This window comes from Eucalyptus grandis, chromosome 9 (genome assembly GCF_016545825.1).
Source record: "Eucalyptus grandis isolate ANBG69807.140 chromosome 9, ASM1654582v1, whole genome shotgun sequence".
NCBI lineage: Eukaryota > Viridiplantae > Streptophyta > Magnoliopsida > Myrtales > Myrtaceae > Eucalyptus > Eucalyptus grandis.
This window is the reverse complement of record NC_052620.1, coordinates 28,087,804-28,159,892: the sequence shown is the minus strand read 5'-3', so window position 1 is coordinate 28,159,892 and position 72,089 is coordinate 28,087,804. Positions and strand designations below refer to the sequence as shown.

The 72,089-nt window shown below is 40.9% G+C and overlaps 2 protein-coding genes across 2 annotated transcripts; one reads left to right on the top strand and one right to left on the bottom strand.

The window, feature by feature from the left end:
• The first annotated feature begins 36,212 nt into the window (after window positions 1-36,212).
• Window positions 36,213-39,251, top strand: LOC104438877. Its single transcript, XM_039302506.1, has 9 exons — window positions 36,213-36,309; window positions 37,005-37,036; window positions 37,080-37,164; window positions 37,473-37,486; window positions 37,989-38,093; window positions 38,170-38,210; window positions 38,251-38,269; window positions 38,717-38,794; window positions 38,875-39,251. The coding sequence occupies exons 1-9, from the start codon at window positions 36,213-36,215 to the stop codon at window positions 38,983-38,985; spliced, it is 582 nt and encodes a 193-aa protein (XP_039158440.1). The 3' UTR covers window positions 38,986-39,251.
• A 2,817-nt stretch (window positions 39,252-42,068) lies between these two features.
• Window positions 42,069-43,363, bottom strand: LOC120286429 (filament-like plant protein). The gene is made up of 2 exons (XM_039302505.1): window positions 43,203-43,363; window positions 42,069-42,915 (listed from the first exon to the last, which is right to left on the bottom strand). The coding sequence occupies exons 1-2, from the start codon at window positions 43,361-43,363 to the stop codon at window positions 42,069-42,071; spliced, it is 1,008 nt and encodes a 335-aa protein (XP_039158439.1).
• Window positions 43,364-72,089: the final 28,726 nt, after the last annotated feature.

Here is a 72,089-nt window from a genome sequence, read left to right as displayed (position 1 = left end):
GATTTTTGAGTTTTTGCTCTAGTTTGTGGCTTGTGTGGTTGTGACGTAGCAGTTTTTAGTTTTGCTTGTGTGGGTAGTGAAGATAGATATAGGGTAAGATCAAGGGGTATTGATTGTAGTAATGGTGTTTGTTGGGCTTTGATTAGATATAACCATATTTGCAACTATTGAAGTGATTGTGATGATAGTAATAGTGGTGGTGATTGTTGAGCTTTCATTATGTCTAATCAAACTTGGAGCCGATTTACAATTGGTGATAAGGGTTATGATTAGGAGATTTCGGCAATGGTTTGGCCTTTGTCTTTTTTGGACTTTAACATTGTTTTTCCTGCAAAAATTGTCTCATCAGAAAATCAAGCGAATAATTTGCAAATCCATTAATAAATTCAATATCGAAATCAAAGACGGATGATATAGCTTGCTTTAAAGCAATATTTAATACATCTTTTTATAATATTTCTTTAGCCGATTTACAATCAATACGCAATAAGAACTTTTGATTTAAAAGATCACATTCGAATTTAGATATTGCTAAAAAAAAATGGCTAATATTTCTTTTTTGATGGTAGAGTAATTTTGTTGGGTTTGGTTCCAATGTTTAGAAATTAATTATACTATCTATTCTTTATTATTTTTTACTTGTTTTAGAATACCTTCGTAACCTATAATTGAAGCATCTTTTGCTAAAATTTTAAAAGGAGAAAAATCAGCTAGATAAAGGTAAGGTATTTCTTTAACATGCGTTTTTCTCCTTCTTTATTATTTCCTTCATCTTTCTTAGATTTTATTGCCAAATTTTCCTTATGTAATTAAAGATAAAACCCAATTACAAAGGCTCCTAGGAAATCTCAATTACATCATAGATTTTGTCCCAAATATTAATATATTATGTAAACCTTTACATCAAAAATTACAATAAACCCTCCCAGGAATTCCCAAATGTTATATGCATTTCTCGAACATGATTGAATTCAAGGTATGAATTCCTACTACGTGCGGGGACTTCGACTGTCGAGGCTTTTCTCAAGAATCGTATATGATTTAAAAAGACCATCAATGATTTCAGAGTCTGGGTAAGTAAGTAAACATTTCATCCATACAATTTTCTTTTTTCTTTCTTCAAACTTATAGGAGGAAAATATCAAAAGCATACTTCAACTTTCACCTAATGATTACTTAGTCTACGTTAAAAATATCAAAGTATACTTGAGATTTACCTTTGATACGAACCACTTTACACTTCCGCATCAATTATCGTGATGTCTCTATTTATGATGTTAAAATGAGTTTATAAGTGATTATTGGGTCAAGAGTGAAATATGTTTTTTTTTTTTTTTAATATCATGGCAAGTTGTTCTATACTGTTTAATTTGAATACATATGACTTGACCACGTTTCCATGTGACGAGTCAACTAGTCCACTGTACACATATATAACTTAGGAATATGACAATATTCAAGGAAGAAGAGAAGGCCTAGCATGAACGAGAAGAGACTGTCGACTTAACCAAGATTGACTGCCTACATAATCACAAAACTTTCTTATTCAGATTATGGTCATCTTCAGTGAAGGCTCTTTGTAAGATTTCAGGCAAGTCAATCTTGGCTACTAAACAAAAGACTATTCTCGTCATGAAAAGCCTCCCTTCCTCAGTATGGATTGCCAAAAGGAGTGAGAGACTTAAAAAACTTGAGGACTCACTTAAACAAGAAGAACAAACCTAACATGAAAGACAAGAGATGCTCTGACTAGCCAAGGAGACTGCCTGGAGCCAACCAGTTTGACCGTATGATGAGTTTTCGAACATCGACTTGCTGATGCACGGACCAATCTGAGTTCAGAGTAGCAAGTCATCCTTGGCTATCAAAACAGGGCTCTCATCCTCATGTTAGACCTCTCCTTCTTTGATTTACTTTGCTGCTTGTGTGTCCATGCAGTTCTACCAAATGTACCTATTTATAGAGTTCTTGAAAAGAAATACAGTAAGATCATATTTCAAAGCCACGAATATAACATCTTTGGAGGTCCTCATCGGTCGAGTCAATATGCCTCATCCAAAACCTCTCTCTCTCTCTCTCTCTCTCTCTCTCTCTCTCTCTCTCTCTCTCTGAGACGTGCAAGATCAAAACTGACTTACAAATGGAGGAATACATCCTCGTGCATGCAAGAAGGGTTACGTGTAATATTCACACTGTGCAAAAAGGTCCATCGCTAGAGATATTGATGAATGGCTTTAATTTGGATAAGGCATTTGTCAATTATTACACTGTGGCAGGCCAACTTGCGTTAGAAGTCAATATTCTTCAAGTTTAGTTGCTTCAAAAAAGTCTGCTCACACAACATTCAAGAGTAGATCTCCACTCATATGAGTACCGGGATGTCTTTGAGCAACACGGGGTGCACTAGGATGGGCCCATATAATTGATACGCCAGATGATGTGGTCAAAGTGTAAACGAACATTTAAACAAGTGGACCATATTCAACGTTCAAGTAAAATCTGTCACGTTTCTTAGTGTGCTGGTTTTTCAGAAGGGGGCTTGACACACCTGTTGCTTAAGAAAGAGGGAAGATTAGAAGGCCGTAAGAGATTAGAATGGTGGAATAAAGCTTGTATTATGGCTGCTTGTGGCTGATATTTGCTCAGGCATGGTCTATATGGGTGGCTTGACTAAACGCTTATAAGCTTAAAAAAATGTCTCTTTTTGGATTTTGAAGATCCCTGCTGATGCATCTTATGTTTGGGAGGAAAATCTAGAAATTAAGAGAGGTTTTTAGACCTCATTCGAAACATGCAAGCGGTGATTGTTCTTCTGTTTTCCCTTGGCATGGTGACTGGCATCCTGTTGGTCCTCTGCTTGTTCATTTTCCTGCTAGAATTGTATATGATTTTACATTGTCATTTCAAGCAAAGGCGCAAAATGTGATTCAAGACTTAGCTTGGCATTGGCCAACCGTGGGGTCTGATGATTGAGTTAGTATTCAAGCTCACTTGTGTGGCTCCTTAATGCCATATCCTTCTGTTGCTGGTCTAGCAATATGGAATTCGACTCCACCTGGTTCATTCAGAATTGGGAGCGCCGGGAACTTGCTAAGAGGAAGAAGTCCGACAGTTATCATGGAGAAAGCTGGTCTGGTTCAATCCCTCTAGTCCTCGACGCTCTTCTATTGCCTAGTTAGCTAACAGTACCACAAAGGACAGGTTGCTGCGGTGGGCCGTGCAGATCTCTCCACATTCGTTGTTTTTGTAATGCTGCCGATGAAGACAGGAACCAGTTGTTTTTTGAAAATGTTCTCTCGTTCTATCTGCAAGTTTGGAGGGCCACTTTGCAGCTTCATCTTGTTGATAGTGTTCCAAGTGTGCTTTTCTTTTCTGTACTTAAAGTGCTAGGACTAGTCGTCTACGTATTTCCTCTTTTGCTGGAGTCTTCCTCAATTCCTACTCAAATCAAGAGATTGATTAGAGATAAAGATTAGAACTTGTTTGAATGTTCAAAGAAAGTTTTCTATAGAAAAGGCATAACACTGTTGCTTATGGGGTCATGATGATTGGGTCTATTAGATTGATGATTTTGTTGAGCTTGAAACAGGATTGGTCAGCCCGCTTTGTGAATTCTTGTGAATAAAATCTGAATTATCGGAGAATATAACTTACTGATATTTTTATAAAAGTACCTTGCAAAGTACCGATTTTTCAAAATAAGTACAGAAACAAGGGTGAAAGATAGGCTATTAGTTGATTAAGGGCGTAAGGTTTTATTTTGGTAAATTGAAAATTCAAGGTTTTAAAAGAATCTCTGCTTAGGTGTCGAGCTCCGTGTTGGTAGAATTTAAGCGTATGTGCCAAATGACCAAATATTCTACTTGGGAGCCACGTCAGATTGTTAGCACTTGAAATCCATCGATGGCGAGCCCGAGACCTGATCGGGGCTTTTTGAAACAAATACTCCGAAGACCAAAATAAAACCTCTAGTCTACCGTTGACCAACCACCAAAATATTATGTCTGATTTTTGCTCTTACCTATATGTTGTCAAAAATTAGGTAAAGATAACTCTATTTATCAATAGTGTTCAGCACTCGTCAACTATTTTTAGAAACCTACCGACACACAAAAAAAAAAAAAAAAAAGATTTTTTGGAATTGAGTGGTAGCGCCATCCGCCGGAAAATCAATTGGAAAAATATGTTAAACTATTGTTTAAATTGGATATCCATGTTTATGTGATCTAAATCATAAAATTCTTTAGAGCTTCAAGTGCAGTTCAGCTTGAATATATAGAGTTATAGACTACTATGAAGTTGAACTCGACTTGAATTTTTATGTTATATTCCAACTTCATCAAACTTTTTCCGCATCAACTTGATATACATCACAAACATTACTCTTGATTGGTATATTGCATAAACTCTGAAACATGCTCTTAGAGTGAATTTCGTATCTATTATGTTCATAGACCTACCGACATTGTCGTCATCCAAATGTTTTACTTTTTCCAAATCCACTATGAATGGTTTTTCATGCAAGTCATTGACAATGTCTCATGTGAGAATTTGTGTTCACGCTATCAACAGATCCGATTTATGCGGACCGATCGATCAAAATTAGTTCAATTGGGCTTCAATCACCTACATAAGCCATGACCATGAACGGCCCATTCAAGCCTCGGGAGAATAGAATAATGAGAATAGGATCAGTGAACCAATCTTTGGGAAGGACCAGCCCGTGCTTAGAGTTACTTGCAATTTGCAAAGGGATGGACGCTCTTGAATGCATTAATCGGAAGGGGATATTCATAATTTATGATAAAAACTCTCGGAACAATTATATACATCACATTTCTTGATCATGATTGAGAAAGAAATTATAAAAAAAATTCAAAACATTACTAAATTATTATTTTTAAAATGCGATGTCAGTATCGGCCGATCAAAATTGACCGGATGGACTAAATTGACATAAATGCAAAAGGTTTATGAGAAATATGAGAAAAATTAAGACTAAATCGGCACAATTGTAATATATTTATAACTTTTTTGGTAATTCTCCCCCACATACATGAGATTTACCTTTGATAGACCACTTCACACTTCCACATTGATCATTGTTGTGATTCTATTTATCAAAATGTCATTTTATTTTCAAATATGTCCATAGCAAATCCTAACTTTCCACACCCGCCCAATACACTTAAAATCAACTGAAAACTAATACCCAAACCTTGAGAAAGATGTTAATGTGTGTGTGTGTGTGTGTAGAAAACTACACGACTTGATGAGGATTCCATGTAACGGGTCAACTAGTCCACTCTACACACAAATAACTTAGGAACTTGGGAGACTGAATATACTTAGTTCACATCACATGCACTTAGTGTTCCTTTCAATGGTTCGAAAATATGACATCCATTCTTATGTGTTTATCAACATTTACATCATGCCCAAGTCAAACGTTTCTTATGGAATTGAAAGAAAGAGGCATAGACATGATAAGAACTATTAAGAAGTGAAACTTAGGCCATTGCTGATATATAAAGGGAAGGGATCAATCTTGGTGAGAACACGAAGGATTGGGGTGGTAAATGGTTACATATAAGGCAAGTACAATATTCAAGGAAGAAGAGAAGGCCTAGCATGAACGAGAAGAGACTGTCAACTTAGCCAAGATTGACTGCCTGCATGATCAAACAGAAGGCTCTTATTCAGATTTCTCCAGTGAAGGCTCTCTCTAAGATTTTAGGCAGGTCATTCTTGGCTACGAAACAAAAGACTGTTCTCATCATGTAAGGCCTCACTTCCTCAGTATGGAGTGCCAAAAGGAGATAAACTTCAATAACTCGAGGACTCGCTTAAACAAGAAGAAGAAACCTAACATGAAAGACAAGAGATGCTCCGACTAGCCAAGGAGACTGCCTGCAACCAACCAGTTCCATTGTATGATGAGTTTCTGAAGATCAACTCGCTGATGCATGAAGAAATCGAGTTCGGAGCAGGCAAGTCATCCTTGGCTATCAAAACAAGGCTCTCATCCTCATGTTAGACCTCTCCTTCTTAAATTTACTTTTCTGCTTGTGTGCCCATGTAGTTCTACCAAATTTACCCATTTATAGAGATCTTGAAAAGTAATACAGGAAGATCGTATTCCAAAGCCACGAATATTGCATCTTTGGAGGTCCTCATCGGTCAAGTCAATATGCCTTACGCAAAACCTCTCTCTCTCTCTGATGGGCAAGATCAAAGCTGACCTACAAATGGAGGAATAGATTCCTCCTGCATGCACGGAGGAAGGGTTACGTGTAATATTCACACTGTGCGAAAGGGTCTATCGCCAAAGATCTGGATGGATGTCTTTGAGCAATGCGGGGTGTACTAAGATTGATCCATACAATTGATACCCAAGACGATGCGGCAAAAGTGTAAACGAACAATTAAATAAATGGACCATATTCAATTCTCAATCAAAATTGGTCACATCACTTAGTGTGCCAATTTTTCAGAAGTGGTCATGATACACTTGCCTAAGAAAGAGGGAAGATTAGTAGGCCTTAAGAGATTAGAATGGTGGAATAAAGCTTGTATTATGCGCTGCTTATGGCTGATATTTGCTCAGGCATGGTCTATATGGGTGGCTTGGCTAAAAAGTTTATAAGCTTAAAAACATGTCTCTTTTGGACTTTGAAGATCCCAGCTGATACATCTTATGTTTGGGAGGAAAATCTCGAAATTTAAGAGAGGTTTTCAGGCCTCATTTGAAACATGTAATAGGTGATGGTTCTTCTGTTTTGTTTGGCATGGTCACTGGCATCCTGTTGGTCCTCTGCTTGTTCATTTTCCTGCTAGAATTGTCTATGATTCTGCATTGTCGTTTCAAGCAAAGGCCCGGGATTTGAATCAAGAATCAGTTTGGCATTGGCCAACTGCCACCAGGTCTGATGATTGAGTTAGGATTTGAGCTCACTTGTGTGGATTCTTAATGCCGAATTTTGAGCACTTCGGAAATTTACGCCACCTGGTACATTCACAATTGGGAGTGCCTGGAACTTGCTATGAGGAAGAAGTCCAAAAGCTATCACGGAGAAATCTGGTTTGGCTCAATCCCTGTATTCCTCGACAATGTTTTATTGCCAAGTTCTATGCACAGTCGACTAAAGTGGGACATGCAGTCTCTCCACTCTGTTGTTCTTCAAATGCTGGCCAAGAAGAGAGGAACAACTTGTATGTTCTCTCTCTCTCTCTCTCTCTCTCTCTCTGCAACTTTGGAGGCCCATTTTTGTAGTTTCATCTTGTTGATAGTGTTCCTGGAGGTGAAGTTACTTGGGCTTGTTCTGTTTTCGGAGTGCCAGGAACAGTTGTCTCCATAAGTCCTCTTTTGCTGAGCTCTTCCTCAATTCTTACTCAAATCAAGAGATTGATTCGACATAAGATTTGCATTTGTCTCAACGTTCAAAGCAAGGTGTCTTTTGACAGGCATAAAACTCTGAGTTGCAACTTGATGATTGAGTCTCTTAGTTTGGATCAGGATTGCTCAGCCTGCTTTGTAACTTGTTATGAATATAAATTTGCATTGTGGGGAAAAACAAAACTTACTGATTTTCCGAAATATCTTGCAAATTACCAATTTTTCAAAATAGGTGCAGCAACAAGACTTGAAGGATTTGGCTATTAGTTTATCAAGAACATAAAGGTTTTAGCTTGGTTAATTGGATTTAAGGATTTAAAAAAACACCATCAAGTCTTGAGCTCGCCATTGGTGGAATTGAAGCGTATGAAATGACATGAGGTAAATGCCTAGATATTTCACTTTGGGAGGTATGCCGAATTTATGATGCTCAAATTCCACTAGAGGGTGAGCACAAGATCCGATTGAGGCTTTTTAAAGTCCTCAATTAATCAAAATACAATCTTAAATCTATCATTGAGCACCAGTCAAAACGTTAAGTCTTATTTTTGCATTTGTCGATAAGTTAACTGAAATAGGATGAAAGTAATTCTTTCTACTAATAGTTTTTTGACATTCATTAATTTTTTAAGAATTCTGTTAGTACAGAAAAAAAGTTCTGTCAATAGAACCGTCTACCAAAGAATCACCCAAAGAGATGATGTTAAACTATTGTTTAATAGGACATTCGCACTTTGCCAATGCTTAAAGAAGGGAATGAAGTCAGTGATCTAAATGGCAAGATTTTTTAAGCTTCAAGTCCAGTTCCAGCTTGACTTTAGAATACTTTGAAGTTTTTTTTTTTTTTTAATATTATAGCTAGAAAGACTATTTTGAAGTCGAATTCAATTTGAATGTATATACCTGCACGTTCCAACTTGTCAAACTTTGACCACGTCAACTCGTCGTTCATATTCATCAACGACATCTCTCCTGATTGAGGTGTTACATCCCTCGAAAACATGCTCCTAGAGCAAACATCTATTACATGCATGGACATATGAACATTATTCTTATCCAAATGTTTTACTTGGAATGCTTTTCCATGAAAGACATCGATCAATGTCTGATTGAAACTTCACTTTCAACAGATCCTATTCATGTGGCTCTTATCAATCACCCGTTAGGTCGATCGGGCTTGGATCGCCCATGCGGTCTGATGAGCTATGACAATGAACGCACCCCACTCGAACCTCGTTCTATCCAAGAGAATAGAGCAACAAGATTAGAATCACCCAGCCGTTCTTTAGGAAGTACCAGCCTACGCTTATTGTCACTTGCAATTTGCAAAGTGATGGACATCGGTATATGCATTAAGCTGAAGGCGATATTCATGAACTATTATCAGCATTATTGTCCGTGTGTGTATATACGTTTCTCAAGTATGATTGATGAAAATGTATGGATTCTTAGAACGCAAAGGGATTTCAATTATCCCAGCTTTCTCGAGAATACATGAGTTTTACCTTCGGTGGAGACCACTTTTCGCTATCACATTTATATAAGTGTCAATCTCCAAATCTTAAATTTTGCACCCGCCCAAAACACTTAAAGCCAACTAAAAACCTAACCATCCAAAGCCTAAGCAAGATAGTAAAATGAGTTCGTAAGTGATCATTGGGTCAAAATTGAAGCATGAGTTGATGACGATTCCAAGTGATGTGTCAACTGCTCCACTCTGCCACAGACAAATCACTTGGGAACTAAGGATAGTGAAAATATTGAGTTCACATACACTTAAGAGTTCCTCCGGATAATTCGAAGATGTAATAACTGTTCTTATGTATTTATCAACATTTAGATCATGCCCACATCAATCATCGCTTTTAATTATGGAATTGAAGGCATAGACATGATAGGAAGTGAAACTTCGATATTATGTGCAAGCAAGGTATCAATCTTGCTGAGAACTTGAGGTATTGGTATCATAAATTATTGCACAGCGTGTGCTAGCAGAAGCCAAAGTAGACAGCACTCGGAGAGTGACTGGACGTTAGGCCTCCTCGGTGAAAACCTTTCGATTTGCACGTAAAATAGAAAGTGCATTTAGCCACACGTTCTTGACCTATTCATCACCTGCAAGTAGCCATTCGTTTAAGTATGTCACATCATGAAATGGGATGACACGGCGATCTTTCCACCTAAAGAACGTAGTTTCAAACTAACAAAATTCAACTCCCGAAAGTTCCTGCAATGATGCTTTTGCTCTAATGGATACTAATTGAGGGACCTGAAAAGATTGAGAAAGAGAGAGATGAGCAACTACAACTTAGTGAGTAGTATATATCTTATAAGCATATCAAACCTCCACATTAGACATTTAGAACTCAAAGATATGACTCATCTATGTCAATCAAATATACAACAACTTGCGAGAATAAACTAAGTTATATATATTACTTAAACTTAGCAGAATTTCTTACATCAAAAAAAGTATCACCGGTACGGTTGAATAATTGAACTCAGCATATCTCATGTCAATGATTCATTTCATTAATCAAACTCGTATCGCAAGTTAATGGTTTGCTCCACCGATCAATATCATAGTCGAGGTAACTCCCATGAGACCACGTCATCGTGTAGCACTTATTGCTTGAGTAATACGAGGCTCTAGAAATGGCTCTCATGAAATTATATTATCATATAGCACTTAATCTTTAACCAACGTATATCAGTAGTATAAGACCTTAGAGATGGCTCCCACGAAATTACATTATTGTATAGCATTTAGTCTTTGACCAACGTATATCAATAGTACAAAGCCTTAGAGGTGGCTCCCATGAAATTATATTATTGTGTAGCACTTAACCCTTGACTATAAGGCCCTAAAGGTGGCTTCTATGAAGTTACGTTATTGTGTAGTACTTAGTCATTAATCAGTGCACATCATAATTAGTTTCACAAGCCAAAACATAGCTCTTCACAAGTCAAATCTCTCCGCAAAACAAATTCATAATTCGCATTATAAATCAGTTTCACATACCGAATTAAATCACATTTCATAAACTATACTGAAGTCAATGAAATTCTTTCACATAAAGTTTTTGCAAACCCAAAATATGTCTTCCCTCCCGACTCCGTTCATCAAACAATATTTCACAATTCATTTCTTAGGCCCTGTTTGGTTCAGCTTTGGGGATGAGCATTTGGACTCTAAAGTCCCTTGGCCAAATGCAAATGTGTTTGGTTCGAGTTTTTGAGCGACTTTGGCAAGATGCAATTGCATCTCCAAAGAGCCGTAAGGGCCCTTAGGCCAAAGGAGGTTCGGAGATCCTTTGGAAACTTGCATTTTTAGAATGCAAGTTCCGGTTACTGTTCACTTCGCGGTTATTGTTCATCTGCGAGGAAAACCACGGAACGGAGGCCGACGATCGCCGGCCAAGGGGGTTGTGCACGCCGGCGACGCGCTGGCGACCGCCGCCTGAGGGTCGCTTGACCCTGGCGACTGTCGCTGGATCGAAGGCGACGCCTGGGTCGCGCGATTCAGGCCACTAATAGCCTGAATCGCACGACCTCAGGCGACGATCGTCGACGTCAGGCGACCCCGGCGACGGCTGCTGTCATGCCCCGGACCCCGAGCGCGTGCCCATCCCTATCTGGTCGATAATAATTTGCGACTTCCCAGGACGAGTCGCCAACCCTTTCCATTTTATTGCACATGCAGAAGTGAAAAGAAATCCCCTGACAGTAATCATCTCGGGATAGAAAAGCAGGATAATAGATTCACAAACAAACATGTTTTTATATATACACCGAGTCATGTACAAAGGTCTATGGCCAAAAGACTACAAAAGACTAGCCTTCCAAAAAGAAGCGGTCCTAACTGACCTACGCTTCCGATCACCTCCTCTAAGCTCCAGGTCCTCCACTCGACGACCCTGAAAATGTTGTCCCACAACGGGGTGAGATATCATCTCAGCGAGTCTAAGCTCTAAACCCCAATTAGGAGAGAAATACGCCCAGAAGCGTCCTAAGCACGCAATCACACAATCAATGAGACTTACCTCGTCTCAGACCCACCCTGCAGTTCAGTACAATTTATCTCAAAGACAACATGAGAGCATGAGCAACAAATAAGCTCCAATAATTGAAACGCCACACTCAATTAATCATGCGTTCCTAGATTTGATCTCGGCATATAGCACGGCCTACTCTTAGTTCGGTGGTCTTCTAGCATTGCCAGGTTTCGTCTCACCCCATTGAGTACGCCACATCTCTTTATTAGACGGCTTTCCCGAAGGAGCATAGGGTCCAGAATCAACTGCGACCGGCTTCCCGTTGTCCAGGGGTATCCCAAATAGGGATAACGTCCAGCTCAACAGCCTGGGACGATTTCTCATAACCATCACACAATCACTTAAATATGGCCCAGGACACCGTGCGTTGCACTCAAATGCTTCAATTAAAATGGTGAGCTTGGCCTTTTTCTTCGTATTAGAAATTCACATGAAATTACTCGTGTGTGGGTACACGGTCAACTTGATCCAAAAAATTGATATTCCTCCTTTTTGAAATCCCACTATTTCATATAGTACTAAAAACCATTTTCGGTGTCAAAACCCGACACCTAGGATTTTCTGAATAAATATTGGAAATTCACAATTTTTGGAATTAAATACCAAAAATCCAATCAGTACTCAATTTGCATAATTTAACACTCAATTGCAGAAATTAACCACACCATTGCAATCAGCACGAAATTCCGGTCACCGGCTATCCCGGTCTAATTTCCGGAAAATTAATTAATAAATAATTAATTTCGAAAATTAATTAATTAATTCAATTTAATTTCTAAAAATACTAACCTTGGCCAAAATTATTAAATTAAATACCAATACGGACCCGGAAAATTTCCAAACCTTTCTAGATAAATAGTACAAATTATTTAGGCCTTAGCTAAACCATGCTAACCACCTAACATGCTCAATTAAATAATTCAATTTCTAATTTAATCTAACTAACCACCTAATTCCTAATAAAATAAATCTAACACCCCTTAAACGTCATTAACCTACTAAGCAAAGTTTAGAGTATAAACTCACTGGTGTATCACGAAAACCGGTTCACCGCGACAACGACTCGACAGCGGCCGAAATCGAAATTTTCGGCGGCGTCGATGAACTTGGGCCGGGCCTAAACTTAGCCCAACAAATCTCAGCCCAACTGAGATTTGTTGCTGAAACGGGCCGGGCTTCACTGGACTGAGCTGACTTCAAGATGGGCTGCTGGACTTGGGCTTAAAGATTGGGCTGCTGGAATTTTTTTCTTGGGCTTCAATTGAATTAAACCTCCTTGGGCTGAGTTGCATATGGGCTCAAAGGAGCTGCTGGGTCAGAAGACGTTGGGCTGAAGAATTCGCTGGATCCATGGGCTTCAAGTGGGCGTGTGGCTCGCGGCTTCAAAATGAATCCGCGGCTTCAATTCGGTGGAAAGCAGCTCGGTGGATGGAGATCTCAGTGAGTGGGGCTGTAGCATCGAGTTGGAGAGGAAGCAGACGGAGGCAACTGCTGGCATGCGGACAACGGCAGTGGAACGCTTGGCTGAAATCGTGAGGAATGGAGCTGCACGTCAACATTCGTGGCTCCTTGCTGGACTTGACTCGGTGCCGTAGAACAAGAGGCCGTGTGGATGCAGTTCGTGGAAGCGGCAAGGGTGGAGTTTCAGAAGTAACGCCAAGGTGGAGGACGCGTGGAGAGGCACACGAAGAGGAGTCAACAAAACTGGTTTGTTGGACTCTTGGTTGACTAGGTTTGGGGATTCGGCCAATGGTGGATAGGAAACATGAGCTGAAGGCGTTGATGGCTTGGTGAGAAGGACAAAGGAAAAAATAAAAAAGCAGAGCAAGAACTGATGATGATGGAGGAGAGTTGATGCGTGAGAGAATGGGGCGCTCGAAGGAAATGAGAAGATAAAACCGAAGCAGAAGGAAAGGAAAAATGAAAAAGGAACTGCGGAGGATAAGGATTGAAGAAAACGTGTTGGAGAAGCTCGAAGAGGGGTCCAATGTCAGCAAATCTTATCTCCTTAATTAAACGCATGTCCCCCTATTACTTTCCAACAAATCAAACCCAAAATTAACCATTTTGATGACAAAAATTGCAGCCATAGTCCAAGCTCCGAATTTCACTCTTTGGCATTCAGATTCTTCAACAAACTCCCAATTTAATGTCAAAATTTTGATGTAGAAAATGTCCATGAAATTTCTACAAGTCCCTTTCGCCATATAGCTCGGTTTGCAAGTCCAAATTTCCTTCAATTTAGCCAATCTGAATTTCCGTTGATTCTCCGCAACGTCCGTAACGATTTTCCGCAAAAATCTCAGAATCTTTGAAAATTCTTCGGAGGATGAGTCTACGTTCCTCAAATAGTTTGTGACACCACAGAACTTTCAATTTCTGAAATCGGGTTCAAATTCGCGGTTATTTTCAATCCGGCGCGATTTTAGCATGACCTAGTCTATCGAGTAGTTTTTAGGAATTTTTAGTGCTATTGACCCCTGATCAATTTATCTCGAGTCACAATATACATCTTCGGCACATTGACGACTCTCGATTGTCGAGAAAATCTCAAGGTTTCAAATACGGACACAGGTACCCAAAACGATAGAAAATCAATTTAGTGTCGATTGATGAGAATTTTGCAATCATGTGGAATCACCCACATTTTGATCACTCATCTCAATCGAATTGACCTATCATTGATCTTTGATCGATTTTTAATTGTGCCGTAATGACCATTGTAAATTAGCACGGTCGAGTAATCGATTCCTGGTCGAATTCTCAGCCTTTTGCATTAAAATCCCTTAATAATTTTCCCAAATAGTCTAGTTATCTCTTGAGTGATCGGCTCAGAGAATAGCGCTATAGACGCGTCGCCGAAAGGCCCGATTTATTCAATTGAAATCAGATTTGAAAAATCAAGATGTCACAGCTGCCTAAGGTCGCACGACCTCAGGCGGCCATCGTCTAGGTCGCGTGAACCCAAGCGACGGCCGCCTGAGGTCGCGCGAACCCAGGCAACGGTCACCTGGGTCGTGTGACCTCAGGCGACCAGGCGGCCGTCGCCTGGGGTCGCCCGACCCTAGGCGACGACCGCCTGGGGTCGCCCGACCCTAGGTTACGGTCGCCCGGGGTTGCCCGGCCGACGACCGCCGGATCCGGCGGTTCGGTGGCTGGACTTAAAAAAAAGTGTATTTTTGCTTTTTTAATTTAATAAAAGTTAATTACAAATGCAAATTTTACTGAACGGTATTTTGGCTAAAGTTGTTTTTCAATGAAAATTTTACCAAACGATATTTGCATTTTGGAAAACCCCCTTCATCCAAAGGTATTTGCATTCTGTAAATGCATTCTCCAAAAGCCGAACCAAACGGGCCCTTACACTATTTTGAAATGTCTCTCTCATTAAACGTTTCTCAAATCATCAAAGAACACATCCCATAAATTAGTTCTCAATGTAATATATACATTTAAACTTTCACGGCACATTCCATAACACATTTGTGGAACAATTCCCAAATAAATAAAATAAAATAAAAAATGCCCAATCCAAAGTTATGCATCAAGTATGCTATGAACCTGACTTTTGCATTTTAGTCAAATCACAATTTGCACATAATATACCTCATATTTTTCATTTTCAAAATGTTAGTTTACATATTCAAAAAAGAGATAACACCATTCACTTGAAAATATCCAAACAAAACAATGTGTAATTAAACGAGCCAACGATCTCGGAATCCTATCAATTAAATGAGAACCAACGTTAAAATTAAATAAAACTATATCCCAACTATGAAACAACTAAATTACACCTAAGATCTAGCAAAATAGTTCCCCCTGCTAACAAATCACTCACTTGAACCGATTATTCAAACCTAAACACAACGCGAAACTCAAACACAAAACCCTAAAGTTTCGTTCTAACAAAATCATTGCTTCACATAGATTTCCATCAAACTCATGGCTCTGCAATGCCATAAAGCACAATTTTCATGAAATTCTAAAACTTCACAACTCAAAAATCGAACTTCGCAGCTCGATTGTTACATAACTTTGAATTTAAGCCCTAAACCTGAAAACTATCCCAATTGGATGAATGAAGGGCGTAAATACTTTCCGGGCGTTGCGATGCGTAGTTGATTCAGCTTGGCAAGGCCCCTATGGTGCGATCACACTCTCTTTTCCTCTCTCTTCCTTTCCTTTCTTTTCCCTCTTTTCTTTTTCTTCTATTCCTCACCTGTGAGCTCTCGGTTTCCTTTATAGCCGAAACGGCCACTACTGTTTCTTTTGTTGACCAGGTCTTTCTCTCTCTCATTTTTTTTTAAAGTGAGTCCACCACCTTTGGCTTGGTCAACTAAAAAGGCTAGTATTACAAAGAATCTCTCAGGAGTCAAATGGCTTCGATAATCAAACCTGCACAATGGAGTGTTTCTTTCTCCAGATAGTAAAGCCACGGAAATCAGTTTTCATTCCTTCTTTTGTTTTTGAATATTTTAATATAAGCGATTCACATCTTTCACAAACCTTCTTGTGTAGGCTTCCAATGCACCTTTTGGCCCAGAGAAAGGTAGGCACCTTCAAAGAAGAAAAGAAGGCCTAACATGAACATGCAGAGCACCTTACATACACCAAGATGACCTGCCTGGCGATCCCGCAATCCTAGGTGTTGGTCAACCAGAAGGGCGACCATGATCGAAGCCCCATGCAAGAAGCAGGCAAGTCATCCTTGGCTAACAAACAGGACTCATCGCCTCATGTAAGGCCTCCCTTCCTCGCAAAAATGTTTCAATTCCTCTTAGTGTGTGATGTGATGAAAGAAAAGGACAGACAAAGTTGTATCTTCGTGGAGTGGTCGCTTTTAGGAGGAAGAAGCCTAACATGAAAGATAAGAGACTTTCTGATTAGCCAAGGAAACTGCCTGGTACCGGGTACGAACTATTTGAACTGTCAGTTTAGCTCGAATAGATCAACTTCGAAGCAGGCAAGTCATCCTTGGCTACCAAATGAGTCTCTTGTCTTCATGTTAGCCTCCCTTCTTCTTCTTCCACTCAAGTCCAATGCTTCAATTTTTTGCTCGCACTCTTGTCTCTATTTATAGGGAGTGGAACCGACCATGAGATCAGGTTCCAAGGCCCACCAATATTTTTGTAGGACCGCCTTTAGTCAATTTGCCCCATACAAATCTTCTCTTTTGAATTTTTCTTTCTTTCTGGTGAACCAGCAATAATTCTGATCACTCTCTTAGCTTTGACAAGCTCCCCATATTAGATTCTATTCTTTGTATGAGCACGTCTTACAGGTGCGTAATGATCACTGAACCGAGCAAATGAACCCGCCCAAAATCTGTGAGAAGATATCAATGGATGGCAATAAATCAGGTATACTTGGTTAAAGTCGATATTCCTAGGCTCTAGTTACATTTCACACACACAAAAAAAGGCTCCTCACTTATCTCTTGAATGTTGATGCATTTCATGGACCAAACCCAGCTTGCCAATGAACTGTATCAGATGATTTTTTGAGATATTAGTCTGAATAAGATGATTATAATGAGGTCTTACATGATCCAGAGTTTGAATTTGGTATTTACTAGTATGTGGGAACTGCTTGAATGTGCTGACGCCAGATAAGAGCAGCGAAAAGAAAAGATGATGGACAAATCCTGCAGAACAAGGTTACTATTTTGGTCCATAAAACCAAGCTAGCCATGCGGCTTTTAGTTTGAATCCAGAGACAACTTGATTCTCTCTATACGCGACTCTTATCCTCAACGATGGGTTTATGGGTATCTCCGTTTCTGCCCTTCACAATGCCTCCACATGGAATGTTTCTGACCTTTCTCCCTCAAAAGCATCTACTCCAAAAGGTTCTTGTTCTGAAGTGGGATGCTTGAATAGAGTTTTTTTTTTTGGTAAGAAGCTTGAATAGAGTTGAATTCTACTATTAAGCCATCGTTTTTCAGCGAGAGAATTCTGGGCAAGCAGTCTGACCGATCCCCTCATCCTTCAATTTTTTCTTTTCTTATTTGTGGGTTCGTACACGATCCAAATGGCATGGAGAAATCAACTTGCAAAATCAACTTGCGAAAGATGCCCTCCGGAGGAAAAGTCAACGGCTCTGCAGGGCATGGAGAAATCAACTTGCGAGATGCCCTCCGGAGGAAAAGTCAATGACTCCGCCACTAAACATAAGGGCTCCTTTTTCGGTGCTGGTTGACTTTGCTCAATTGGCTTCCATCTTGCACTTTTCTTCGGATTGCAATCCCTCCAAAAGAAATACCCTGATGAGGACCGGTTGAATTACATGCCGTGGACTGCAAATATGGTCATCAATCAGAGTGAGAATATCACAAAAAAAGCAAAAAAGAATGCAATTCTTTTGACAGTCGGCAGTCTCTCATTCTCTTGTGAAATTTTTAAATTTGGAAGGCATAGAGATTCTTCCATGCGTAACTCCCCGAGCGCAGCTCAGGAAAGGTTTTTGAATTCAGGTTCCTAGAGATCTGTCTACAGCTTCTAAACGGAGAGATAAAGAGAAACGCTTGAAGTAGGATGGTTCAGAGTTGTGGTATGAGAGCGTGCATCGACACTGAATTAGGTCTTCATTTCTCCAATTGGAGAGCACTAGTGAAGAAATGGTTGTCAAAGCAAAGAGACTTTTGGTTCTGGTATAGTAAGTGCAAAAGAGATGAGCATGTTTACAGAAGTCGGAACCCCTGAAGTGGCCAAGACAAGGGTAATTGAAAATCATTTCACGATAAGATTTGAGAATCATTTCACGGTAAGCTTTTATCTTGTCCATGGGCCGATGAAAAAGTTAGTTTCCACGACTGTCACCTGAATAGTGCTATGTATACTCCTATAGTTGATTAGATCAATTTATTCATTAGCAGATGAATTACAGATGGACACAGGATGATTTGTGGGCACCGTTTCTGGATGTAATTTTTCGGTGAATTTAGGACAGAATAAACCTTCTTTGCATTACCAGTGCCATGATCGAACCAGTTAATTGTGGTGCGAGTATGCAGGAGTTAATATTCACCCATTTAGAAGAATGATTACATATTACTGTGGTTGAACAGTTGAAAATTAGCAATAATAGATGCAGGCAGATTTCATAAACATCATCTAACCCACAAAATGATAGGCACTAAAAGAAACGAGACTGTAAACGCCAAAATAACTCTTTCAACTATATTGGACAACTTGTCCGTACACATCTAAGCAGATGTGAAAAAGACAAGTTCGTGAAGATTAAATCGGTAGCTCCTCCATCACCGAGTAGCTAAAATATTTATACAGATCTACAGAAGGCAAACTAAACTGTGAACTCTAGTGGAAGACAAAAAGGATCAGCAGAAGAAGGAACCAAAAATTAAAATCCCTCCCCTACCCTACACACGGCAGAAAAAACCTGCAAATCCGTCGTAACTCTTCGAAGTCACTTGAGGGGATGAGAGGAGAGCTTGTTGGCAGATGCGATGGTAAGAGTGTTTTCTTTTTTTTCTTCTTTTTTTTTTTCATAAGTCGCGATTCAATTGCTCACTTGATTTCCCATATCCTCAAATGCAAAACGATCAACAACTTACAAATAAATATCCCGACACAGAAAATTGCTAACAAGGGCTTTGCAAATAGACTATCCTTGCGGCAATATCCCAGCAAGTAGCTGCTAAATTTGCACTTCAAAGGGTTCGAGCATAATGTCCTGCTCACCGACTAATAAAACTATCAATAATAGGTGTGAGACATAATACCCGAATTTGCATATAGAACTTTCCCCGGAAAAACAATGGACGCACCTAAAAGTACATTAACCACACTACCATTCTAGCACACAGAACTCTACTTGCTGACTCGTTAATACCCATCTTCTCCAAACAACATATTTTATGAAGCCCTACATGAAATTCCTAAGCAGCAACGATACTGTTAAGTCCCCAAATCAGGGGGCACATCTGCAGACTAACAATTCCATACTAAACTGAAACTCAACCGCAGTATTCATCTGTACACATTCATGGTTGATGCTTCGATTATGTTATCCTGCTTGTCAGGCGGTGCAAAAATCTAGTCACTGTCCTCCTTCACTGAGTTCCTCACTTTGGCTCTCATCATTGCCACCATCATCATCCTCATCTTCATCTTCCTCATCATCATCACGACCAGCATCAGCATCAGAAGGTGCAAGTATTCCAAAGGATCAACTACAAAAGGATGCAAGGGCTCTATACTTTATTCAGCAAGCACTTTCGGAAACAGTATTCCCGAGAATAATTGGAGTGAAGACTGCGAAAAAGGCTTGGCAGACATTACAAGAAGAATTTCAAGGCACTGAATAGGTACGAACTATTCAACTTCAAACTTTGAGAAGGGAATTCGAGAATTCTAAGATGAAAAATTATGAGATTGTTCAAGAATATTGTGGTAGATTGAAACAATTAGTAAATCAGATGAGATCTTATGGAGATGATATTACTTATCAGAGGGTTGTTGAAAAAATATTTGTGACACTCACTAGAAAATACAATTCTATTGTCACTACTATAGAATCATCGAAGGATTTAAAAACCCTATCAGTGAGTGAGCTAATTGGCTCTTTAGAAACATATGAAAAGAGATTGCAAGCACATGAAGAAGATATAGTTGAAAGTGCTTTTCAGTCAAAAATGAACATATGGTCTCATAATCCTAAAAATAATGGAAGAAGCTCATGGAAAAATAGAAGAGGAGGCAAAACTACATGGAACGAAAAATATCCAGTTTGTGGTATTTGCAAGAAAAATAATCATTTGGAGAAGAATTGCTGGTTCAAAAATAAACCACAATGCCGCTCTTGTAAAAGATATGGCCACATAGAAAAATTTTGTCGCTCTAAAATAAATTATAGAGCGAATTATGTTGAAGAAGAAAAAGGAAGAAGAAAATTTAGATAATTTATTCTATACAAGCCAAGAGGAAAAAGATGAGAAGAATGATCCATGGTATATTGATAGTGGGTGTAGCAATCACATGACGGGAGATGAATCTATATTCACCAACATCGATACATTGGTAAAAACACAAGTGAGATTGGGTAATGGTGAATCGGTTGATGTGAAAGGAAAAGGGACTATAGCTGTTGAAACTAAGAAAGGCCCAAAATACATTCATGAAGTATATCTGGTACCTAGTCTTGCACAAAATCTACTCAGTGTGGGTCAAATGATTCAGAATGGTTATTCGTTATACTTTAAAGGAGAAACCTGCACTATCTATGATAAATATAGGAATAATGTTATTGCCTCTGTGAAAATGGAGAACAAGAATTTTCCTATTTGATGGAAATATGTCAAAGATATAGCTATGAAAGCTCAATTTGATGATTCATGGCTATAGCATCGAAGATTTGGCCACCTCAACTTTTATGGGCTAAAAATTCTCCATCAGAAAAATATGATGAGAGATTTTCCAGCCATTACAGAAATTTCAGATGTTTGTGAAGGCTATCTTCTTGGAAAGCAGCAAAGGAAGTCCTTCCCATCTGGAAGCACATGGAGAGCTAAGAAGCCATTGGAACTTGTCCATATAGACGTGTGCGGTCCGATGAGGACAATTACACCCAGCCAGAATAAATATTTCATCCTATTCATTGATGACTACACTAGAATGATGTGGGTCTACTTTCTTCGAGAAAGATCAGAAGTTTTCTCTATTTTCAAGAAATTCAAGAACCGCATCAAGAATCAAAGTGGCCGCAAAATCAAAGTCCTAAGGAGTGATAGAGGCACGGAATATAATTCAAGGAAGTTCAATAAATTCTGTGAAGATGAAGGAGTCCATCATCAACTGACTGTTGGCTACGCTCCAAAGCAAAATGGAGTAGCAGAAAGGAAAAATAGAACCGTCATGGAGATGGCGAGGTCCATGCTAAAGGAGAAAGGCCTTCCCAACACATTTTGGGCAGAAGCAGTCTATACTGCAGTATACTTGTTAAACAGGTGTCCAACTAAAGCTGTTCAAAATAAAATACCAGTCGAAGTATGGAGGGGACGGAAGCCTTCAACAAAGCATCTCAAAGTGTTTGGCTGTATTTGCTATGTTCACATCCCTAATCAAAAAAGGAGCAAGCTCGATGAGAAGACCGAAAAAGGAATATTCATCGGCTATAGCAATCAATCAAAAGGCTATCAGGTTTACAACCTAAAAACTAAGAAGCTCATGATTAGTCGAGATGTCGAGTTCGACGAGAATGCCACTTGGAATTGGGATGAAGAGAAGATTGAGAAGAAGTATGTCAACTTACCAGACATACCTCCTGCACGTGAGGAATCAACACCACAAGAAAAAGGTGGAACATCGAATTCCTCCACTCAAGAAGTAACACCATCATCCTCTCCAAGCCCAGCACAAGAGGAATCTACTTCTGAGTCTCCTATACTAAGGGTAAAGTCTCTAAGGAAAGTCTATGAAACATGCAATTTTATGTCCTTAGAACCAGAAAACTATGAAGATGCTTCCAAAGAAAAGGTTTGGATTAAAGCCATGGAGGAAGAAATTAAAATGATCGAGAAAAATGAAACTTGGGAGCTTGTTGATCGTCCCGAAGACAAAGAAACATAGGCGTAAAGTGGGTCTACAAGACGAAGCTTAATGCGGATGGATCAATTCAGAAGCATAAGGCAAGACTCGTAGCGAAAGGATACTTGCAACAACTAGCTCAAAAAGAGTGGAAGATTCATCAACTTGATGTAAAATCAGCATTTCTAAATGGATACCTTCAAGAAGAAATTTATGTAGCTCAACCAGAAGGCTTTACTGTCAAAGGCAATGAAGAAAAGGTCTTAAAGCTTAAGAAGGCCCTATACGGGTTAAAACAAGCACCACGGGCATGGTATAGTAGAATTGATGAATACTTCACCAAGCAAGGATTCAGGAGGAGCATGAGTGAGCCAACGCTCTACATCAAGACCCAAGGTAATTCTGACACACTTATTGTGTCTCTATATGTGGATGATCTCATATATACAGGGAACAATGAGACAATGATTCAAGAATTTAAAGAAGAAATGATGAAGACATTTGAGATGACAGACTTGGGCTTGATGAACTATTTCCTCGATATTGAAGTCAAACAAGATGAAGGAATTTTCATCTCGCAAAAGAAATATGCAGAGAAGCTTCTTGAAAAATTCAAGATGAATAATTGCAAAACAGTGGCAACACCACTTGTGATGAATGAGAAATTATTGAAAGAAGATGGAGCTGAAAAAGCAGACACTTCACTCTACAGAAGCCTAATTGGGAGTTTACTCTATCTCATCGCTACACGGCCAGATATTATGTACGCGACAAGTTTACTATCACGTTTCATGCAGAGTCCAAGCCAAGTTCATTTTGGAGCAGCCAAGAGAATTCTAAGATACTTACGAGGAACCATTGATTATGGTATTTAGTATTGATGGTTTTATTAATTATTGTGATGGGCCTAAGTTGGTCCATTTGCCCATGTTGGGCCTAAAAGCCCGGCTCACAAGATTAGGGCCCATGGATGAAGGGATATGATGAAAGGACACGTTTCTTTTTGGAGGGGACGTATATAAAGGGAAATAAAAAGGGAGGAACGCACCTTTTGGCATAACGTACATTCCTCCTCCCTCTCTCCCTCAAAAACGTTCCAAAAGAAAGAACAGTGCGTAGGAGGCGACACCCATCTTCCCTTCAAGGCGAATTGACGTCATCGGATCAAACGGGATCAGTTTATCTTCCTCATATCGGCGTTAGTGTTTAATCTGTGGCTAACAAGGTATGTTCGATTCTATGATATGCCTTAGGATCAGTGATGCATGTGTTTTTCCCGGGCTCATCTTCCGCATAAGTTTAGGGGTTCGATTTAGTGTCGAATCCGGTTTTTGGGAATCCGACAATCCCAACATTGGTATCAGAGCAGTAGTTCTTGTTTCCCGATCCTTTTCCATGTTTTTCCCGACCCCTTTCATGTTTATGGATGATTTCTTAGTGATTTTTCGTGAAATTAATTGGCCGACACCGATCGGGGTGGAAAAATCCTGACACCCAAGCATTGTTCATCCATTTTTTTTTTCGAGTTTCTGTAAGTCGAAATCGATTTCTGATGGCGTTGGATGGAAGGTATCGTCGAGACGATCACGACGAGTGGCGGAACGCCGCCAAAGGCTGCCGGACGTGCCCCCACGCGCAGCCGGAGCGAAACGGCGTCATCGACGCGTGCGATACAACGATGCAGGCGCGTGCATCGCACGCGCGTGCGGGGCCGATGTGCGCAGTGCGACGCACGTGCACGAGGGGCCGTCAATGACGCGTGCCGCACGTGCCGGATTGGCCCAACCAACCCGACCACCTCGACTGGTCCAACCCGACCGCCCGTTGACCTCGACCCGATGACCATTGACTGTTGACCGTTGACCAAAAAAAATATATATGTTTCTTTTTCAATTACGTTTATGTGAGTTATAAGTAATCCATTTTTTATTCTGCATTTGTTACATGAATCATGGAAAATTATGTATTTTCCCTTATGTTCATTATGGATTATAAGTTATCCATTTTTAGTTCTGCATTTGTTGCAGGAACTATGATGCGTTATGCACGGATACTTGCAATCCCGAGAACGGACGAAGGAAGTGCAAGACTTAAAAGGCTGATGACAGAGTTAGCTAATTATCGGTGGCATGATGGTGATTTAGTATCACATGTGGTCAGGGTCAGTCAGATGATACAGGAAATCATCTGGAATGGTTATCTTATGCCGGATTTTGAGAAGGTGCCAGCTTTGATGAACACTCTTCCACCTGAATGGCAAGCAGTGTTAGATTGCCTATGGGACGTCAACGTGGTCCCAAGTTATAGGAGGCTAGTAGTAGCTTTTGTAAGAGAGTACTATAGGATTGAGTTAACCAAAACTTCAACCCTTAGATTGAGCGTCACATGGCGCAGAGTGAATGCGCCTTGGAGGCGACATGAAAGCTCTCCAAAAGTTTTTCCATAGTTGGCAAATGTGCCTTCAGATTTCTTAGATATTTTAACTGATAGATTAGAAGGGACATTCCCTATTTATTTCTTAGATTAGTTTGAGATGTTTTGGGTGTAAATATCTATTTCTATATTGATATTTACATCTGTATATATTACTTAGTGTAGTGGATAGTTGTATTATGTGAAAGCATTATTATTCTATTAGATGTCAAATATTATTTGATTTCTGTTATTATTGACTGCTGTTGGTAGTTCATAGAAGTTTTTGTAGCTTCATAGAATTTATTTTGCATAAGACAATTATATTAATAATATTTTTAAGTTAGGATTTTTGGAGGATTATTAGAAACATAGTGACATTTTGATTCTGAAACCTTACTTGAAATTGTTCATTGATATGATGAGTCTGTGCAAAGTGGATGCATAAATGATAGGAATTAATTATTCGTGCATATATGTCTGATGTGTTCAGATCGATGGTTTAAGCAATTAAGAACGTAATTGCTAATATGAACGGCAACAATTGTGAAATATTGAATATGAAGATTCAATATGTGCTGGAAAAGCAAGAAGCACTAGAAGCTCTTGACCATGTTATGGAAGATCTTGAGGATGTCGTGCGCCACCTTGAGCTAGTAGAGGACCGCCTAACGGCATTTAAGCCGAAAATAGATATTTGCAATGCTGGTTCTAGCTCAGAAAGGGCTTTGAGCTCTAAGCGCAAGCGTATTGATCCATTCAATATGTGAGAATGCAAAGGATCAAGTCCTTATTGCAAGAAATCAAGAGTTAACCAACACAAGAGAGGAAAACATCCTCAAGTGAAGAAAATGTCAAGGGTGAAGTGTTACAATTGTGACAAGAAATGTCACTATGCTCGCAACTGTTGTGAGCCGAAAAAAGTAAACACCTCTTGTACATTTGAGAACTTTGCTTATGTGTCAAGTTCTGCATTATTGGCTAAATCCAATCCTTTGTGGACTGTAGATTCAAGAGCGACAGACCATGTAGCGAAGGATAGAGTATCCTTCGTGGAATTTCGATGATACCAACTGGAACTAAGTGAATCTATGTGGGAAATAACTCCAGAGCTGAAGTTAAAGGGATTGGCACCTGCCAATTGAACATGCGTGGTGGACGCACCTTGTTCCTACATGATGTTCTATATGCTCTGGAAATTCATCGAAATTTAGTGTTTGTTTTGGTTTTGGTTAAGCTTGGTTTTAGTATGAACTTCCATGATAGCGGTATAGATTTGTATTTGGATACAAACTACTATGGTTGTGGTCATTTTCTAGATGGTTTTATTGTACTAAATGTTGACTCTAGTGATATCAATGTTTGTTATTCCCTTTTCACGTTTTCTACTTCATATGATAATGATGTGAATGTGTGGCATGCTAGACTTGGTCATATTGGCCAACAACGTATGAATAGACTAGCCAAAGAGGGCTTGTTGGATAATATTGAAAAAGTCGATTTGCCCATATGTGAGCATTGCCTAGTAGGGAAAACAACAAGAAAACCATTTGGAAAAGGTAAAAGAGCTGAATTTCCTCTGCATTTAATCCATTCTAACGTCTGTGGTCCAACAAATGTGAGAGGAAGGCATTGGCCTGTTTATTTCATCACTTTTTATAGATGATTATACTCGATTCGGATGTCTATTTAATTTCTCATAAATCTGAAGCATTAAGTTGTTTCAAAAAGTATTGAGATCCAATCGATGTAGAGAATAAGAAAGTTATGTGATGAAAAATGAATAGAAAGACAGTTGTCTATTTCATATACTCCTCAACAAAATGGTGTTGCAGAGAGAAGGAACATAACCCTATTGGAAATGATTAGGTCCATGATGGCGCATGGTAACTGTCACGCCCCGAACCTCGAGCGTGCCAACATCCTACCATGGTCATGCAAATGCGACATTCCCAGGTAGTGTCGCCGGCCCCATTCATTTATTAATGCGCAAGCGGAACGTATTATAAAACCCCTAACAATGAAATAAGGGATAGAAAAGCAGGAAGTAAAACCACAACATAACACTTTCATAATTCAACAGAATTACAAACAGAGGTCTATGGCCAAAAGTCTACAAAAGACCGGCTCTTAAAAAGGAATTATCCTACGACTTACAAGTCAGACACATTCTCCAATCCTTATGACTTCACATTTGCTACTCCTCAAGGCCAACCAAAGTTATCTAGCCGCTCCGTCCACTAGAGACTTGAAATTGTAATCCCTAAACTGAGATGAAACAATATCTCAGCAAGTTCAACCCCCTAAACCCCTATTAGAAAGAAAATACACCCCGGGTGGCCTAGCCACATCATACAGAAGATTTACCTCGCCTCAATTTCTTCCTGCAGGTTAGAACAATTCAAGTCACTCAATCACAGATAGTAATAGAAACTTAAACAACTGGAACGCATTCACTTTCATATAACCAACAACCACGGGGTCCTAATTATAAGACTAAATCGTTATGACACGTCCTATTCCATGCCACACAATTCCGTCCCATAATCCGACACATCAACCACACTCAACATGCATTCCAATTGTTATTCACTACCACACAAGGGCATAGCCTACTCGCAGTTCGGCTATCTACTGGCATATAGCCAGGCATCACCTCCCCACCTTGGAGCGCAGCTTCGTTAGTACGTCGACGGCATTCCCGAAGGAGCATGGGCCCGAAATCAACTGCGACCCGCAACCACTACGTGGGCATCCCATATAGGGGCAAGTCTAGCTCAATAGCCCAGGACGATCTCCTCTTAATTATCACACAACAATTCATATTCGGCCCGGGACACTTTGCATTTCACTCAATGCTTCCACTTAAAATAGTGATCCCGGCCACTTTTCTTCGTATTAAAAATAGTCCAGAAATTAACTACGTGTGTGGGGGCACGTTAATTTCGATCCAGAAAACCAATATCTCACTTTTTCAAACCCCACTATTTTATATAATATTAAAAATCCAATTTTTGCATTAAAACCCGACACTTGGGTTTTTGTGAATAAAATCTATATTTATCACAATCAACACTCAATTTGCCACGTCCATTCATCAAATTCAAATTCTAAATACACAAAGAAGCGATGATCAGCACGAAATTCTGAAAATTTAGGGTCCCAAAATAATTTTTCGGAATTTATTAAATAATTAAATTTATTCCGAAAATTAATTAAATAATAATATCCATATTTTTCACAATCCACACTCAATTTATAATATCCAATCATCAATTTCAAAATCTGACTACACAGCAGCGATCGGTACGAAATTCTGAGAATTTAGAGTCTTGACAAAATTTTCGAATTTAATAAATAATTAAATTTATTCTGAAAATAATTAAATAATAATATTTTAATTATTTCGAATAATAAAATATTATTAAATTATTAAACAATTTCGAAATATTTATTTAATCCCAAAAGTAATTCATTTATGTCAAATCACCATTATACTAATATAAACATCAATTTAACCTTAACTAAATATACTTTAAGTTAAACCAACCTCTTAATCTAATTCACAATTAAATAAATTAAATTAACCACCTAAGCTTAATTAACTTAAGCTAAGCACACCTAAAGCATAATTAACCCTCTAATCGATGTTTAGTGAGCTAAATTCACCCGATTAACAAACCGATCGGACCAAAACAACGAGGATGACGCGAGGATCGACTTTCCTCAATGCGGGCCGAGCATCCGAGCTCGGGAAGCCGGCCTAAATGGGCCAAAACCGGGTTGAGATACCCATATTTTCTGCTCACTGCTCGCTGCCGGTTGAGGGCAAATACGGCGCCGGTTTGAGCTGGACAGGGCCGGTGGTGGTCCGGCTGAGCTTCAACGGTCCAGGCGGAGGCGTACGGCGGCGGAGGGAGCTCCGGCGGTGGCTCACAGTGCTGGACAGCAGCTCTGGACGCACACCAGACAGGAACGACAGTGAGAGGGAGACGGGGGCAAGCGGAGCCACGGTGGTGCACAAGACGGCGAGCTGGCTGGGTGGCAGCTCCGGCGATCCTTACTGGCTCCAACGGTGGCCGGCCCAGCTTGCACGATGGCTTGGACGAGCAGATCCAAGTGAAGTAGTGACTGGATGAGCTGGGGAGGTGCGACGACAGCAGCTGGCTCCGACCGGCTTCCACGAGCGAGCGACGGCAAGGACGGCGTGCGGCGGCGACGGCTCCGGCTGCAGCTGCGACGGCTGCTGGCTTTCGGTTGCTGGGTTTCGAAGCTGGAGAAGAAGATGGAGATGGAGAGTGGTCGCACGGGAGAGAGGAAGCAGGGAGGGAGGAGAGAGAAGGAGGGGGGCCCTTTTCAATTTCTTTTTTTCTCTTTCTTTTATCCAATAAAAATGGCCCACCATGACCTAGGATGACATCACACTCCACTATCTCCCACAACCTTATTCCAATGGTTGCAATTCCATTTTCCGCCGGGGCATAAAACTTTGTACATCAATTCATTCAATTCCAATCAATTCTCTCCCAATTGAATCAAATTGAAGTTCATAAAATTAATCAAATGTCACCACACTTCAATTCACATCTTCATTTGTCCGTAGAACCAACTTAAGTCCCAAAAACGCGACCAAAAGCGGGCCTACCAATTTTTCGAACCAAATTAACCATACTTTGATTATTTTGCTGAAAAGCTCGGCTTGCATGAAAAATCTTCCAAAGATAAGTCAATACTCCTAAAATGATTTGTGACACACCCAGACTTCCAATTTCTGAATTCGATCTCAATTCCACGGTTAATTTTACTTTGACACAATACTAGCGCGGCCCAACCTACCGAGTAGCCTTTAGAAATTTTCATCCATTCGACTTTTGGTTGATCATCTCAAGCCACAATGTACATCTTTGAAACATTGGCAACTTCCGGTTGTCGAGATAATCTCAAGGTTTCAAATACGAACACAGGGTACCCAATTGATAGAAAAGTCGGTTCAGTGCCGATCGACAAGAATTGTGCAATCTGGTGGAATCATCACACCTGATCACATGCCTCTGTCGAGTCGACCAATCTCCGATCTCTAATCGATTTTAAATTGTGCCGTAATGACCCTTGCAGATTAACTCGGTTGAAAGGTCGTTTCCTAGTCAAATTCTCGAGTCCGATACATTAGAAATTCTTAGCAGCTTCACATGATAGACTAGTTTTCATATGAGTAGCCAACTCAAGGAAATGAACTATATGCGTGCCAACGAAATGCCGTCTCAATTTATTGAAAATAGAATTGGAAAATGGGGATGCCATACTAACTTACCTATCACTTTTTGGAATGATGCTTTGTTAACTGCTGTCTATATACTTAACCGTGTGCCTTCCAAATCAGTTATTTCCACTCCATATGAGTTATGGACGGGTAGAAAACCGGACTTAAGTTTTCTTAAGTCATGAGGTTATGCTGCATGTACTCATGAGTCCTCTCACAAATTTGGGAAATTGGGTCCTAGAGGAAATAATAGTATTTTCATAAGATACTCCGAACACTCGAAAGAGTATGTGTTCATAGGTGAGCAGGAAAGTGGGAGTATAACTGAATTTGAATCACGGAATGTCACATTCTTAGAGGATGAATTTCCTAAGAAGGGCGAAATGGGGGAAGATTACTCCATAATTGAGGCCTTGGATCAAGATAATGATATTAGTGGAGTTCATCCAAGTGGGAGTAATATGAGAAATGATGAATTGAATTCAACTCATTCTCAATTGCAATCACATGATGAGACGACGTCATCATTATCTCATCCTAGTTGGAGCATAATGGGGAATGATGTGCAAAGTGTACAATCTCCCATACGGCGAACAAGTCACCAAAGTATTCCCCGTCAACGTTTTGACATTGAAGGGGAAACTTTTATGATTGCTCCGCAAGATGAGGATGAGCCAAGAAATATTAATGAGGCTCTAAATTGCCCTAGTAAGGAAAAATGGATTCATGCAATGGAAGAGGAGATTGAGTCAATGAAGTCAAACCAAGTTTGTGAACTGGTTGATCTTCCAAAATGACGCAAAGCTATTAGGAACAAGTGGGTTCTCAAAATAAAGCGAAAAGCTGATGGCTCGATAGAAAGGCATAAGGCTCGCCTTGTGGCGAAGGGGTATAATTAACAGGAAGAAATTGATTATGAAGAAACATTTTCTCATGTAGTAAGATTTATCTCAATTCGCATTATTCTGGCAATAGTAGCTAGTATGGATCTTGAGTTACATCAAATGGATATAAAGACTGATTTCCTCAATGGACAATTAAAGGAAGAAATATATATGGAACAACCTGCTGGTTTCATTAAAGAAGGCCAAGAAAGAAAGGTATGTCGACTTTTAAGATCGATATATGGCCTTAAGCAGTCGTCAAGACAATGGTATATGCGTTTTCATAATGCCATAATGGCATATGATTTTACAATAATAGATGAGAATCATTGTGTATATATCAAAATATCCAAAGATCAATTTATAATCATATCATTATATGTTGATGATATACTAATTGCCGGAAACAATATGGAGTTTGTAAATACTGTGAAGAGTTGGTTATCTTCCAACTTTGAGATGAAAGATATGGGTGAAGCTGCATACATTCTTGGAGTTAAGATTTCAAGAGATCGTTCGAAGAGGTCGTTATCTCTTTCGCAAGAAACATATATAAATAAGGTTCTTGAACGATTTCGTATGCAAGATTGTAAACCCATTGATACTCCTATTGCAAAAGGTGAAAGATTGAGCCATAGACTGTGTCCAAGGACTCTATAAGAGAAGGAACAAATGAAACATATTCCTTATGCTAGTGCTGTTGGAAGCTTATGTACGCTATGATGTGTACAAGACCTGACATATGTTTTACAGTTGAAATGGTAAGTAGATACCAATCAAACCTAGGTCAAGCGCATTGGAAGGCCGTTAAAAGAATACTGAGGTATCTGAAGGGAACTGCTGATTACAAGTTAAATTACCAAGAAAATGATCTGCTACTTGAAGGCTATTCAGATGCTGATTGGAGAGGAGATTTAGATGAAATGAAATCTACCTCTAAATTTGTTTTCTTACTAAATAATGGCGCCATATGTTGGAGCAATAAGAAATAAACGTGTATAGCCTTGTCCACGATGGAAGTTGAGTTCGTGACATTATCAGCAGCAGTATAAGAAGGTGTTTGGCTTAAGAGATTTTTTGGATCATTTAGGTATTATTGAGAAAGCTGCAAGTCCATTATTAGTTAACTGTGATAGCCAAGCAACTATAATGTACACCAAAGATCCAAAATATTATAGCAAGACCAAACACATAGATACCAAGTATAATTTTGTAAATGATATGGTTGCACGAAAAGATGTGAACTTACAGTACATATTACGCATAGAATGGTAGCAAATCCTATGACAAAGTCAATACCTAGAGATTTGTGTTTTGTGGACATATGAAATCTCTAGGATTGCGTAGAGGCTGATGTACTGAATATTGTAATTTCCCTAAGTGTTCACATTTGATGAATTTGTGTTTTCATCATTAATACCTATGAATCTTTGTTTGATCTTTATGCATCTTAATGCTCAGTGCATTACTTTAAGTTGAGAAAGTATGTCAGACAGATATAAGATTAGCCCACTCACACGGGTAATTGCCTCTATTTACTGTATGATAAATAGAGATGAGACGGTTTTTAAGCTTATTATCTAGGTGATAATCGAGAGCTCAAGCTTAAAAATATATTTGTCGTCTTAACTGGATGTTAAGATGAGAACATAATATTTACTATGTCCGAAAGTAAAATAACTAACATATTTTACTTTATCTGTCTATGATGCCAGATGTGAGTTCTGATGAATTTTGTGAATGAGTAGATACGTGAACTCAAGTTAGACATTGGATATGTATGAACTATCATCTGTACGGTATTGAAGGTGTAGACATACGCTTCATGGGAAAAGAATTAATACCGTAATACGTATTTCATACTACGTATGCATGAAACGACCAATAAGAGTGGCAAAAATTTTGATCTCAACTTTTATGCCGTGTGAGACTTTTGAGAAAAAGAGTTCCTCAATTTTTAGTGCCCTCGTGACTCTTATTTATTCTCAAGATTTCTATTTAGTGTTTGTTATCTTAGGATGTTGCCAATGGTCATGAGTTGATTCGATCTAATGGGACATTTCTAGAAAAGTAAGCTGAACTGAAATTGAGAGTTTGAAGGAAAGAGGAAGATTGAATTTGGAGAATCACATTGTAGTTTTGTATTCACTGATTAACCAATTATGACTGTCTTTGAGATAATCATAATTGTGAATACAATATATATATATATATATATATATATATATATATATATATATATCATTGTTTAAAAGAGATCAAGAGAGATATAAATGTGATCGATCGATCTAGGGTATTGCATACTAAATCTACTGCTATATATTCCTAACAGATGTATAACAACGAGCTCTCAAAGTATGCTGGTCGCACGGATTATTCACATATATGAATGTTGAAGAGAGGTAAAGAGGATCATGTTTAACCCACCATGTGCGAGTGGGAGATGATGGTTTTATTAATTATTGTGATGGGCCTAAGTTGGCCCGTCCGCCCATGTTGGGCCTAAAAGCCCGGCCCACAAGATTAGGGCCCATGGATGAAGGGATATGATGAAGGGACACGTTTCTTTTTTGAGGGGACATATATAAAGGGAAATAAAGAGGGAGGAATGCACCTTTTGGCATAACGTACGTTCCTCCTCCCTCTCTCCCTCAAAAACGTTCCAAAAGAAAGAATAGTGCGCAAGAGGTGACACCCATCTTCCCTTCAAGGCGAATTAACGTCATCGGATCGAACAGGATCGGTTTCTCTTCCTCATATCGATGTTGGTGTTTAATCTATGGCTAACAAGGTATGTTCGATTCTGTGATATGCCTTAGGATCGGTGATGCATGTGTTTTTCGGGCTCGTCTTCCACACAAATTTAGGGGTTCAATTTAGTGTCGAATCCGGTTTTAAGAATCTGACAATCCCAACAGGTACCAACCTAGTGCAACGGCTAAACTGATCAGTTACACTGATAGCAATTGGGCAGGATCATCTGATGATTGGAGGAGCACCACTGGTTATGCATTCACATTAGGTTCTGGAATATTTTCATGGACATCTAGAAAACAAGACTCAGTGGCACAATCCACTGCAGAAGTAGAATATGTTGCAGCTGCTACAACTACTAGTCATACAATATGGCTTCGAAGAATCTTGGAAGACATTGGAGAACCACAAATGGAATCAACACCAATATTTTGTGACAACAAGTCTGCGATAGCAATATCAAAAAATCCAGTCTTTCATGGAAGAACGAAACATATTGATATAAAATATCACTTCATTCGTGAAGTGCAAAACAAAGGAGAGATCGAGCTGAAGTATTGTAAGACTGGAGATCAAATGGTGGACATTTTCACTAAAGCACTACCATCAACAAAATTCGAGACATTGAGAGGCATGCTTGGTGTATCACAAAAATGGATCAAGGAGGAGTGTTAAAATATTATCCATTTTCGGAAAACTCTAGATTACACTAGACTACACTTGCTTATGAATTAAGTATACTTAATGGAGAAGCTAGAAGTCGGCAGCAGCAATTTGCTTCATGCAAAAGGAAAGTAAAAGTCAACAATAGTGGCTGAAGAAGAAACTTGAACGTGAGCTGCAAAGAATAGAAAATTGGAGAAAAAAGGAGAAACAACCAGAAGATCGAGAAAATATTGGGTGGTCCGGGACCACCACGTCGGCGTGGTCCCCGGCCACTCACGAGATGCCATGTGGAGGTTTGGGCCCCACTTGTGTCTTCCGCCTTCTTCCCCCTCTCTCTCCTCTTCCTAGCCTGCCGATGCCCTCTCTCCTCCTAGCCCGCACGCTCTCTCTCTCCCCCTGTCGAGCATTTATTGCGGACGTTTTCTCTTTCCTTCGTTTGAGAAAGAAAACGCCGTTCGGACGCACGTCCCTCTCCATTTCTTTCCTTTCGAATTTTTGAATCTGAAATTCTCTCTTCGCGCTCGTTCCCCCTGCCGTCGCCGAGCATCAAGCGGCCGTTCCCGCCGTCGCCGACGAACCACGCACGGCCGCTACTCCGGTGCTCGCTCGCTTCTCTCTTCGGGCTCGTTGCTGCTCCGTCGTTCGTTCCGCCGTTCCCGGGGTCGCAGATGCAGCACGCGGAAGGCTCGGAGGCGAGGTTGCTGGAGAAGCTGGTGCCGTACGCGAAACGCGAGGCCGACGCCCCTCCGCCGGTTGCCTCCGTCGGCGTCGGAGTCCGTCGCCGACAAACTGAAAATTTGAATCTGAAAATTTCTCTCTCCCCGCGCTCGTTGCTGCTCCGCCGTGCATCAAGCGGCCGTTCCCCTGCCGTCGCCGACAAACCACATTACGGCCGCCCCTGACTCCGACGCCCCTCCGTCGACCCCGACTCCGACGCCGACGCCCCTCCGCCTCCGCCTCCGCCTCCACAGGTTGCCTCCGTCGCCCCAACTCCGACACGGACGCCTCCACCTCCGCCTCCGCGAGGGACGCCGACGACCTGCCGAAGAACGCGGCCAACTATCTGTCGGTCCTTTCGGCACGAAGGTTAGCCTCATAGAGTGGATTGCGAATCCGAGATGTGCATTTTATCTCTTCGACATGTGTTCTTACTATGAGATGTGATTGGCCGCTATCCTGTCGGTCCTTTCGGCACGAAGGTTAGCCTCATAGAGTGGATTGCGAATCCGAGATGTGCATTTTATCTCTTCGACATGTGTTCTTACTATGAGATGTGATTGTTTGTGTCTATAGACTGATCTCGTTTACACTTGGAGTGCATTATTGGTCTCATGCTGCTTTTGATAGTTGTATTTTACTTATTATGTAATCATTGTTTGTTTGATGCGCTACAGTAACGTCTCGCGTTTGATGTTTATATATGGATCTTCACGCTGATGAGTTCCTTTCCATATTGTCGAGACGTTCAAGTCAGAAGACTGCGGTTATAGGCACTTCTAAATGTTTGAATGGGAGAGTTTTTGGTTTTTCTGACAATGTTGGATTAGTTAATCGCTATACGTTCAAATGGTGCGGATGTTTTGTCTTTTCAGTTTCTGAACGAGCGCTTGCTGTGAACTCATGCTGTCACTTTGCATTCAATTTTGTCGATCCAGTGAAACAAAGTGATAAATACAATTGACTATTTTTTTTCCCTATTTGGTAAGTGCTTATCACAAGATGAAATCATTGGCTCAACAGGACCGGTAAAGCTACATTGACCAATAATTTTGATCAGAACAGTATAGAATTTTTGGTCAATTATGCATTGTGAAAGTGCAATTTGGAGGCTTTACGTGCATTGTTATGATATTGGTCAGTAAACAGAAAATGCAACTCAGTACTGGGAGTTTATAAAGTTGTAGAGGCATGTCGCTTGGTGGCTGATTGTTCATTTGTGAGTCCAAGTTTGACAACCAACGAAAGCTGTTTACCATTGATTATCAAGTTAAGGTAGGAGCCTGCATTTCCTGGAGAAAATGGTTCCTCAATTACTACAGACATCAGCATAAATCCTCGCCAATCATTTGCTCCATCATGCAAGAAACCGGCCCTATAATTGCCCTCGACCTGGTCTTTCTGCTGCTATGTCTGAATAATCGGACAAGAACAGGGACGGGTTTGAGTTTCGCCAAGAACATTTCCTTCTTGCTTATTTGTCAGTTGTAATACAGACAGAGGGAGAGAGAGGCAGGAAGAATGGGGAAAGAGAAAGCGGGTTTGGTCGCGTTGCTGATAATTGTGTCGAGCTGGTGTGTATCGTCGTCCTCCTACTCCTCTTCTTCTTCTTTCAGAGGTGATCTGAGCAGAGGCAAAAGGCGCCTTTGACTTTTGGGTCGGCGTCGTTGTCGCTGGTTCTCAATCGGGTCGGGTCATCCGTTGTCTTTCCACTCCATGGCAATGTTTTCCCAACTGGGTACCCTTCTTGACCTGTCTTCAGTTCAGTCCGGCGTTTCATTTATTAGTCAGAGAGAGAGAGAGAGAGAGAGAGAGAGAGGTGATGCACCTGCATTTTTGCTCCTTCAATGAATTCTTGAATGCCTGGGTGACTCTCTGCTGTGCCGTTCACGTTTAGAAAGTATGGGTCATCTCTCACATTTAACCGTCTTTGGTGATATGAAAAGGTATTTTTTCCTCCAAAAGTTGAAAAAGTTCCTACAGTTTGGCTTGTTACTACGTTGCATTGTTGTTTGATGACCTGAAGATTCATCCAATCCAATGTCATAGTGACTTATGTCTCCCTAAGTGGTGACCATAGATACTATTATCACCCCACTTAGGAATTCCTGAAGTTTCAGTATGTTGATCATCAGATTAAATCTTTCACGCCAAGGGAAAATTGCTTGGAAGATTCTATATGGTTTTCATCACATTAAAGCGTCTCTTTCTCGAGGGGAAGTTGTGTTTTGGTTTTCATAACATCAGAACATTTCTTAATGGTTTCTGAAAAGCTGTTTCATGGATTCTCATAATTCGACTCATGCATTCAAGGATCACTGAGTCATCTTAAGTTCTGCTCTAAGGTACTTAATCTGCTTTGGCCTCATGCTCTCACTCTGTTTTTAGGAATTTGTCTACCTCAGCCATTATGGAAAGAATTCCAAGCAGGTGACCACGTCCTGTGTGGCATCCTCCATGGAAGAACTACAGGGTGAGAATTGTGGCCTAATTTTTCTGGCAGCTAGAAGAAAGTTCTTGTTTTGTTTCAGTAATAGTTATGGTGTCATTTGATAATTATACATTTGAATTTATCATACAGCGGTGTCTTGTCCATGTTATTGTATCTGCAGTTATTTGCTCGCTTACTTGGATTGTTTTTTTTTTGGTGAAACTTACTTGGATTGTTATGTGTTTTGTTTTCTCCTTTTTGTATGTGCAAGGTCATAAGTGGGCATTTGGGATAGCTGAGATCTATCGCATTTGATCCTAGCAATTAATGATTCTGCACTGGCTCTGCAGATTGGACAATTAAGGTATTAAGCTTTTACAATTGTGCTTTTTGATGATTCCTGGTCTTCTTTTGTTTGTAAAATTTGCTGATAATAGATGCTCACTTTTTAGTTCTTTGGTTGCTACCATTTGCTAATTTAAATTTCTGTGTATAGTTCTTTTGGTTAGTTGAACGAAATAATTTGGTTAGTTGAATGAGATGATTGTTAGAATCATTGAGTCGCCAGAAAGTTGATCACTCTTTTCTATGGCAGCATTTTGTTCTAAAACATTTTTGAAGTGGTATCCTTAATTCTAATGTTATTTCGAATTGCATGATCTCTGTGATTTAATTGTATAAAGTACAATTTCAGATGGAAATTGCTATTAAAATTTTTGAAATAGATGAGCGTTGCAGAGATGAATTCTAAATGCCCCCAACTGCAATGCACGAGCTTAAAGCTTTGAGTCATAATTATTAAGCATTTTGTTATAGGTCAAAGTTCTCAACAAACTTGCTTCAGCTCGAGCTTCAGGAGCAGGTAGCGGCAGCAGAGTCTTAACAGATTTGGTAGAGGGTCTAGAAGAAGCAGCTGTTGCTGTAGAATTGAGGTTGAAGATCAACCAGAGTCATCCGGACTTAAAGGGAGGGTACTTGGTTTCTTGGTTTCTAGCAATGTCGTTTTCTTTTTCCTTCTCTAAGATCCTGATAGTGTAGAGGTTACAGATCTTTCCGAGACTATGGAGAGGCAGTGTTGAAGCTCTTGGAGAACTCTATTGATTTAGACCCAAAGCTTCAGAAAGCTCCAGTAAATTATGAAGGAGTAAGTTTTGAATCGATGAAGTTATTCTTAATAGATTGGACCTCATCATTTCAGCAGCTATTTATATTGTGTATTATCTTGTTCGTATGCTAAGGAGACAAGTTAATGCTCTAATTCTCAATTAAAGTACATACGTTCTGAATGCTCCTGGGGATGGGAGCAAGAAGGAGAGTTAAACGTCGCAATGGAGTCCATGTTGGTTCTTGATTTGTATCTACAAGAGGAGTCAAAATTATAGTCCACAATGAGTTGAGCAAAATGCTGTGGGCTTACCAAAATAATATCCGAACTAGTGACCTCAGAGGAGTATTTTACTATAAAGAAAATGCAGGTCCATCATGCTATCTAGTTAATTCCTCTCTTCTTTTCTCCCTGAATAGCGCAAGACACTGGGTGAGCTTTGCATTTTGCATGTGATGCTGATCTCTAGTCTGATTGCTGCTTAAACAGGTCCGGGTATCTGGGTTTGGAGGATGGTTCCTTCTGAGGCTCTCGCTTCATGATCCTGTTCTTCCTCTTAACATTGAGGTAGAGGAATCTCTTACACAAGCTACCATAAAAATGATTTTATTGGATTAAGAATTCAATTCAAAATTTACCTGCTGTAGGCACGAACACACGATGACACTGTAAAACTTGGACTTGCCGTGCTTGGGGCTGTTAAGGAGTTTGCAGCTTTGGATACATCCGCTTTAGACAAGTTTGTTCAAGTATCATGAGCTGATGATGCAGAGCGCTTTGGTACAAGTATCTTTCGGCACATTATACTGGCAGTTAAAGTCGGCTTTGGCGTCTACCTCTGATTCTGAGGAGGTTCATTTTTCGGATGGTTTTGGTCACAGGCACTCGAAATACTAGTTGATGGCTATGTTTACTTTAGTTTTTACTTATGTTCCATGTATGCTACAGAGATGTTCTGATAAATAAGAAACGTTCTTCGACTACAGAATTTGTCGGAGGGATGTTTGAAGTTGTGATGCAACTAGTTTTTCTCGTTTTTATAATGTTCGATTAATTTTGATTGTGCGTATCTCCTCATCATTGTTCTTTACATGGAATGCGCAATTTCTGTGCTTAAATGTTGTGATGTTTCCCAAAGACATCCCACGCGTCTAATGTTTGTATTGATGAAGACTCGTATTGGACGTCTTGATGAACTGACCTATATTTCCTTTTATCTTCACTAGTCGTATGATATGCCATCCAACACAACCCAATATTATTTCCAAAAAGGGTGGTTGGACAAGAAAATAGAAAAAAAATGGGGTGTCGGGTTTGGACGACAAATTTTTTTAGCTCAACAACACAATGAGGTTGTAAACTAGGTGTGTGTAAAGTTTGATCGATTAATTTTGAGTACGGGAGCACGTAAGAATTTATTTTTGAAAACTTAAAAAAAAAAAAGAAGTTGGAAATTGGTTGTTGGCCAAGAAATAGAAAAAAAAAATGGTGTCGGGTTCATATGCTTATTTTTTTTTTGCTCAACAACACTATTGTGTTGGGTTCATATGCTTATTTTGCTCAACAGCACGTACGAATTTATTTTCGAAAGCTTTAAAGAAAAAAAATGTTGAAAAATGGTTGTTGGGCAAGAAATAGAAAAAAAAATTGGGTGTCGGGTTTGGACGCAATTTTTTTTTTTTTTCTCAACAACACTACGAGGTTGTAAACTAGGTGCGTGCAAAATTCGATGGATTAATATTAAGTACGGAAGCACGTACGAATTTATTTTCGAAAGCTTTAAAGAAAAAAAAAGTTGGAAAAATGGTTGTTAGGTAAGAAATAGAGAAAAAAATGAGGCGTCGGGTTTGCACGCCAAATTTTTTTTTACTCAATAACACGATGAGATTTTAAACTAAGTGCGTGCAAAATTTGATAGATTAATTTTGAGTACGGAAACACGTACGAAATTATTTCCGAAAGCTTTAACAAAAAAAAAGTTGGAAAAGGGTTAAAAAAATGAAGTATCGGGTTTGGACACTAAATTTTTTTTTTACTCAATAACACGATGAGATTTTAAACTAAGTGCGTGCAAAATTTGATAGATTAATTTTGAGTACGGAAACACGTACAAATTTATTTCGGAAAGCTTTAACCAAAAAAAAAAAAAGAGTTGGAAAAGGGTTGTTCGGCAAAAAATGGAGAAAAAATTGAGGTATCGGGTTTGGATAGCAAATTTTTTTTGCTCAATAACACAATGAGATTTTAAACAAAGTGCGTACAAAGTTTGATAGATTAATTTTGAGTACGGAAACACGTACAAATTTATTTCGGAAAGCTTTAACAAAAAAAAAAATTGGAAAAGGGTTGTTCGGCAAAAAATGGAGAAAAAATTAAGGTATTGGGTTTGACGCCAAATTTTTTTGCTCAATAACACAATGAGGTTTTAAACAAAGTGTGTGCAAAGTTTGATGGATTAATTTTGAGTACGGAAACACGTACGAATTTATTTCCGAAAGCTTTAACAAAAAAAAATTGGAAAAGGGTTGTTCGGCAAAAAATGGAGAAAAAATTGAGGTATCGGGTTTGGAGGCCAAATTTTTTTTGCTCAATAACACAGTGAGGTTTTAAACTAAGTGCAAAGTTTGATGGATTAATTTTGAGTACATAAACACGTACGAATTTATTTCCGCAAGCTTTAACAAAAAAAAGAGTTGCAAAAGGGTTATTCGGCAAAAAATGGAGAAAAAATTGGGTATCGGGTTTGGATGCCAAATTTTTTTTGCTCAATAACACAATGAGGTTTTAAAGTAAGTGCCTGCAAAGTTTGATGGATTAATTTTGAGTACGGAAACACGTACGAATTTATTTCCGAAAGCTTTAACAAAAAAAAAAGTTGGAAAAGGTTGTTCGGCAAAAAATGGAGAAATAATTGAGGTATCGGGTTTGGACGCCAAATTTTTTTGGCTCAATAACACAATGAGGTTTTAAACTAAGTGCATACAAAATTTGATGAATTAATTTAGAATACAGGAACACGTATGAATTTATTGCCGAAAGCTTTAATTTGTTCGGTACCATGCTCTCGAGTAGTTCTCACTTGAAGCAATGCACTAATTGAGCCAGAGCAAGCTTCACTTGTATTGAGCCTAACAGAATTCCGGGGCACCCCCTACATCCTAAACCGAAAGGAAGCAGCTCGAAATGATGCCCTTTCGCGTCTATTCCATTGTTGGCGAATCTCTTGGGTACAAAGTCTTCGGCATTTTCTAATCGCACATTAAAAAGATAGGTGCTCAACAATTAAAAAGTTCGCCTAGTATGAGAATTTTCTGGTTAAGTTAGTTTAGAAGCACCCTATCACAGGACTGTAAGTGCTTTTTAAGCTCGAAAATTCATTACATCAAAGGTCAAGTGCTATGAAATTCTATATTAACCTCTGAATGTCTTCAATGCTACAGTGAAATTTGAGATTTGTTTAGATTGTGCCCCAATCATACAGTTTGTACTAATAAAGTACAAGATGCTTATGCGGCCCTCCTGTTTCTAACATAGCTATATGTCAATATGAAGATCAAAACCACACTGCGTTACTGGAAAATAATCATTTCATCTTCCTTGAGATGGCTATAAATAAATAACTATTGACCTGGGAGATTGAAGTCATATCTCATAAAAAAGCACCCAAATCATATGTCTAGACACAGGGTGTGAATGTACCAAGAGAGGCATCTCTCTTTTCTCATGCAGATGGAACTCACTCTACATGCAACTGTAACATTGCCACTCAAAATGTAGTAGCGGGTTTGTCGGCAAACTTGATAAATTATGTAAAAGGAGCAATACCATCTCAATAATTTACTCATGTTATCATGATTTCCATTGGATATAGACTAACATCCACAAGCCATAGAGAACTAACCTGCTTTACTTTTAGCTGTTCATCAGAGACAGCCACACGCTGAATCTCGATCTCATGCTGCAGTTCAGCATCCCTTTTCATATTTAGATTTTCATCCTCCAGCTCCCCACATTTTGCCTCATTTTCAGCAGACAAAGCACGCTCTCTTTCAACCTCTTCTTGTAGCAATTGGTCATTAAGGAGCAAGTTTTTCATCTCCTCTTCAACATCCATCAGTCTTGACTCTGTTACTTCCATCCTCTCATGGGTAATCCTTGCTTCCTCCTCTGCAGCTTGCTTCGATTTTTGTGCTGCAGACAACATGTTGTTGAGTTCTGTCAATCTCATCTCAACCTCATTGAGCTGACTCCATGACGTTTCAAGTTGCTTTTGCCATTGACTTAGAGCCATCTCTAGCTTCTCCTTTTCTTCTTCCTTCTTCTCTAATTCCTCCTCCAGCTCTGCCGTTCTATTGATCATGGCTTCAAGCTCAGATTTGAGAGTGACTTCATCAGATCTGTTTTGATCCAGAGCAGGCCCCACTCCATGGCTGCAGCTTCCACTGTCCGCGTCTGGTAAAGCTGCAAGCCTTTCCATCTCCAGAAAATCATCCGTTAAATCAAGTTCTCCTGAAGAGACCATGAGATTCTTTCGGAAGGATTTCTCTTTCTTAAAATGGTCGAGTTCAGTTATTAGAGCAGATGCCCATGACTCAGAGTGGCACGGCTCACAATCACTTGGCTCCAAGCAACTCGCTTTCTGCATGTCATTGTCAACTGCTACCAACCTATCCCCTACATCTGATTGCCTATCATCGAAGGACTCTACACAAACCGATGATGCAGAAAGACTTAAGATCGTTTGTCGCACTTGCTTTATTTTTCAAGATCGAGTCTACGGCATTCGGCTTCCAGCCTAGCTACCTTCTTATGCTCTCTAAATGCCGTTTTGCCGATTTCTGCTGCTTGGTGGCTCAAATCACGCTCAATAATCCTAAGTTCTAGCTCCTCCGACATAGAAAGGACTTCGGCTTTGAGGGCCACATTCTCTTTTTCAGCAAAGCATCAAGCTTAGGGCCGAGATCGAACAGATAACCGAAGAAGCTTCACTCTTGGCTGCTTGAAGCTGGGCATGGACATTGGAAAGCTTAGTCTCAAGCTCGGCCTTTGTTGATTCCCACTCACCGTTTTCTTGACCACGGCTTCTTGGACCTTCCGCTCTTGCTCTTCCCTCACCGTCCGAGCTGCCTCACACATTCCTTAAGAGCTACATCAAGATGACTCGATTCGATCTTCTAGTGTCGAGTTCCTTTGTGTTGCAGCCTCTAGTTGTTTCTTTAGCACCAAGACTTCATTTTCAGCCTTCTCCCATCCTACCATTGAATATCGAAGATAAAAACTTACGACGAAGTACATAGGCACAAAAATGCAAATCCGAATGCAATGTCAAAAGATTTAACGAAGGAACGGTTGAAGTAGATGTCATCCTCAAATCTAAAACTCCATGCGATTTCACTCTTGCTCGATTGAAAGCTTCAAATCTTGTTACCTGACATTAGTACTAGTAAGGCTAGTATCCTCCTTCACTTTCTCCACTTGCTTTATTGACGTCTCGGCTGCAAGACCGGAGGAGGAGGAAGTAGTTATCGATGATGATGGTGGCGCTTTAGGTTGTTTGGAGCATTTCGGAAGAGGGGGAAGTCCTCATCCACTCGGGACTCTTGGTCCATTACAAAGCCAAGACACAACTAATCACGAGCCGCCTTTTTCTAAGAGGATGGCCAGCAAAGCAAGAATCGAGTTGATCAAGGCCCCTCGAGCACGCCCCAGCCGATTGGTCAAACCGAAGCCGCAAACCCACCACGAGAGAGAATCCATTGTGTGAACAAAAACTAACACAGAGCATGAACCTTCCCAATATTAACATAACCCGACACCGAAACTTCAATCACGACATCGAATGAACTTGTGATATCACGACTAATAGAATAATCAGAACAAGGAAACGACTAAAGTTCATCTTTTGAGCTTCCAAGGCACGACCCAACACTCTATTCGGCACAAGAGACGCACATCCCATTACGAACAACCTCCGCACGGTGTAGCTTAATCTCAATCTCATGAAACGAACCTACCCATAATGCATCATCAAGCTAGAGTACACTTGCTCATCACCATGGAACAGAAATAAGAAAGAACAATCCGTGACACCGAAAAGAGAGAGAGAGAGAGAGAGAGAGAGAGAGATGGACGACGTCCACAGTTGCGAAGGAGACGGAGACTCGGAAAGAGGTTGCTCGCGGGGTTGGCAAGAGGGGTGCTCCGCAGAGGAAAGAGGGACGGAGCGGAGCGGAGGTCGCGAGAGGGAGTCGAAGGGGCGTCGGCGTCGGAGTCGGGGGCGACGGACTCCGACGCCGACGGAGGCAACCGGCGGAGGGGCGTCCGCCTCGCGTTTCGCGTACGGCACCAGCTTCTCCAGCAACCTCGCCTCCGAGCCTTCCGCGTGCTGCATCTCGCGACCCCGGAACGGCGGAACGAACGACGGAGCAGCAACGAGCCCGAAGAGAGAAGTGAGCGAGCACCGGAGTAGCAGCGGCCGTACGTGGTTCATCGGCGCGGGGAACGGCCGCTTGATGCTCGGCGACGGCGGGGAACGCGCGGAGAGAGAATTTCAGATTCAAAAATTCGAAAGGAAAGAAATGGAGAGGGACGTGCGTCCGAACGGCGTTTTCTTTCTCAAACGAAGGAAAGAGAAAACGTCCGCAATAAATGCTCGACGGGAGAGAGAGAGCGTGCAGGCTAGGAGGAGAGAGGGCATCGGCGAGGCTAGGAAGAGGAGAGAGAGAGGGGAAGAAGGCAGAAGACACAAGTGGGGCCCAAACCTCCACATGGCATCTCGTGAGTGGCCGGGGACCATGCTGACGTGGTGGTCCCTGGACCACCCAATATTTTCTCCCGTAAGATCCGGAAGAAGCCGCAACAAGCAGAAGCTAAAGAACGCAAGCTGAATTTTATATTAATTCTTGTACTCAAAGTCGGTAGAAACGGCGGTGAATTCACGCCTATAAATAGGAGTTAGCGAATGTTGTTCAAAGTAGCCGAAAACTAGAAATGCTCCCTCTTTTTGTAATACCAACTATTATAATAAAGTTTTTTCATATTCCCTTGCCATAGTTCATACACACTTGCGCACACACACGCTTCCGCAAAATCCAACAAAGAGCCAGGTAGCAGAAGAAGGCCAAGTACGAGAAAACAACCAAGACCATCACTTGGTTGCAGAACTTGGTCACTCTGTTGCAAAGGCCAACCCAACGCATTTTCTCTTCCCCGTGACGACCCACATACCCGATAGCCATCCCTGCCGCACAGGCAGATGTCATCAGCACCATCATTGCCTGTGTCGTCAGAATGAATTCACCAGTTGTATCCGAAAGTTATGTTGAAGAAGCCACGGACGAGTAACAGTCCATTTTTTTTGTAGGTAAATGCTTGTACCGGCATCTATACTTTCCATCTCAATTATGAAGTCGATCCCTCGCCGTTAATCTTCCTCTCGGTATCGAATTCCTGCTCTAGTTCCTGTGCTTGTATCTATACTCATATCAACACGTTAACATAGCATTTATGGGTACTGGATTCGTATGCCAGTTCCCCTGAAGTCAAATGTATGCCAAAATTATCGAAAGAATGCTTACTAGAAACAAGCGATGCTCCCACAGTACCATGTTGAAACGCTTGGTTCTTAAAAAGTCAATGATCATGTCTTGGCCCTCGGGGCCTAATTGGCAATGGATTACGGAAGCGGCCACCAGGTGCTGTAATTAAGCAAGAAAAAGGCCTTTAAATAGAAACATCACCAACTCGAATACCCCAAATCAACCGAAAATACTTATGGTAATTCTGTACCGTGAACATTTGCCACGTAACCTTCGCAAGCAGAAGAAAAACGAAGATAGTATGTAATAAATATAGTAAGCGAACAAACGATTACCAAATCGTGCAAGAACAGGAAGAAGTAATTCCTGGGATTCTATCTCGATCGACTAATGAGGCGGAGCAGGATCAGCGACAGCAATGAGAAGCCACCCACTACGTCATCCGCACCCAGCGGAAACCTGAAACGCAGCCCCCATCAAAGTCAGTCTTTCATCATCGCTCGTCACAGTGATCGCAAATACGCGTGGCCGGTCAGTTTAGTCGTTTCGTAGATGAGGTAGAGTTTTATTTGGTTTTGACATCGATTCTCATTTAATTAATAGGATTATAAGATTGTTGGCCCATTTAACCACGCATTATTTGGTTTGGGCGTTCCTAACTGAGTAGTGCTATCGCTTTTTTGAATTTGTAAACTCATATTTTGAAAATGAAAAGTATAAGCTATATTATGTGCAAATTGTGATTTGGCTAAAAGGCAAAAGTAATGTTCATGGCATACTTGATGCATAACTTTCGATTGAGTATTTACTACCTTTATTTAGTTGAGAATAGTTTGAGAAACGTGTTATGGAAGGGGTTGTCAAAGTTTAAATGTGAGTACTGGATTGAGGACTGATTTATGAAATAGGTTCTTTGATAATTTTGGAAATGTTTAATGAGAAAAATGTTTCAAAATGTTATTGGTTTATGAAATGAATTCAGAAATGGTGTGAGAAATGTATTAGGAAATATATATATTATGTTTGATGAACGAAGTAGGAAATATGATATATTTTGAGTTTATCAAACCTTTTTGTGAAATAATTGATTTGTGAGAGGCTTGTGAAATCAATTGTAATATAAACTGGTAAAGGAATAAATGTTACACGATAACATAATTTCGTGGAAGCCACTTGTTGGACCTTGTGGTCAAGGGTTGTCACGCCCCGATCCTCGGACGTGCGCACATCCTTCTACTTGGTCGATTTTATAATGCGATATCCCAGGACTATGTATCGCCGACCCTTTCTTTTTATTAAGCACATGCGGAAGATTATAAATCCCAGAGACAATAAAACAATGGGATAGGAAAGCAGGCCATATTTTTCATATTGAAATTCACAACCACACTTTCATTAACAGCACAACTCATAGTATAATTACAATACTATTTACAGCATAAAAGTCTCACACCTATCGACACTAAAACAAGGTTCACAAAAGGGATGGGATCTCAATCCACATCCGGTTATATTCAAGATCCCTCTCTGGATCTTCTTCTCCTTCAAAAGTCTTTCTCCCCTTCGGGTTCCTCTTCCTTAGCTTCTCCTCGGGGTCCCGAAATGGTTATTCAATAACCAATGAGACCACGTCTCGCCGAGTCCTACCCACTAAGACTCGATTAATAAACTAATACGCCATACGGTTGCCTAAGCACAACACGAGTCAGAGGACTTACCTTGGCCTCAGTTCCAACCTGCAATTCAAGGTTAAACATAGATATTCAAACAATTCACGACATCCGATCAAGCATTGATCAATCGACTAAGTCGATTACATGTCAGCCAGACCCTTTCTAGGTCATTCCCACTCATACCACAATTTCCCAGTGGTGTACTCATTCACCAAATCACATGTGTTTCTCGGGCGTCGTTTTCGCCAATGACATACCGATCACCGACACCGTGCATTCTTTAAGGCGCCGTTTTCACCGGTGATAACCTTGATCACCGAACCACGTGTCCTTTAAGGGCGTCGTTTTCGCCAAGGTGACATCGGCTATAGACAACATCGTGCGTTCTTTAAGGCGCCATTTTCACCAAAGTGATATTCCCATAATCACCGAACCACGTTTGTCTATAAGTCATTCACGTGCGTTCTTTAAGGCGCCGTTTTCGCCAGTGATACTTCCAATCACCGAACCACGTATGTCCAATAATATCGTACCTGATTGGTCTCACCATTCTCCCTACTATATAGCCCATCAACGTACTGGCGCTATATACCCATGCTTGGCCCTTTACCAATCAAATATTCAATAACAAACAATTTAGGACAATTCCTAAAATTCCACAATAAATTCAATTCCACACAACGTAGAGCTCAAATAAATAAACGGTCTGCACCACGACAATCGGCACGAAATTCCGGTCACCGGCCATTAGGTTGAATTTCCGGAAAAATAATTAATTAAATAAATAAATTTCGAAAATAAATAAATAAACATTAAAAATCCAATTTAGGCCTATATTGCCTTATTGGAGCCGAAAGTCGGGAAAATCCCGAGATACATTCAATAAATAGCCAAACATTTCTACTTGCTAATAGCTAGGTCTAACCACCTAACATGCATCATTAAGTCACTAAATTAATTGTTCTAACCTAATCTAACCACCTAATTGCACTTAATTGAATCTAACCAACCTTAAGCATAATTAGCAAACTAATAAAGCATTAGTGAGTAAAACTCACTTGACAAAAGCGGAGACCGAATCACCGCAACGGCGACGCGACGGCCGAAATCGGACTTTCGACAACACCGGCGGGCTTGGGACCGGGCCTGATCTTGGCCCAACAAATCTCACCAAATGAGATTTGTTCTTGCACCGGAATGGGCTTGCTCTTGGACTGGGCTTGCAAAGCGGGCTGCTGGACCTCACCGATTTGGGCTTCAAGTGCTGGAAAATTTGGGCTTCAATTCAATTGAATAAGCTGAACTGGATGGGCCTGTTGCTTTGTGAATTTTCAATTGGGCTTGAAGACCGCAAGAATGGGCTGATCTCTTAGGCTGAAACTGCTGGCTTTGCCGGGCTTCTGAAGCTCTCGGCCCGATTTGCGACCCAAATGACCTACAAAGGCTGAACTGACCGCACGTTGGATGAATTTGGTTGGGCCCGAAAGTGAAGAGATGGGCCACAAAGAGGACGGGAAGGCTTGGTCACTGGGCTACCGAAATTGAAGGTGCGTGGACCGACGAGCCGGGAGAGAAACTCGGATGAGGCGTGCTGCATGTGACATCCCGAAATTCGACCCGTTTCGATAAAGTGAAATGGGCGTTTCGTCGGCGTGCTATGGCCTTTTTCTGAAAGTCGATCACTCACGAGTTAACTAACCTATTGGGTGAAGCCGTTAAGGGATGTATCACCGTAAAATCCCTAAAAGCTACCTAATTGGTTAGATTGAGCTAAAATCACGTCCGATCGATTTTTAACCACGAAATTGAACTCGATTTCGGGAATCGAATTTTAAGCGCGTCATAATTCTTATTTTAGGATCTGCCGTCTCATCGCTTCGTCAATTTATTGACGAGTCAAATTTCAAGAAAGAAATTATCGGAAGAATTATGAAGCCCAAAAGAAAGAAAAAGAAAAGGAAAATTTAAATAAGGAATTATACATTTCCTTTTCTTTTTCCTCTCTCTCCCTCTCTTTTCTTTTCTTTCTTTTTCTTTTTCTTTCTCTCTCCTCTCCCCTTTTTCCCCTCCCCCTCGTGCGAATTCCCACCGCTCACTTTCCCTCTCTCCTTCTTTGACCGGTCCAACCCTATCTCTTCCCTCTCTTCTCTCTCTTCTTCTTTTTTTCCCCCACACACGACAGCTTTCTTCCTCTTTCTTCTCTCCTGTTCGTGCGAACAAAAACCAGGAGCTGAAGAACGAAAACTCCAGCTCACCGAGAACCGTTGCCGCTCGTCCCGCCGCCGCACCGCCGCACCGCCGCGCCGCGCTTGTGCGCCCGCCGCCGTTCCGCCGTCCGTGCGCGCCCAAGCCGAGCGAACCAGCCCTGTTCCGCCTCTGTTCTGCACCGACCAGCCACCCTCCGGCCACCGTGGGCCACCGCCTAGCCCCGCCGGACCTCCCCCGTGACTCCCTCGCCCTCCGCCGGCCTTCCCTCGCCACCCTAGCCGCCGGAGCAGGCCCGATCGGCTCCGTCCAGCAGACCCACGGAGTGGGTTTCAGCGACTTCGGGCCCGCTTTTGGGCCGTTTCCCGGCCCCGAACCCGAGCCGTGCTTTGGGAACAATCGTTCCTCGCGTCGCCGCCGTCGGATTGATCCGATTTGCGGGCGATTTGGTGAGTAATCTCACTAATCTTGGATTAGTTGGCTAATTATGCTTAAGGTTGGTTTAGATTTAATTAATTATATTTAGGTTGTTAGATTAGAATAAATTAGCAATTATTAGTGAATTGTGATGCGATTTAGATAAATTGATTGGCGATTAGCAAAGTAGACGTGGTCTACTAATTATTGGAAGTGCCTGGGATTTTTCCCGACCCTTAGTGGGCTCCAATTAGGCTTTTCGGGCCTAAGTGGATTTTTTTAGTATTTAAATATTAATTTTCGGAATTATATTAAATAATTATTTATTTTCCGAAAATTCAACTGAGATGGCCCTAACCGGAAAAATTATGCTGATGACCGTGGTGAAGTCCGTTTATGTAATCGGGCTTTATTTTGAGCTAAATTGAATTTTTAATAATAATTATTTAATTTTCGAAATTAATAAATAAATTAATTATTTTTCGGAAATTAAGATTTTGATGGCCGACCGAAATCTCGTGCTGATCGTCGTGGCGCAGTCCGTTTATTTATTTGAGCTCTACGTTGTATGGAATTGAATAAATTGTGATATTTTAGGGATTTACCCTAAATTGATTTGGAATTGATTGAGATTGAATGATTGATTGGTAGATGGCTGAGTATGTTTGTTTAGCATTTATAATGCTTTGATTGAGTTGTAAAGTGGATGGGGTTATGAGAGAATTGGAAATACTCTGGGATTGAACCAATCAGACACAGTGTATAGACCTACGTGGTTCGGTGATTGGGATATCACTGGCGAAAACGGCGCCTTAAAGAACGCACGTATCGGTCTAGTACATACATTATTGTGGACTACGTGGTTCGGTGATTGGGGATATCAGCGAAAACGGCGCCCTTAAAGAACGCACGTATCGGTCTAGTACTCGTATTGTTATAGACATGTATGGTTCGGTGACTAAGGACATCACTGGCGAAAACGGCGCCTTAAAGAACGCATACACTTGTCTATTAAATACATTATCATAGGCATGTGTGGTTCGGTGATTGGAGATATCACTGGCGAAAACGGCGCCTTAAAGAACACACACAATTGTCTGTTTGAGTACATGGTTATAGGCATGTGTGGTTCGGTGACTAAGGATGTCACTGGCGAAAACGGCGCCTTAAAGAACGCACGCAATTGTCTAGTGGATAAATCCCATTGGTGAGTTTGGCGCCCGAGAGTATTGACCTAGAATGGTCCATCTGACATGTAATCGACTAGATCGATTGATAATTGTTTTAATTTGAGGTTGTGAATTGATTGACTGAATGGAAATGACCGTGAGTGGTCTTGTTAGCATGAAATCGACTATGTCGATTTGATCGATGCTTCGATCAGTGATATTACTGTTTGAGTGCCTATTATGAATTGTACTGACTTGCAGGTAGGATCTGATGCTAAGGTACGTCTTCTGACCTATGCGTGTTTAGGCAGCCTTAGTATAATGGTTCACTAATCGGGCTTAGTGGGGTAGAACTCGCTGAGACGTAGTCTCATCCCAGTTTGGGAAAAACCATTTCAGGACCCCGCTAAGGAGCTGAGGAGAAAGAGTTGGAGAAGGATTTTGGGAGAAGAGGACAATCTCGAGAGGGGCCGTGAGTACGGCCTAGATGGACTGAAATTTTATCTTCTTTGATATCTCCATTTTGATGTGAATAGAGTTTAGAATAAAAAGTTGTGAAGTGTTCTGGTTTGTGGTTTGTATAAAAGTTTGGTTATAAATTTCAATATGAAAAATATGGCCCTGCTTTTCTATCCCATCGTTTTTTATTGTCAGGGGATTTTAATTGCTTCCGCATGTGCTTAAAAATGAAAGGGTCGGCGATACATTGTCCTGGGATATCGCATTATAAAATCGACCAAGTCAGACGGATGTGTGCGTGCCTGAGGATCGGGGCGTGACACTGCAAGTGCTTCGTTTGCTGCTGGAGGAAGAAGACGAAAACCAACCCAGCTTCAGTAGCTGGCTTCTGTTCACCAAAGCAGCTTCGGTCTTCATGGACATCAATGGACGAGGAAGCAGCTTGGGGTCTTCATGGAGTGCATGGGCACCAACGTGGCAGCTTCACGAGGTCAACAAGGTGGGACGGTTCTTGCTGGAGTTGACCGTGGAAGCTGCAGCTTGGACGCGTGGCTGAAGAAGAAGGTTGCTGGGCTTCCTCGTTGGCGTCGTGGGGTCTTCGGTCAACAAACCGAAGCTTGTTGCTGGAGTTTGACCCACAGAGCAAGTCGGATGCGTGGAGGCTGAGAGGACTTCGGTCTTCAGTGCTGGACAACACTTGAAGGAAGCAGCTGTCGCATGTTGGCTGAGCGTAGGTCAACCGGTCGTCCGAGAGGCAGCAAGGTTGACTGAAAACGTGGCACGGAGCTGCTTCGGTGCTGCCTCGGCGTCTTCAAGCAGATGCGGTGGACTGAAGCTCCGTGAAGTGGAGACACTAACAGGAGCTTTCGTGGCGTCGAAATGATGAAAACGTTGGCGAGGAGCTGCTCATGGACGCTGTCTTCGTGGACTCCACGATATGCACGGCTTGGAAGACGTTGGACTCGGTGGAGCTGCGCTGCAGGATCTTCGCCGGCGTGAGTGGAGAGTGTGGGCTTCGGTTGAGGAAGAGAAGTAACGGAGATGGAGAGAGGTGAGTGATGGGGATTGCTTCGCACGCGAGAGAGATTAAAACTAAAGCAGGAATAATGAGCGGATGGGAGGGTTGCCGAGCGTGAGAAGATGGAGGCCAGCCGTTTGTGCGTGTTCCACAAGCCAAAGAAAAGATCAACACAACATCTCTTCTCTTAAATGCTTGTCCCCCAATAGCTCTCAAAAATATCCTAGTGTTCCCTTTTACTTTCTAGCACCAATATCCACTTAATTATCCAAATTGAAGCCTCAATTTCTGCCCCTTTTTCAATTTCGAATTTTACTCAAATAAACTAACTTTTCTTGTTCAATTTCCCAAATTGAGGTCCAATTTCAATGTAGAAAAATCCCAAGTGATTTTCTATAAATCCCGACACATAAAGGCTCAACCCAAAAAGTCAAGTTTCCCATCATTTTAGCCAATCCAATTTTCGCCAAATTTTCCGCGACGTCCGAACCCAATTTCCGTAAAATTTCCCAAATCTCAGAAAATCTTCGAGGCGAGTCGATGCTTTCCTAAAATAGCTTGTGACATCACCGAACTTTCGATTTACGAAATCCGACTCAAATCGACGGTTAATTTCACTCCGCGTGCTTTTAGTGTGACCAGACTCAGGGTAGTTTAACTTTTAGGGCAATTGACTCGTGGTCGATTTTCTTCGAGCCACAATGAACCCACTCGACACATTGGCGACTCTCAATTGTCGTGAAAATCTCGAGGCTCGACTACCAACACAGGTACCAAAACGACGTAAAACCAAATTAGTCTTGGTCGACGAGAATTTTCCAATTTAGTGGAGTCACCCACGATCGGCCACACATCTCGTCGAACCGACCTATCTCCGATCTCAATTCGATCTTTAGCGTGCAGGCAAAGAATGACCTCTAAAGATGAACACGGTCGAAAAGCACGTCCCGAATTCTCAAGTCTATTGCCTTAATATTCTTTAATGGCATACCCGGCTAGTCTAGTTATCTCGAGAGTGATCGGCTCCGAGAACAACCCTATAGACACGTCAATGAAATGCCCGATTAATTTAATAGAAAACAATACCGAAAATTGCGGATGTCACAACTTTTCCTCTTATAAAAATTTCGTCCTCGAAATTTAAACCGACAAGACTTGATCAAAAGGTGGGGGTACAACTCCCTCATTGACTCCTCGTCTCCCATGTTGCTCCTTCGTACCGTGGTGTTGCTGGACCACTTTGACTAAGAGAATAGTCTTTGTACGCAGAACTTGCTCTTTGCGATCGACAATCTGGACCGGTCTTTCGACATATGACACACGGTCATCCACGTCCAATTCTTTAAAATTGAGCACGTGGGTCGAGTCAGGCTCGTACTTCCTCAACATCGACACGTGAAAGACGTCATGCACTTGCGCCAATCTTGGCGGCATCACAAGACGATACGCTAAGGTCCCGATTCTCTCAAGAATCTCAAAGCGGACCTACGTACCTCGGACTCGGTTGCCTTTCTTACCAAAGCGCGAAGTTCCCCTCATTGGTGACACCTTGGAAAAACGTGATCACCAACTTGGAATTCAAAGACCTTCGACGCTATCCGCATAACTTTTCCGCCCGCTTTCCGCGCCGTCTTTAATCTGTCTCGATCATCGCCACGGCATCTACCGACTTGAACCAACTCGGGCCTATTATCTTTCTTTCCCTAACTTCATCCCAACACACTGGAGTTCTGCACGCTCTGCCATACAGTGCTTCAAAAGGAGCCATCTGAATACTCTGTTGATAACTGATGTTGTAAGCAAATTCTACGAGATGAAGCTGATCTTCCCAACTTCCTTTGAAGTTTATAACACATGCTCTCAGCATGTCCTCGAGGGTCTGAATTGTCCTCTCAGACTGGCCATCTGTCCGAGGATGATATGTCTTGTGATGAAGCTTTGTACCAAGAGCACTCGCAAGCTCTTCCAAAAGCAAGAAGTAAATCTCGGGTCTCTATCAAATGTTATCGTAACCAAGACTCCATGCATTCGAACCACTTGGTGCACATATAAGTCTGCGTGCCTATCCAAACTGAGGTCCTTTCGAACTGCAATGAAGTGAGCCGACTTTGTCAGTCTGTCGACTACTACCCAGATCGAATCATTCCCTCTCTGACTCCTTGGTAGTCCAGTCACGAAATCCATCGTGATATGCTCCCATTTCCATTCTCGGAATCGCGAAAGGTTAGGAGTCCTCCCGGCTTGCAATGCTGAGCTTTCACTTGTTGACATGTCAAACACTTGGCCACATGCTTGGCGATATCCGCCTTCATACCTGACCACCAATAATGTTGACGTAGATTCTGATACATCTTAGTGCTTCCAGGATGAATGTCAGAATCGCTACGATGTGCTTCGATAAAATTTCTTCTCTAAGCTCTACATCGTCAAGTACAACCAAACGTCCTTGGAATCTTAGTGTCCCATCATCGAAATGCAAAATCGGCCTTTCTTTTCTCTCGCGTCTTCTGAAGAATTCTCTGTACATCTGGATCTGTCGGTTGGAGTTGTTTGATTTTAACTTGGACATTCGGTTCAATTCTGAGGGTGGCCATAAAACTCGAGAGGTGGCCTACCTCAAATTTGAATACCGAATCTCGAGCTCTCTCGATTAAGTTCCACTCCTTAATCAGTATATGAGCCACTAAAGACTTTCGACTTAAAGCATCGGCGACCTTGTTCGCCTTTCCTGGATGATATAAAATATCACAGTCGTAGTCTTTCAGCAATTCCATCCATCTCGCGCCTTATTTGTCTCATGTTCAACTCCTTTTGAGAGAATAAATACTTGAGACTTTGATGGTCCGTGAAGATTTGAAACTTTTCCCCACACAAGTAATGTCTCCAAATCTTCGGGCAAAGATAATCGCGCTGAGCTCTAAGTCATGCGTCGGATAGTTCAATTCATGAGGTCTCAATCGCCGGGAAGCGTATGCAACAACTCCGCCATGTTGCATCGCACGCAACCCAATCCCTGAATGACGCATCACTATAGATCTCGAATCCTCCAACACCGGATGGAATCGTCGGCACGGGTGCGGAGTCGGCTTTTCCTTCGGCTCTTGGAAACTACGCTCACACTTCTCGACCATATGAACTTCTCATTTTCTTCGGGAGCTTTGTCGGAGGCGATACTATCGATGAGAACCCTTCCACAAACCATCCGTAATTACCGCTAACCCCCGGAAAACTTCGATTTCGTCACCGATGTCGGTCTCGGCCACTTGATCACGACTTCTATCTTGCTTAGTCGATAGAGATTCCTTCTCGGGAAATCACATGATCTAAGAACGCAACACGAGTCAACCAAACTCGCATTTGCTAAACTTAGCATACGGTGATGAGTTCCTAAGGTCAGAAGCACTAATCTCGAGATGATTCCCATGCTCTTCATCACTTCTCGGATAGACTAAGATGTCATCAACGAACACAATCACAAACTGATGATCCACTTATTCATTGAACGTTCTGTTTGTCAAATCCATGACAAAAACTGGAGTGTTCACCAAGTCAAACGATCTCACAATACTCTCGTAAAGACCATATCAAGTACGACAGTGTCTTTTCGTACAACCTCCTTCGGGTTCATAACTAACGACTTCATAATCTCAAGTCGACCTTTAAAACATCGATACTCTTTATAACTAGTCACACCATTCATTGATCTTTGGCAAAGAACACTTGTCCTTGATCTTCCCCTAATTGAGTTGACGATGGTCGATGCACACTCGCAACAAACCATCTTTCTTCTTCTCACAAACAAAACTGATGTTTCCCAAAAGTGATGCACCGATATACACGAATTCCTCATTCATCAATCTTCACATCCGCCTCTTCAATTCTACCACTTTCGACAACAACGGTGGTAAGAAGTCTTCGAGAGCGGCTCTATCCCGGTGCTATCTCAATTGCAATTTCAATCTTTCTTTCCGCGGTAACCCAAGCAATTCCTTTGGAACCATCTTATAAATTTTCTGTATCACGGCCACCTTCTTCTCATTCTATTTCTTAACTAACACATCCACTACTGCTGTCAAATCAATCTTGGCAACCTTCGTCTAACAAACGAATTGTCTTTAGCCAACGAGACTAATGAAATCGAAGATTCTTTTCGACTCTTAATAATCTTGCTATTTTTGCAAACTAATAGACTAAATTGGATTATTCCATGACCATGATTCCTTATCACAAGATGCTTTATGTACTCACACTATTCATGTGGCGTCGAACTCACACCTCAAAGAACTAGTCAAGCACAACTATTGCTAGTGATTCCCTTCCCTTTCACTTTTACTTCAACAATTTAAGTTCTACGAACTCGGTACAAAACTCGCTACATTACTCGATAAAATCACCTCCAATACATTCTTTCTCTAATCGGTGCAAGATCAATTCTACTCCCATTCCTTTCGCCATCCTAGTGGCGTTCTGCCGTAGTAGCGATGCCTATGCTACCTTGGACTTCCACTGACAATCCTTCACCTGATGGCCATGCTAGTCATCATCACAACATATTCTAGTCATACCCGGACACTGGATTTATCCATACTTTCTTCTACAATTCTGACACCTATCTGGTGTGTCTTCTATCTCCTATCAAGTGCTATCGTGCACTATTTCTTGCATCAGAGACCTATCCCAAAATTCCATAGTGCATTCTATGAAGCACTTTTTCTGACCTGTCTTATCGACGGTGACAGCAGTAACCGTTGTTGAGCTTTCATCTACTTATTCGGACAACCCATAACTCGCTATCCATGCTGGCGACACTTACCACGAATTCTCGTCCTCGAATAAACGAGACTCGATCCATACCATCTTCCATGGAACAACAAGTTCCATTCGTCTGAATGTTGACCTGACTATTCCACCCTTCCTATTAAGTGGAATAGAATACTCTTCTCTCAACATCAGTCTTTTCCCTAACCAAATTCCAAGTCTGCCTGCACTGAATCTTGACTCAGATATCAAAATCTAATCCTTGATCATCCTTCCAGGTTGAACCTCAGCAAAGGTGGCAACAACAATAACTTGATCTTGTTCTCACTGGCCCATCTAGAACCCAAGGAACACTTGCATCAGAACAATCCTATCAAACTTAGGATCATTCGACGCTGCTACACTAGTACCAACCTGCGGTGGTACTCTTACACTCGAGCTGGCCAGAGTCAACACTCGCCACAACCACCTCGGGCACCGACCTTAGTCGATTGCATCATCCCGAGTTACAAAGGACATTGTCCTCTTACTAGGAGTTCTCGGCTCTGCTCGCTCATGGTTCGTCTTTACACCGCAACCCGACTTCCAAACCCACACTTTGGATTAGAAGGTGAGCGATCCACACACCACAAACAATTTTAGCATTCGGCTAACATAAACATGCACCAGTATGAATTTAAAGGCCTTTCCTACTAACTATCCCATGGTCAACGCTCCTTATCACTCCAATCTTAAACTTCGCTCTGATACCACAAAAAGGGGATGTCACGCCCCGATCCTCGGACGCGCGCACATCCTTCTACTTGGTCGATTTTATAATGCGATATCCCAGGACTATGTATCGACCCTTTCTTTTTATTAAGCACATGCGGAAAGCGATTATAAATCCCAGACAATAAAACAATGGGATAGGAAAGCAGGCCATATTTTTCATATTGAAATTCACAACCACACTTTCATTAACAAAAGACAACTCATAGTATAATTACAATACTATTTACAGCATAAAAGTCTCACACCTATCGACACTAAAACAAGGTTCACAAAAGGGATGGGATCTCAATCCACATCCGGGTTATATTCAAGATCCCTCTCTAGATCTTCTTCTCCTTCAAAAGTCTTTCTCCCCTTCGGGTTCCTCTTCCTTAGCTTCTCCTCGGGGTCCCGAAATGGTTATTCAATAACCAATGAGACCACGTCTCAAGCAAGTCCTACCCACTAAGACTCGATTAATAAACTAATACGCCATACGGTTGCCTAAGCACAACACGAGTCGAGGACTTACCTTGGCCTCGGTTCCAACTCCGCAATTCAAGGTTAAACATAGATATTCAAACAATTCACGACATCCGATCAAGCATTGATCAATCGACTAAGTCGATTACATGTCACCTGAGACCTTTCTAGGTCATTCCCACTCATACCACAATTTCCCAGTGGTGTACTCATTCACCAAATCACATGTGTTTCTCGGGCGTCGTTTTCGCCAATGACATACCGATCACCGACACCGTGCGTTCTTTAAGGCGCTGTTTTCACCAGTGATAACCTTGATCACCGAACCACGTATCCTTTTAAGGGCGTCCTTTTCGCCAAGGTGACATCGGCTATAGACAACATCGTGCGTTCTTTAAGGCGCCGTTTTCACCAGTGATATTCTCATAATCACCGAACCACGTTTGTCTATAAGTCATTCACGTGCGTTCTTTGGGCGCGCCGTTTTCGCCGGTGATACTTTCAATCACCGAACCACGTATGTCAATAATATCGCCTGATTGGTCTCACCATTCTCCCTACTATATAGCCCATCAACGTACTGGCGCTATATACCCATGCTTGGCCCTTTACCAATCAAATATTCAATAACAAACAATTTAGGACAATTCCTAAAATTCCACAATAAATTCAATTCCACACAACGTAGAGCTCAAATAAATAAACGGTCCGCACCACGACAATCGGCACGAAATTCCGGTCACCAGCCATCCCGGTTGAATTTCCGGAAAAATAATTAATTAAATAAATAAATTTCGAAAATAAATAAATAAACATTAAAAATCCAATTTAGGCCTATATTGCCTTATTGGAGCCCGAAACGGGTCGGGAAAAATCCCGAGATACATTCAATAAATAGCCAAACATTTCTACTTGCTAATAGCTAGGTCTAACCACCTAACATGCATCATTAAGTCACTAAATTAATTGTTCTAACCTAATCTAACCACCTAATTGCACTTAATTGAATCTAACCAACCTTAAGCATAATTAGCAAACTAATAAAGCATTAGTGAGTAAAACTCACTTGACAAAAGCGGAGACCGAATCACCGCAACGGCGACGCGACGGCGGCCGAAATCGGACTTTCGACAACACCGGCGGGCTTGGGACCGGGCCTTGATCTTGGCCCAACAAATCTCAGTCCAAATGAGATTTGTTCTTGCACTGGAATGGGCTTGCTCTTGGACTGGGCTTGCAAAGCGGGCTGCTGGACCTCACTGATTTGGGCTTCAAGTGCTGGAAAATTTGGGCTTCAATTCAATTGAATAAGCTGAACTGGATGGGCCTGTTGCTGTGAATTTTCAATTGGGCTTGAAGACTGCAAGAATGGGCTGATCTCTTAGGCTGAAACTGCTGGCTTTGCTGGGCTTCGGAGCTGAATCTGCTGGGCCTGATTTGCGACCCAAATGACCTACAAAGGCTGAACTGGACTGCACGTTGGACTGAATTTGGTTGGGCCCGAAAGTGAAGAGATGGGCCACAAAGAGGACGGAAGCAGCTTCGGTCACTGGGCTACCGAAATTGAAGGTGCGTGGACTGACGAGCTGGGAGAGAAACTCGGATGAGGCGTGCTGCAAGTGCTTCGTTTGCTGCTGGACGAAGAAGACGAAAACCAACCCAGCTTCAGTAGCTGGCTTCTGTTCACCAAAGCAGCTTCGGTCTTCATGGACATCAATGGACGAGGAAGCAGCTTGGGGTCTTCATGGAGTGCATGGGCACCAACGTGGCAGCTTCACGAGGTCAACAAGGTGGGACGGTTCTTGCTGGAGTTGACCGTGGAAGCTGCAGCTTGGACGCGTGGCTGAAGAAGAAGGTTGCTGGGCTTCCTCGTTGGCGTCGTGGGGTCTTCGGTCAACAAACCGAAGCTTGTTGCTGGAGTTTGACCCACAGAGCAAGTCGGATGCGTGGAGGCTGAGAGGACTTCGGTCTTCAGTGCTGGACAACACTTGAAGGAAGCAGCTGTCGCATGTTGGCTGAGCGTAGGTCAACCGGTCGTCCGAGAGGCAGCAAGGTTGACTGAAAACGTGGCACGGAGCTGCTTCGGTGCTGCCTCGGCGTCTTCAAGCAGATGCGGTGGACTGAAGCTCCGTGAAGTGGAGACACGGAACAGGAGCTTTCGTGGCGTCGAAATGATGAAAACGTTGGCGAGGAGCTGCTCATGGACGCTGTCTTCGTGGACTCCACGATATGCACGGCTTGAAGACGTTGGACTCGGTGGAGCTGCTGCAGGGATCTTCGCTGGCGTGAGTGGAGAGTGTGGGCTTCGGTTGAGGAAGAGAAGTAACGGAGATGGAGAGAGGTGAGTGATGGGGATTGCTTCGCACGGCAGAGAGATTAAAACTAAAGCAGGAATAATGAGCGGATGGGAGGGTTGCCGAGCGTGAGAAGATGGAGGCCAGCCGTTTGTGCGTGTTCCACAAGCCAAAGAAAAGATCAACACAACATCTCTTCTCTTAAATGCTTGTCCCCCCAATAGCTCTCAAAAATATCCTAGTGTTCCCTTTTTACTTTCTAGCACTAATATCCACTTAATTATCCAAATTGAAGCCTCAATTTCTGCCCCTTTTTCAATTTCGAATTTCACTCAAATAAACTAAATTTTCTTGCTCAATTTCCCAAATTGAGGTCCAATCTCAACGTAGAAAAATCCCAAGTGATTTTCTATAAATCCCCGACACATAAAGGCTCAACCCAAAAGTCAAGTTTCCCATCATTTTAGCCAATCTGAATTTCTGCCAAATTTTCCGCGACGTCCGAACCCAATTTCCGTAAAATTTCCCGAATCTCCGAAAATCTTCTGAGACTGAGTCGATGCTCCTAAAATAGCTTGTGACATCACTGAACTTTCGATTTCTGAAATCCGACTCAAATCGACGGTTAATTTCACTCCAAGCGTGCTTTTAGTGTGACCTAGACTACGGGTAGTTTTGAGAACTTTTTAGGGCAATTGACTCGTGGTCGATTTTCTTCGAGCCACAATGAACCCACTCGACACATTGGCGACTCTCAATTGTCGTGAAAATCTCGAGGGCTCGACTACCAACGGGGGTACCAAAACGACGAAAACCAAATTAGTGCTTGGCCGACGAGAATTTTCCAATTTAGTGGAGTCACCCACGATCGGCCACACATCTCAGTCGAACCGACCTATCTCTGATCTCAATTCGATCTTTAGCGTGCAGTAATGACCTCTAAAGATGAACACGGTCGAGAAGCCGCTTCCTGGTCGAATTCTCAAGTCTATTGCCTTAATATTCTTTAATGGCATACCCGAGGCTAGTCTAGTTATCTCGAGAGTGATCGGCCCGAGAACAACCCTATAGACACGTCAATGAAATGCCCGATTAATTTAATAGAAAACAATACTGAAAATTCTGGATGTCACAAGGGTTAAGTATTAAACGATGACGCGAGTCTCATGGGAGCCTCCCCTAGAGCCTTGTGATTAAGGATTAAGTGTTACACAATAGCGTAATCTCGTGGGAGCTACCGGTCTTGTACTATTTATATACATTGGTAAAAGATTAAGTACTACACGATAAAGTAATTTCACGGAAGCCACCTTTAGGGCTTTGTACCATTTAAGGGCTAAGTATTACACAATGACGTGGCCTTGTAAGAGTCACCTCTAGGGCTTAGAGATGTGATGTGCTATGAGATTGATCAATGAAATGGATTAATGACATGTGTTTTGGTATGAAATTGATCAATGGACTTGACCATTGATATTTATAATTATTTTAATGAGAATTTTCTGAATTATATAAAGTTTGTTAAAATAAAACAAACAACTTGTATATAATTTCATATATACCACTCAGGGGCTAAGTGCTACACGATGACATGGTCTTGTGGAAGGTATCTCTAGGGGCCTTGAGATGTGATGTGTTATGAGATTAATCAGTGAAATGGACCATCACCATGTGTTTTGGTATGAAATTGATCAATTGACTTGACTATTGATGTTTATGATGATTTAGTGAGTATTTTCTGAATTGTATGAAGTTCGTTGAAATAAAACAACTTGTATATAATTTGATATGTACTATTCACCAAGCTGTGGTTACTCACCCTTCTCTTTTCCATTCTTTTCAAGTCCTTCAGTTAGTGGCCGTTAGAATGAGAACGTTATTAATGGGGACTTTTGGAAGTAGACTTTCGGGTTTGGTTTGTGCTTACGTCCTTCGAGTGGAAGGACAGCTATGTCACTTCCATCCTTATAGGATTTGGGGTGTGATAGCTCCTACTCAGTGTATTACGTAAGCTCTAAACCATGCTCTGAACTTCGCATTTATTCTATGCATGGGCATACTAGCATTGTCGTTATCCAAATGTTCTTACCTTTTCCAAATTCACTAAGAATGCTCTTTCACGAAAGTCATTGACCAATGTCTCATAGGAAAATTCGTGTCCGCACTATCAACAGATCCAATCCATGCGGATCCGATCGATCAAACGTTAGGTCAATCGGGCTTCGGTCACCTTTGTGATGCGGTAAGCTATGACTATGAACGGCCCATTCAAGCCTCGTTCGATTGAGAGAATCTAATAATGAGATTAAGATCAATGAACCAGTCTTTGGGAAGGATCAGCCCGCGCTTATAGTTGATATTGCTAGTATGAGTACCTAGAGGGGGTGAATAAGTATATAAAGAATTTTTCTCAAGCAATTGCACAATACTAGACAGTTTGGGTAAAACGATAATCAAAGTAAGACTAAGATAAGAGAAAATTTAACACGCGGTTTATAGTGGTTCGGCTTATATCAAGCCTACGTCCACTCTTCTTCACTGATAGCCTATTGGCTGGATTCCACTATGAACAAGAAAGAGGTTACAGCATGCTTTGCCTTGATTCCACAAAGTGTAGATGTTCTACCACACCTCCTCAAGATTTCTCACAAATATAGACTCTCTCTTTCGTATACAAGTATTCGCTCAAAGGATTTGTCTAAACAAAAAGGAGCTTCGAGACTTTGGAATTCTTCTATCGCGCACTCCTTGAACAACTAAGACAGTCTTCTTTATATACTCCTTTATGCCATCATACCCGTTGGCACTTACCAAAGGAATTCCTCCAATCTACCCGTTGGACGGAATCAATTAGGAAAATTGTCCAAGCTATTAATGGAACATGTTGATAGCCCATCAATTCTATTCGCCCATACAATCAGGATCTCGGTTTCCATAAGCAGAACCTTCCAATAATATTTAGGCAATCACCGGATCTTCAATTATCCAACCAATCTTCGATCAATCAAAGGACTCCGTTTATGTCTTCTCCAGCCATGAGATCTTCTCCAATTGATAAGGTTAAATCCTCAACGAAACATCCAGTTCGGATAACCTTTCTTCAACGGATTAGAGGCGACAATGAGGATAGACTTTGAGTCTTGAGTCTGGCTGTCCCAAGGTCTTCAAACTTTAAATAGCAGAGTCTACAAGCCTTCGGACTAGACTGATAGAAACGATTTGTCAACTTCAAAACACTTCAATAAGATTTCTCCAACAATCTCCCCATTTTTTATGGTGACAAAACTTTCCTGCAGATTTGGATATCTTTGACCTGCAAAACATTTCTTAAACACATATGCATATCTTATAGAGGTAAATGTCTTAACAGAATAACACTAGAATCTGCAACCACAGAAAATAGGTTAGTCCAAGTATATGATGAAGCCATCCATAAGATATCAATATTAGTTAATAGAAGCAGTCAAGTCCAAGTCTAGTTCGGTTCTCATCCGAGACACAAACCAAAGTCAAACAGATTCAAACCACAAAACAATCCAACAAAAACAATTAAAAGTTGAATGAAAGGTTTTTGATCAAATCTTGCATCTCTCCCCCTTTTTGTCATCATTAAAAAGATGAGATGAAGTTAAGATTGCTTGGGAACGCGGACAAGTTGGAAATCTTCCATAGATCGAACGATGCCTTCCGGCCTTTTAAAGTCTTCCTTTAGCCGTGCAATCTCCTCACTCTTGGCATTGGCCTGATTCGAACGAGAGGGCTTGCATTTTATCATTTAATGAACAGGAAGAAGCTTGACCTTCATTCTTCAAGCTTTGAACTTCGCATCCCAAGGCATAAATCTGACCTCGCATCTCCAAAAGAATATCCATGATTCTGCGAAAATCTGCTCCATTTTCAGTTTGAGTACTTGCTTCGGCTCGATCGATGGAGTAAATGCGAGATGATGGTAGATCAGCATAATCTTGCAGGTTTGGCGATGAAACTTCATGACCTTCTTCGGAAATTGAGATGCATAAACATCCTGCGGGTCTGGCTGGTGAGCGCCCGACTCCTTCACTTGCATCAAGACATGAAGACTTCACTCCTTTCTCCTGATCTCCCCCTGTTTCCATGCCTACAGGTGGAGAAGAGTGTTCTTCAGGTTCTCCTTCTTCTCTTCTTTCTTCTTCAAGTCTTTCCTCCTCTGTTTCTTTTTCAGCTTCTATTTCTTCTTCTTCCTTCTCCTCTGCTTCTTTCGTCATTTGCTCCGATTCTTTCGGGAACAGACGACTTAAATTCTTCAAAGCCAATGCAGAGATAGTGATGTCTTCCTCATCATCTTCATCCTCAACAAGGAGAGCTCTTCTTCTCTTGGATGGAGCAACCATGGGCTCCTTCCCTTTTCTCTTAGTTGCAGAAGATATTTGATGAGATTTTGCAGGAGTCTTCTCCTTGAATTTCTCCAACTCCTTGCTCAGTTCCTTCAAACGCATTTTGGTCACAATTTTCAGACCTACCACCATATGATCGCATGGTCGAACACAAAAATTTGTGGACGCTGAATATTCAAATGTCTGAATAACTTCGTAACAAGGCTTGGGTAAGGGAGTTAACCTCTGTCCTTCATCATTGCTCTATACATGTGAAACATCACAGTGTGAGGGAGAGAAAACCTTTTTCCAAAGAGAATGGTATACATCAACTTGGCTTCTGAACTTGAAACATCAGTCTTGGAAGTTGATTTCAGTCGGAGGCAATTAATCACAATCTTGTGAAGCAAGATGTTGAATGCACCCATCCTTAAGTAGGTGATCTTTTCATCTGTTCTCCTATCCTTCACCAGTTCAAGAGTGGCCCGAGCAATGGAAACTTTGATTGGCTGATATCTTCCTCTTTCGACTTCTAACACATCTACCAGCATATTCATATCCACAATAATCTTGGTCTTTAACGCTGAACGAGAATCTATTCGCATCCAAAAAGCTTAGATTTGAATAGAAATATGCAGTTAATTCAACATAGGCCTCTGTAGAGTCAGAGCATAACTTTTCAAGTTGAAGATAAGCGAACTTTTCCCTCAAGTTCATATTCACAAAGCATCCAGAAAATCAAAATCTACACTCCTAGGATTTATCACCCCACGCTTCAGCAATTTCGAGTACAGATCCTTTTGCTCCTTTGATCTGAATGAATCTCCCCTTTTTCCTTGGTTATCAACCGCAACACCCATTTTCGGTTGGAATTGACTGTACAATTTATCATCATCATTCCCATCTACAGGATTCGGCCCCAAGTCACGAGGATCACTTGGGATATTTGCAAGAGTTTCCTCAACCACCCCATTTCGAGCAATTCCCAAACTTTCCATTTTTTTCAGAAAGATATATTCATTCCCATGTCCTTTGTCTTTAAGAAAATCATCAATGTAGTTCAAAGGAGTACGAATTCCTTTTAGGGCACGATATAACTCGGTAAATATAAGTGGGCTTTTGAACTCTTACAAGGTCTGCATCCTCGATGATTTCTTCCGTTGTTGATGATCAACGCCTTGAGGACTAGATGGAGGAGAATGACGCTGTTGAGAATGTTGTGGGCTCGCTTGCTGATGGAGTTACTTCATCTTGTAAGATCGAAGTGCGTAGGCCCCTCACTCATCCGCCGTGGTCCCCGCTTGCAATTCTCGAAGACTTTCTTGAAGATGACATCTTTCTCAGTTTTGGAAGATTCCTTGCTTGACTTTCCCAAGAAAGATGACAACTTTTTAGGATTAAACGAAGAAGACAAACGGGAATGGAAGATCGATGCTTTCTAGGGTTTTTGAGAGAAAAGTGAAGAGGAATCGACGGTTCACGATCGGTTAAAAGAGGGATAAACGAATCATCATAAAGGAAATAAAAATATGCCTTTTCAAAATAACTGTCTTTTTCCATAAAAATAGCAATTTCAAAAATAACTTCCCTTTTGAAAATGAAACGATGCAATATTTACGTCAATTAAATATAGCAACAATTTAAACACGTCGACAATCGTACCTTTTCAAAATGAGATTCAAGAGAGAAAGACTTACGGTCGACGGACGTACCAAGACCATCTTTCGGATAAAGTCTTGTAAGTCGAGTCCGAAAGTCTTTAGACTTTGATATCCTCATACCTCAAAATGTTGAGTCTAGAGCGTATAGACTCAAATTGATTTTTCTCCAAAAGCTTTGTGAATATATCCGAGTTGATTCTTTGAGTCAACAAATTGAATTGAAACATCTCCATTTTGAACATGATCTCTTATAAAGTGATGTCGAATCTCTATATGCTTTGCTCTTGAGTGGAGAATTGGATTTTTGGTGAGGTTGATAGCGCCGGTGTTGTCGCAATTAATCTCCGTGCATGAGTCTTCAATTTCAAAGTCTCTTAACTGTTGTTTTATCCATAGAATTTGCGAACAGCAGCTTCCCGAGCTACATACTCGCTTCGTTGTTGAAAGAGACATAGTGCTTTGTTTCTTTGAAAACCAAGACACATCCGCTTCCAAGCAACCGGCAAGTTCCCGAAGTGCTATTTCTATCAACTCGCAACCGGCCAGATACGTGTCGAATATCCGAGAAGATTAAAGTCTCCCTTCTTAGGATACCAAAGACCGATGCTTGATGATGAAGCAACGTATTTAATGATGCGTTTCGCAGCACCGAGATGAGATTCTCTAGGATCGATTGAAACCTAGCACGAGATGCAAACACTCAACAAGATGTCGGGTCTAGAAGCGGTAAGATAAAGGAGTGAACCAATGATGCTCTGTACATGCTTTTGATCAACTTTCTTCCATTCTTCATCTTTGTCTATCTTCAAAGAACTTGACATCGTATGTCGGTCTTTTTGCACTTTTCAGTCAAATCTTTTGACAAGATCATTAACATATTTTTCTTGATAAATAAAAGTTCCTTCCTTCAATTGTTTTACTTGAAGACCAAGAAAGAATGTTAACTCTCCCATCATACTCATTTCAAATTCATCCGCATAGACTTAGAAAATTTCTTGCACATATTTTCATTAGAAGATCCAAAAATAATGTCATCCACATATATTTGAACAAGTAAGAAACTTTTGTTCTCCTTTTTGATAAATAAAGTAGTATCCACTTTACCTTTGACAAAACCATTTTGTATTAAAAACTTACTTAATCTGTTGTACCAAGCTCGAGGTGCTTGCTTTAAACCATACTGAGCCTTCTTGCCCGAAGGCGAGTCCGGCTTCTTTGGGTCTTCAAACCCTGGTGGTTGTTCCACATAAACTTCCTCTTGGATGACTCCATTTAGGAAAGCGCTTTTGACGTCCATTTGGAATAACCTGAAATTCTTATAACAAGCAACCGCAAGTAATAGTCGAATAGCTTCTAACCTTGCTTTGGAGCATAAGTCTCATCATAGTCTATTCCTTCTTCTTGCGTATATCCCTTGGCCATGAGTCTTGCTTTGTTTCGTATGACTTTTCCTTTCTCATTCATCTTGTTTCGAACACCCATTTAGCTCAATAATAGTTTTACCTTTTGGTTTGGATGTCAATTTCAGACATCATTAATGTTAAAGCGTATCGAGCTCTTCTTACATAGCTTCAATCCAGCTTTCATCGGATAAAGCTTCTTCTATGCTTTTTGGTTCAATTTCGAAACGAGAGCCACAAAGCACTAGACTCTTCTCGCCTTTTGGATCTGTGCGAATTCCTTCATTCATTTCGCCGATTATAAGATCTTTGGGATGACTGGACTTATGCTTCCGGTTACTCGTTGATCTATCTCGGTTGATGATCTCTTTCTTTGTTTGGATCTTCACGAACATCTTGAAGCTGGTTTTCAGTCCGAGATGCTTCTTGAGATGTAAGCTTTGGAAGATCTGGAGCAGGTTCAGACTCTTCTTGATGAGTCTAACTTGATTCATCTTGCGTTGAGTCTTGGAATTTGACATTCATTGACTCCTCCATAGACTGGCTCTTCTTGTTATAGACTCTGAAGGCTTTGCTTGATGTAGAATATCCAAGGAAGATACCTTCATCGATCATTCTTCAAACTTACCAACTCGATCTTTTGCATTTTTCAATATAAAACATTTGCAACCGAATACATGAAAGTATGAAACAATAGGCTTCTTATCTTTGAACAATTCGTAAGGGGTTTTCTCTAGAATAGGTCTTAAGAAGACTCTATTGATGATATAACATGCTGTTGAAACGACTTCAGCCCAAAATCGTGAAGAAATCTTGCTTTCAATTAAAAGAGTTCTAGCCATTTCTGAAGAGATCTGTTCTTTCTTTCCACAACTCCATTTTGCTAAGGAGTATATGGAGAGGAGAACACATGATTAAAGCCAAATTCATCACAAAATTTTGTAAAATCTTGATTTTCAAATTCACCTCCACGATCTGTTCTTATACTTGAGATAACACATCCTTTTTCATTTTGAACCTTTTAGCAAACTTTTCAAAATACAAGAAGGTTTCAGACTTACTTGTAAGGAAATATACCCAAGTAAACGGGAGTAATCGTCCACAATTACTAGGCAATATTTCTTACCTCCAATACTACGTGTTCGGTTGGTCCGAAGAGATCCATATGCAGCAACTATAGTACATGATTAGTAGAGACATGATTTATTGGCTTGAATGAATTTCTTACCTGCTTTCCCAGAATACATGGAGTGCATGGATCAGTCTTTTGATAAGGTAATTTGGGTAGTCCTCGAACAAGCTGCTTTGATGAGATTTTGGCTAATTGCTTCATGTTGACATGACCAAGCTTTCGTGCCATAAGCTTGCTTCGTCTTGAATTGAGATAAAACATTGCGATTCATTTGTTTTCACATCCAGAAGATAAATGTTTCCATGTCTACGACCCATGAAAGGCGAGTAGAGTCTTTATTGATTCCGAACATATTCCTTCTTGAAAAAAGATCTTGAAACCAGTATCACACAATTGACTAATGCTGAGAAGATTGTAATTGAGTCCTTCCACTAAGGAAACATTACTTATTGTGAGATTTCCAATTTTCACAGTTCCAAATCCCACAATACTCCCTTTGTTGTTTCCTCCAAATGAAACTTTTCCACCATTTACTTGAGCAATCTTTATAAAACAATTTGAGTCTCTGTCATGTGTCTTGAGCATCCCTTTGTCAAGATACCACTTTACCTTTTTCTTAACGGTGACCTATATTTAAAAAGAGTCTCAAGCTTTCTTTGGTACCCAAACTTTCTTGGGTCCTTTTGTGTTAGTAACATAAGCAGTATTAGCCCATATTCTCTTAACGAGGTTTCCAAACCATAGGACACTCTTTTTCAAAGTGATCCGGACTGTTGCATTTTGAACATTTTAGAGCATTTCTTCCTACAGATTTTACAAAAACTTTCTTGAAGTGATTTTTGTAAACCTCTCTCGAGAGTCTTTTCTTAATTCTTTCTTTTACTTTAGGAAAATCAATCGGGGAATTGTTTCTTTGTCATACCTAGACCGGACTTATTGAAGTAAGGTCTTTGAGCTGAAAGAATTTTCTCAAGTTTTTCGGACCCTATTGAAAATTTCTTTGAGATATTTGATAAGTCTGTTTTTAAAAAATCATTTTCTTTTAAAAGATCATCTTCATTTTCTTTAAGAGTGGAAACAGTCAAGTCAAGACTTTTAACTCTTTCTACTAAAACATTTTCCTTTTGTTTTAGAGCTAAATTTTCCTTTTTCAGTTCGGAAATTCTTTTGAGAGAAGTCTTAAGACTAAAACATAATTCATCAATATATTTAGAAACTTTGACAGGAATTTTAATATCACTTGCCTCAAATTCTGCCCGAGTCGATCCAGTCCGAGTCGGTGTGCCATCGGACATAGATTGGCATATTCATTATCACTTTCTTCACACTCGTGTCACTCCTGGTTTCGGCTTTGAGAGCTTTTCGAAATCTTTCAGCTTTTCCTTTCTTCTTCGAAGAGGACGGTTGGGTCCGATGTGTCCCTTTTTCTTACATTCAAAGCGGACTATGTCTTTGTTTGGTTCCTCATCGTCAACGAGACTTGGTCTCTTGTCTTTGAAAACTTTGTTTCTTTGAGTTGAACCTTCTTCCTTTTCTATTCAGTTTTCGAATCTTCTTATCATGAGAGCAAGCTCCTCATCGTCCATATCTTCTTGAAAATCTGTATCATTAGAATCATCATTTGATTTTAATGCAATGGATTTCTTACCTTTTGGATCTTCATCTTCATTGATCCGTTCCACTTCATAAGATGAAGAGTTCCAATTAGCTCGTCGACAGATAGTGGCATAATTCTTTGCGTCTCTCTTATCGAAGTCTTTATGTGATTCCAATCCCCTGGAGAGTCCACGCAGTAGCTTGTTTACCTTCATGGGATCGGAAGTTGGTTGACCTTGATTTTCAAGACCATTCACAATATACGTAAAGCGACTAAACATGTCGATATAGATTCTCCTGGTTTCATTCGAAGGCTTCGTATTGACCAAGAAGAATGTTGATTCTAGTTTCCTTCACTCGCTCTGTTCCTTCATAGGTGATATGCAATCTATCCCAAACTTCTTTTGCTGTACCACAAGAAGATATTCTATTATATTCAGTTGGTGATAAAGCACAATATAAGGAGTAAATTGCTTTTGCATCGAGTGCTTGTCTCTTGATTATTTCTTCCGAGACATTCCGCTGGTTTCATCGGTTTCTTTTCCTCTTTCGAGAGGGCGATGTAGTGGTAGGAGTAATTCATTTTTCTACAACGTCCCATTCAGAGGATCCTTTGATCGAAGGAAAGCTTTCATCTTGTTCTTCCGGATGTTGTAATCCTTTCCATCAAAGTAGGGTGGTCTGGTATTGCTTTGCCCTTCCATCGCCACGGTGCTAGCATACTAGCCATGGATCTTTTACTACGAAGTAAAACACTTCAAATAAAGTAAGTACACAGGCTCTTATACCAATTGATATTGCTAGTATGAGTACCTAGAGAGGGGTGAATAGGTATATAAAGAATTTTTCTCAAGCAATTGCACAATACTAGACAGTTTGGGTAAAACGATAATCAAAGTAAGACTGAGATAAGAGAAAATTTAACACGCGGTTTATAGTGGTTCGGTTTATATC

What these genes read in the sequence shown, in the direction of transcription:
- LOC104438877 (XM_039302506.1), top strand. Translation starts at nt 36,213, where the DNA reads ATGGGGAAAGAGAAAGCGGGTTTGGTCGCGTTGCTGATAATTGTGTCG. An exon ending in CTCTTCTTCTTCTTTCAGAG is followed by an intron (nt 36,310 to 37,004) that starts GTGATCTGAGCA and finishes CATGCATTCAAG; the next exon opens with GATCACTGAGTCATCTTAAG. An exon ending in CATCCGGACTTAAAGGGAGG is followed by an intron (nt 38,094 to 38,169) that starts GTACTTGGTTTC and finishes TAGAGGTTACAG; the next exon opens with ATCTTTCCGAGACTATGGAG.
- LOC120286429 (XM_039302505.1), bottom strand. Translation starts at nt 43,363, where the DNA reads ATGTGTGAGGCAGCTCGGACGGTGAGGGAAGAGCAAGAGCGGAAGGTC. An exon ending in CCAAGAGTGAAGCTTCTTCG is followed by an intron (nt 42,916 to 43,202) that starts GTTATCTGTTCG and finishes CTTCGATGATAG; the next exon opens with GCAATCAGATGTAGGGGATA.